A 54,034-nucleotide genomic window follows, 5' to 3' on the forward strand; every position below is an offset into this window, starting at 1 on the left:
TTCACGGTTGTGTTGAGGAAGAGCTACTTGAACTGGGCTCTCCCGCGGGCTATGGTCGAGCTTCTCTCCAATACTTGGAGTCCGCACTATAAAGTCAGGTCTTCGATATTAGATCCGTACAGTTTAACCAAATTGTCATCCTGCCTGCGGAGGTTATGTCTGAGCATTGAAGCCAAACTCTTTTCTTTGGTGGAGCATAGACGACATCCGGGATGACTATCCTCTTCATCTTATCGTGCAGTGTAGGGACTTCATTATAAGTACCGAGCTATATGATCTCACGTATGGGATCATGGCTCGAGTGGCACTCTCGAACGGCCGTGAAATAGCTCAACTCTTTTCTCCCGTAAAAGGAGACGAAAATACTTCATCTTTTTACTCTTCTCCTCAGTGCCACTATCAAGCCTTTGAGGAGCTCATTGGTTAAAATTGATGCCAGTCAGGTACAAGACATACGGAGATGTCCGAGCCAACCTCACCTCCCTTACCGTTTCATTTTTACCAATAACAACTTATATGCCACGTGTTCAATTTATAACTGCCTGCGTATCATCCATCGCACCGCCAGAGTATCGAGGTTTTTTCTCATCACCAGAGAGTGTGTATCCAGCTGCAAGCTCGGCGGCTCTTTCCCGGTCTTTCCGCAAAATTACCAAGCTACCCTTCCCGTCACCTCGTCTACCCGAACATTAGTATTCTCTCTTGCGGATCGGAAATTCGTTTTCTAGGATTCTCTTTTCATCTCCTCCACCGATCCCAACCAGGTAAGAAAAATCCAATCTCCTTCTCTTTCAGATCTCTCTTTTCCATCTTCAAATCTCAATCCCGGACGTTTCAAAATCTCGAGTTTCATTTCGCATTTCTTTCCTCCGCAGAGTAATTCCGTGCGTTTTCTTCTTTTCACGGAGAAATCGATCCAAATGGCTTCCGGAAGAGCTATTAGTCAGCGTCTGTGGAGAAGATTTCAGTCACGATCTACTACTGTAAGAATCTCTCTCCATTGTCCACGGCATCATTGTCGCCATCAGTTTTAGTTTCTACCGATTTCCTTATTATTCTCAGACCCTAAATCGGATTTCTATCACTTTTCAAAACCCTAAAGTTGCAATTTTCGATTATTAGTCGGAGAATAGTTGCGAGAGATCTTTAAAATCTTTGATTTTAACATCTTTATAGTAATTGTTATCAAACATTCTTTTTCAACGTACGGCATATCTCTCTTTCTTTTCTTTCTTTCGTTTTTTTTTTTGAAAGGTGATCTGTAATACTGGTTGAGCTGATCTTTGTACGAGCTTATTGTACTTTGGTTTTGAGCTGCGATTGACTGTACAAGTGAAAATAAACCGAAAATGATTTTATTTATTTATTTATTTATTTTTAATGATGTTTCCTGGTATAGCGAGTATTCATATAAGTAGCCCCCGAATCGGAGCTATGTTCTTCATGAGTTCAACATGTAAGTAACACATTTTCACCTTGGTACTCACCCTCTCAATATAAATGCAAAGTAAAAAAAATGCAGTTTTTTCTTTTTCTTTTTCTTTTTCTTTCTAGGCTCATAATTGCAATTCGATTCAACGGTGCACCCAAATGCACTCTTGATTTTCCTCCCTCTTTGAAGAGTAAAGATTTAATGGAAAAGAGAAGCAGACAATTATGAAATGGGAAGGAAGTTTCCTATGATAAGGATTTGAAGACTAACATGTTTTCCTGGCAAGATCAGCAGCTATGTCATTAATATCTCCAGGGACATGAGTGAAAGAGACTGAGATAGTTCCCTTCATTCGTGTAATTTCACCCATCTGCTGAGGCAGGCACCCAGGATAAGCATTGGAAGAGTTCACCCAGCTTATCAAATTGGCGGAGTCACCTCCAATGATTGTGTGCAGGCCATAGGATGATGATTGATTTATTTCATTCTCAGCCAGGAAACATGCACCTTAGCCTTGTTAGCATCCACAATTCCAAAAGGACCTGGAAAGCACAAAATGTTACCCTAATTGTCCCTAACATTACCTCCAATACCTGCTGGCTTGGGGTTGCCTCTTTATCTTCCATTAAAATTAAGCTTCTATATGCCACGTTGGGGGGACCTCAGGGAACCCCAATTGCCACAAGTTTTCCTCTTCTTGGTCTAAAAATAGGCTATCAATGGGCTGGGCTCAGGCCAGGCAAAAACAAAATTTTGAATAGGCCCAGCCCGAACGGCTCAAAATCCAGGCTGAAGCCAACTGCAGGTCCACCCTGTTGATAGCCTTATCTAAAACCAAAATTCCATGCTTCAGTCAATCTGTCCAAAGATGTTGGCATTGTCCATGCCACCCCAACTAGGTGAAGAATGAAATTCCAAACCTTCTACATATACATGAAATGAATCAGAAAGTGGTTCGCTGTTTCCTCTGCCCATACATACAAGTCGCATGCATTCACAATGATTCTCCTCGTATTTAAGATGGTCCTGAGTGAGGATTTTATCGAATCCTGCCACCCACCAGAGAACACCGACTCTAGGAGGGCAGCCAACCCTCCAAATGAGATGAATAGGTGTCAAGTGCTGCCAACCACGAACCCCCCCTACCGGATGTGCATATCCCTGCCCTTGAACAGGACGGGTGCTTCCTCCAACAAGGAGAGGAGGGCAGACAGAGTCGATTTCTTCGTCATGCAGATTTCTTCTGAAGTGGAGATTCTATATCAATTATCACATGACTCACACTTAGACGGAAGCAACAATCAGAAGCAGTGTTTACTGTATCGGTATCACGTTACATATCGCACCCTTAGGATACAGATATGTATCGTAATTTGCACAGGATATATCATTTGTATTGGGTAATGTATCACACTTTTGGGAAACATGGGGAAATATTGGTAAATGGTCGAATTTTTCAATGAAACTTCACGGCTTGTTAAAAAAGACATTAATACACACTTTTAAATCATAACATCACAAAAAAGTGCACATAATAGGTTTCCTTTGTATAGGGTTGTCAGTTTTACGTTGTCTAACCAAACTAATGCAACCATATTTATAAATTATATATATATATATATATATATATATATATATATATATATATATATATATATATATAGAGTCATGCTCCCCTGCACACCTACGCACGTGTGCACCTTTGCACACGTGCCATGGGTGTCAAATCTGAACGGTCCATGTGATGCGGAATCCCATAAAACCCTATATGACAAATTTTCACCCCGATCTAATATTCTGGTGGGCCATAGCAAAGAGAAATGCAAATCAAGGGAGGAAACTGTTTTCATTTTTCATGGCCCATCAAAGTTTTAGATCAAAGTAAAACTTGGACCTAGGAGGTTTCAGGAGGTGCTGCTTCACATGAACGGTTCAGATTTTTGATCCACATCACATATGATGGGTTCCCAAAAAAGTTCGTACGTAGTACGTACGAACTGGTTCGCAGGTGAGCGTTTCCCTATATATATATATATATATATATATTCTCCAATTTCTCTCAAATCGGACCACTTACCCTCAAAACTCGAAATTAAAGCTTATGTGATGATGATTTCACCAAAAAATCCTACATAATCTGAAATTGGGCCTAATTGAACGCTGATAGAAGTGGAATTTTGAGGGGGAAAAAAACTTTAATAATTTTTTTTTCAAAAATCAGCAAAATTCATGAATCAGTAAGTTAGGTCTCATACATGTTTGATTTCATGTTTGCACAGTAAAATTGCAGCGAATTTGGGAGAAATTACAAAATTTTCAAAATTTCTTCAATTTTCTCCAAATTGGACCACCTACCTTCAAATCTCGAAATCAAATGTTCAAATTCTTGATTTCCATGTAACACGTGAAGAATTAATGATTTCTAACATTTTGGCACTGATTTTTTATGATTTAAACCAAAAAAGGGATGAAAATGCAGAATCACTCACCGAATTAAAATTGGCCCCAAATCTGCAAAAATCTTGATTCCGGTTTGAAATCTATGTTTTTCTCCGAAAAGATTGCAATGGATGGACCGAAATCCACCTACAATGTATTTAGATTGGATAAGAAAGAAGGAAAATGACAGAAAAATGAAGTTTGGAGGGTTTTTTTGAAAGAGGGTTGCAGTTCCTGTAGGTGTTGACGATTTTTGTCAATATCGACAGATATTGTCGATGCCAAGTAAATTTATTAAAGAAAAAAGCATGATATCTTGCGATACAAATCATACAATCGATACATTGCAATATGTTACCCGATACCAAGGATTTTTTGTAATCCAGGTCAGTTTTGTATTGTTGACCTGCGATACTGCAGTCATTAATCAGAAGAGATTTCCTTGTCAACCACAGCATTTTAAAGATTCTAAATTGGCTGAGGAAGCAGGTAATCCAAATGCCAAGCATCCTCCCATAAGTGAATGTTAGCACCATTTTCAATTCCGTCTCTTGTGCCTTCAATGAATAAAGGGTACACCCTTTAAAGTGCTCCCCAAAATCCAGACACGCTATGGGAAGGCTTGATACAAATGTCTCAACCATTACCACCATTACCACGAGATCCACATTTATAGCTAACCACCTACCTCCACAAACTGCTTCCTTCTATCGACAATCTCCAAAAGTCATTTATCCATGATGGCCATGTTCTTGGTTTTTTTTTTTTTTTTTTATTCTCTAATTGGAAAATTATTATAAGAGGCATGATTTAAATATTGATAATATCTGCTGATTCCTTTATAATGTTCCCTGAGTGTGGAAAGTAGAAAAAAACCAGAAAAAACAAATAAACAAATCGATTTTTCAAAGGATCCTGTTGGAGGAAATCTCCTCGTGGCATGTAGTGGATACAGATGTATTTTTTGCTACATTTTTCTTTCTGGTTTTGGAGGTGTTATTTGTGTATTGGTACTTGTATTATATGATATATGAATTATATGAACTCTTTTTTGATACAATCACATCACATCTATCTGACAGCTCATAGATTAGGTCCCTATACAAAGGAAACTTATTATGCATACTTTTTTTTGTAATGTTTTAAGTTCTAAGTGCATAATCATGTCTCTTTTAATCTTTCAAACAAGTTTAAGATCTCCTAAAGTTTCATCGAGAAATTCCATCATTTTTCCAATGCCTCCCAAAGTTTCCTTTAGACAGATAAATTTCCTGATACAGGCGATATTTCATGTGTGATAGCGATATGTTTCCGTATCCCAAGGGTGTAATCCATGCATTGATAGCAATATTTAAATCATTGGGAAGAGTTATGGTGTAAGTACTAGATATGTCATTTGCATGAGTCGTTAGGCGATTGTTTCTCTATCAGGGGAATACGCTGTGGAAGATGCTTCCTTACACCATTATGTGTTGTGTGTGGAAAGAATAGAATTGAAGGATTTTGGACAATAATCCATCCTCTTGTGCAACCATTAAGAAAAGAATTGCATCCTCGGTGGATTGTGTTTCAGTGAAGATCCATGCTTCAAGTAAGTGGAGAAGTACGGTAGCTGATAGAGATTTGGTTGCCGAGCTTGTTTTCTTCCTCTCATTTTCCCCCCTACGTCTCTTTGTTAGTATTTTCCTCCTATATTTATTTTCCTTTTTTGCATTTCCAAGGTAGGTCCTCGAAGCGTCCTTTGGTAAATGGCAAAGTGTCACTCAATTGTTTGGCATCTTGGTGGATTCCCTGAGCTTCTGTTTGCTTTCATTTTAATAAATCTGAAGACAGTTCTCAAAAAAAGAAAAGAAAAGGTATTTCATTTGCATAACATGGAACGGGATTGTGTAATAAAATCATATATGGCTTGTGTTGCATGGATTCTTCTAAACAAGCGAATTACCTATCTGGACTTAGACGCTTCGAAGATTTGGGTGAATTTCCACCCTTTGTTTCTTAATTTCACTTTTCATAAATTTACATCTACCGCTAGGTTTTTATATTTTCCTTCTCAATAGAGCTTTATGGGGAAAACACATGTAAATATATCACTACCATATAATTCTAACCCATTAATCATGGAATTATATATTAAAATGTTAACTTACTAAACTTGTTCTCATGCCTACGCACCAGAATTGGATACGAGTGCAGGTATTGAAAACAGTATCGTAATAGAGACATCTAGAATTCTAGATGTAGTTCTTATGATCTGTACTTCTCATATATTCCAACCTTGTTGGTTAGATTTGGAAACCAATAAAGTAGACATCATTTTATTCAGTGGTATTGAGAAAGAAGAGATGAATCGGTATCAATGGACTCCACAATCCCAACAAATAATTCCACGAAACAAAAGGAGAGAACAATAATTTACAAGGACTTAATTTCACCTATGTAGCATAAAGCTAGGAGAAAGAACTAAAAGGAATTCAATATTCACCATCATCATTCTCATAGCCTAAACTATCTATTTGAGGTTGGTCAATTCTCAAGATTGCTTAAGAAAAGTTTGATGATTAGCTGCCCACTTGACATCAACCCTTCTCCTTTGCTTAGGCTTGGGATTGGCTGGCATGTAGCATAGCATCTAGGCAGAGTTTTCATTTCAAATTATAAGTATGCATCTTTAAGATTTCAGCATATATATATATATATATATATATATATATATATAGAGAGAGAGAGAGAGAGAGAGAGAGAGAGAGAGCTGGGCATTGGTCCTGATCGGATCGGATTAGGTTCAACTCGACCTGATCCGAAATTCTATAGGCTTGACCCGAATTCGATCCGATCCGTGCTCGGATCTGGGTCACATGATTCGGACAGATCCGATGCATGGTTTTCGTGACTCAAACAGTGTCCGACTCGGGTTGGAAAATCAAGTCGGATCGGGTTGGGTAGAATTCGGATATATAAATTTAATTAAATAGTTTCATGTGATGTGGTCTACTTTAACCTTTAATATACCTACTTTTTGTACTCAATGGCTAAAGTAATATGTAAAAATTGATGAACGGCTTAGATAAAACATACACATCAAGGTGGGCCCCACATGGTATGAAAGAACTTCCTATCTTACGTATACAGCGTTTTTAACTTTTTATTAAATCTTTGACGTGCAATGCACGAAAATCAAATTACTTGCCTTTCTCCAGAGCTGTACAAGTGATTTCTTAATCCAAGTGAGCAAGGTCTGTAGATCTAATCATAGGGTATATGTTATATCAAAACCGTTCATCCATTTTCCAAGCTTGTCTTAAGGCTTGAGACGAAAAATAAGACAGATTTAACTATCGAGTGGACCACACGAATGGTTTAACAGTAAAAATCATTCTCTACTGCTATTTGTGGTGTGGGCCACGTGATCTTTGGATATTATTTATTTTTGTGCATAATACTCTATAATTATCTCTAAAAGTATATGAACGGTGTAGATATGATAAATACATCACCGTGGGGCCCATAACTTTGATCTCCTTTGAACCGTCCGTACAACACGGAGCTCGAGGAGCGCCTGCAGCTCGAGGCGGCCAAACGTATTACAGCTGGAAACGAGCTGGCTAATCCCCTGGCCATCGGACGTCCGTGCTCTGTGGGCCCCATCATGATGTATGTGTTTCATCCATGCCCTCCATCTATTTTTATAGATCTTTTTAAGTCATTAGAAAAAAAAAAAAACTAAGTATATTGAAATCTCAAGTGGACCACATTATAGAAAATAGTGTTGAATGAATTTTGACCATTAAAAACGTTATGTAGGCCATAAAACTTTTCGATCAAGCTGATATTTATTTTTTCCCTTCATCTGGGTCCTCATGACTTGATCAACATATTTTATGCAATCTTTATGTTTTATCCACATCGTCCATCCATTTTTAGGAAAATTAGGGTAAAAAATAAAAGAAATATTTCATACTACCTGCTCGCCTATCGGTTCAGATCTGTTCGGTGCGGTTTGGGTCCCATCGGTTCGGGTATCCGAGTCGAGTCGGTCCGGACAGAGGTCTATCCGGACCTGACCCGAAAAAAAATCGGATCTGGAAACCACAAGCCGATCAAGCCCGATCTTGGCCGTCGGTTTTGTTCGGATCGGGTCGGATCGGGTCACAAATGCGCACCTCTATATATATATATATATATATATATATCTGTGCGTGTGTGTGTGTGTGTGTTGTCTTCAATTCATATTTACCCTTTAGCTCCTAGCATCTTGTAAAAGGTTGTTTCTTTCCTTGGCGGCTGCATCACCCTTATCAACTCCACTCTCACAGATGGAAAACCTCCCTAGTACTCTTTATCTCTCTTTGGAATCTCAGTTAAGTTGGCAAAGCGTCTCGAAAAGCTCCAAATGGATGTCATCTGGCAAGGAAGAGGAGCTCATAAATTTCATCTCATCAATTAGGAGGATATCCAAAAGCATAATGGGAAAGGGGAATCAGGATCAAGAAGGTAAGAGAATAGGGATTGACTCTCCAAAGCGTGGTGGAGCTTCGGGCAAGCACTAGAGGCTGAGAACGGTAATCACAAACAAATATGGGGACAAGGAAAGGGGTTGGGTGCTAGGTGAGGTGGTAAGGGGTAGGGTTTCTTATCTTTCAAAAAAAAGTGTTACGGTTTCTTTCATTTGGAAGGAGAATGTGAAGCTTCGCGACATCTCTAAATGGATGAGAAGACGATGATGAAGTTGATGGAAGTCAGGCATGGAGAAACCATCGGGTTTGGGAGGAGCTTTCATTGGAAAGGATACCCATGCTCGAAGGTTTCCTATATTTTACTGTGTTGTCTCTAGAAACATCCCCATAAAGGATGCCAGATAATAAATTTTAAAAGAATATCTCATAAAGGACTTTTTTTTAAAAGTCAACTGAAAAAAAAAAAAAATTAGTATAGGGCACCAAGCATGGTGTGCCGTAGAGGCCATTATACAGCCACAAATGCCGTTATGTAAAGGTAATAATGGCAACAACGACCCGTAAAGGCCATTACAGCCCCCGTAACGGCCTGTTACACTCCTTGTAAAGGCCGTAACGGCCCCGTAACAGTCCATTACAGGGTTGATATAGGTTTTTTTTTTTATTTTTTAAGAGAAAGAGACCGTAACAGCCGTTACACCTTGTATCGTAAAGGTAAAGGTGGCGGCCATTACAGGTAACGGCTACTGTTACCGTTACGGAATACCTTGGCGCCGAGATGGCGCAAAGATGACATCCCCCAAAGTTTACATCCTCAAAAGAAAAGAAAATTTACAATCCTGTAAATCCTCTACCAAGGAGACCCATTCAAAAACGAGGTGCTTAGCTTTAATAGCTGCGTCCCTTCTGAGGTTCGAACATTCTGAAAACACCTGTTGGGGTATGTGTCGCTATCGCAAAGAAGTAAAGCGTCATCCACAAATTGAAGATGGGAGATTTGTGTGGGGGGGCTGCGGCCACCCCCAAATAAGACCAACCCACAGCAGAGAATGGGCCCCCCTTGCCATATCCCTCTTGAGCTTTTTAAGTATCCTTTCAAAGATCCTTTGATTAGCTTCACAAATATTCATGCATCCATCCTCTCCACTTCGAGCCGTCAATGTGGAAATTTTGGCTGTTTTCATAACTAGGAGCTAGTGATCTTCTAGTTATTTGTCTTTTGTCTTCCCTTTTATCATTACCAACAATGAATAGACCAGCAGCGAAACCTATATTGCTTTAGCCCCTGCAAAAGAAGAGAATTATAATCACCCACGGTAATTATTCCTTCTCCAACCTATGTGATACCCTGTGAAAGATGTCATATTTGAAGAACTGTATCGACCTTTTCATTTCTTACTTGACGGACTCATGAAAGCATCCACCCTGAACGCATCTGCTGACATGAATTTTGCATTGCTTGGGGGCCTTATTTTGATGAACCTGCAGTCATATCATCCTTTTACTTTCATTACATTGTCTAGGTTCTGTATGATTTCAATAGCCCTTTGACAGACTCATAGCTGTTTCTTTGTTGTTGATTGGCATTACCACGTTTGGTGATGGTAGCTTAATGATTGAAAAGGTTCTGTAACTGGTAGATCGCCAGATTGCATGTTATGAGATGCATGGAAAATTTTCTGTATACTCTAATGCTGTTGAGATACAAGTTTCATGATTGTTTGCTTCACAGTGGCTGTGTTTTTACTCTGCAGGCAGCTCCTGTAGTGTCATCATTTCTGTCGAAGCAGGATCAAGATGGTTTTGGCTCTGCTGGCATGAAATCCCTAAGAGCGTTGGCACTCCTTGGAGCAGGTGTTTCTGGTCTTCTGAGTTTTGCCAGCATAGCATCTGCTGATGAAGCAGAGCATGGCTTAGCTTGTCCAAACTATCCTTGGCCCCACAGCGGCATTCTCAGTTCCTATGACCACGCATCGTGAGTGAAAGATTGTCTGTATCCATTGAACCTTGTACAAAGTTTGTTAAAAAGTGTCCCGATTTCCATTATTAGTATTTAATTATAACTTACTAACATGCCCTGAATTTCTTGCACAATAAGAAATGACACAGTATTATGGAATTTGCAAATGCTATAACACCACAGTATAAATTTATTTTTTATTTTTTTAAAATAATAATTACCGCAGCATATGAGTTTTGTTATTTCTGATTTCCAACTTCATATGAACAGGATTCGGCGCGGTCACCAAGTTTACCAACAAGTTTGTGCATCTTGTCACTCGATGTCTCTGATTTCATATCGAGATCTTGTTGGTGTGGCATATACGGAGGAGGAGACAAAGGCTATGGCAGCTGAGATTGAAGTGGTTGACGGGCCTAATGATGAAGGTGAGATGTTTACCCGTCCTGGTAAGTTAAGTGATCGTTTCCCTCAGCCCTATTCGAACGAACAGGCAGCAAGGTTTGCTAATGGAGGGGCATATCCTCCTGATCTAAGCCTCATTACAAAGGTACTCCTGATCTCTATCGATGTTGATTTGCTTCAATGATCACCCCATATGGTTCCGCATCCAATACCCCTCACATGCTTTCAGGCCCGACACAATGGTCAGAACTATGTGTTCGCTCTCCTCACTGGCTACCGTGATCCTCCTGCTGGTGTTTCGGTAATTTTCTGGCTTCTGATTTGATATATATTCGGGGAAATTTCTCCTGCTTGATGTGATACCTTGAAACTTCCTTAGTTTCTAGAAAATCTAGATGCCTCTCGCCATGCTGTTGGCCAAAAGGAACATGGTTGCAGCTTGTATTATGGAATGCAGATGCAAACTGCAGGTTGTCATGCTTTTGTAGAGCTTCTTAGGCATTTAGTTGAGATCATTGTGACCAAGATTTTTCTCACCCCATTAACTACAAACTGAATTAGTGAACATACTGTAGCTAGTTTACATCAATTTTCTATTAATTTCAAGGGGAATGTAGCAAACTGTGAACACTTTAGATCAAACTGACTCCAACCAATTAACCATGTCTGAGACTTTGGTCATGCATTGACTATGTTTCCCATGTCCCTAGGTGCCTCTTTTTGGAGGCCTATCTTTTATGTAACCCTCTTGAGTGTAGGCATGGTGTATGGTTGCTGCTCCCCTGTATAGGCTTCTGGCTACCCAACCCCTCTCACTCTTTATCTGATGGTATGCAATCACAGTTATTTTCCCTACTTGGTATTTCCATCTTATTATAAATTTTAACCTTGGTTTATTGATACCATTCATTTCTGTGACTTCATTCATTTTTGTATAAATGTACAAATTATTATGTTACTTGGCCACCATTTTGTTTTATATGAGTGGGTCTTTAGATCCTGTTTGCCTGACTGTAGGCAGGGCATTGCAGTCTTGGGTTTGAGACCAGTTTAACACACCCCCAAAAAAGAAAAGAAAAGAAAGGAAGGAAGGAAGAAAAGATAATAAATAAATAAATAAAAATCCTTTATTTTCAAGTTGGCTCTGTTTGTTCAGTCAGCATATATGTATTTCCCCCAGGCAATTTTGTGTTTGGATCTGTCCCTGGTGCTTCCTTGATGTGATTCGGCAATACCTTTGGAGAGTCCATAGCCTCAATCTGCTTCAAAACTCTCGTTAGATGATCTGGATGCGACTTCGCTTGCTCTATTCATCCAATAGAACCCATCATGGAACCATGATATAGGCCCTTGCTGATATGCTTTTCAAACATCACTCACATCATGCATGCTTGTTATCCTTGTCCAATTTCATTTTCTTCTTTTCTCCATTGATCCCTTAAACAATAATTTCTGCATTAGCCCCTTGTTTCTTTGGCATTTGGTCTCAAACTTAGCAAGGGTTTGCTTGACTGCCTCCTAGGATTTTCTGTAATTTAAGAGATGCTTAGGCTTCCATCTCCCCAGTTCTAAAAAATGGGTATTTGGGAAACCCAAGATGGCAGATGATAGTTGTGGTGGCATGGAAAGTTGCTTATGGAAAAAGGGTCCTAGCTTGTTTGGCTTGCTAAAGAGATTTCTGACTGCCCGTTTGCATTGCTGAAACCAAGAAGGATCCCTATTCTCAAACAGCTTCAGTCAGTGGAGCCCATGGTTCAACGTCAGCTGGCTTTTTGTTCATCTTTGTGGGAGGAACCCCAGTTTTGCAATAGTTTTCTTTCAAAAAATTGGGGTTCTTCCTCGTGAACTGATATAAACAGCTAACAGGGAGCGCAGCGCCCCGCTCTCAGTAACTGTCTAGAATTTTAATCCATGTAGGTCTCTCCAAATGGGTCCTAGAGCTTACCTTTTTTTCTGGAAGGGGCAGTTGTAATTTCAGTACCAATAGAATAAAACTGACATGGCTTTTCTATTGTAGCTGATTTGTTATGATCTAGAGTCTTGTGGGCCATGACCTTCATAACGTTATCTGCAATCAGCATCTCAGATGTTTGGTTGGTATTTTTCTGCACCTTGGCTTCAGCATCTTTATGTCAACCTCTTTAGCATCTTAAAACTAGGACCAGTATCTTGAGACTAGCATCTTACCACCTGAAAGTCTGAAACAACATCCTATGAAGGTTATTCTGGAATATTTGATGGTTATTCTGGAATGGGAGATTTTGACATCCTATGACGAGCTCTACAATCTGAATCCTGGCAAGGAATGGGAATGTCGATCTCTTCAAGGGGGAAGCCATATGAGGCGTGCACCCGACCCTGCCTTGTTCTTGCTGGAGCCAATCTTTACCCCAGCCAAATTAAAGCTGAGCTCATCAGAAGGCAAGTGGAAGTAAGTTAAGGGCCTGTTTGGGAGCGTGGATTTGGAACCCCCTGGATTCGGAACCCCCAGGATTTGAAATCCTCCTGTAGTGTTTGGCACCCTAGATTCAGGATCCCCTATGATCCAAAAGTAGTTATGCATGGTATATTTACAGGGGTTTGAATTTAATTACTAAATCAACATTAATATCTCTAATTAGTGTATGTATGTAATGTTTGACACAATGGTTGTAATAAGCCTGTTGAAATATATACTTTGCCCAAAAATGATGAAATTCCAAGTCTCAAATGGGCCACAAGCACAAGATCACATTTGAGTGACTAACCAACGATTTTTATCCATTGATTTACATGGACAATGTTTGGACGACGCAGATCATCATATTAAAGTAATCAAGTGATGCAATTGATAATCTAATTGTTTTGGGATGTCATCAGTGGGCCATGTGCTCAATAGATTAATAGTCTAGTGACACACATATTACACACGCAACTCTTGGAAGGATTTTAGACGTAATCCAAGCTTTCACCTTGGATTTCAAACCCCCTCTTTGAAGGGATCTGAAACCCCCTGGATTTGAAACCCCCAGTTACTTTATGGTGCCAAGCATACCAGGGGATTTGAAATCCCCTCAAACCCCCCCAAATCCATGGTGCCAAACGACTCTTAAAGCTTATCAGAATCACTCTTCCTGTTTAGAATTTTAGAAATTGTGTAGGGTAGATGAAGATTATTAGAGGTGAGTTTTCAACTCCATGCATATTCCCCCTTACTCTCTTCTTTCATGTCAGCTTTTCTGCCCCTCATTTTCCTCAACTCAAAGCTGTTGGATATTCAGTTTTAGGTGGTATTTGTGTCATATTGGAAATATAGAGGATAAAACAGCCATATAAAATTGGTAGGTACCTTCGCTCACTTTCTGACAAGCTTGGGCATTTTACTGGTCAATGTGATTGCTGTGACATCTGTTCAGTTCAAGTTATAGTAATCTCCTGTTCAGTTGGGTCCTTACTCTTACCCTGGTGGTAGACTCCCAGGAGTTTCAACACCGGGTCAAGGGTTCGAGTACCCACCAGTGGTGAAATCCTACAGCGTGCATGTGTGGGGTGTGTGTGCGTGTGTAAGTGTGTGTGTGTGTGTGTGCGCGCGCGTGTTAAAAAAAAAAAAAACTCCTGTTCAGTTCAAGTGATAGTAATCTCCATCTCTTTTAATGAACCCATTGAACGATTGTTGGACTTGGTTCTAGATTCGAGAAGGGTTGCATTACAACCCCTACTTTCCTGGCGGTGCAATAGCAATGCCCAAAATGCTTATTGATGGTGCTGTTGAGTATGAAGATGGTACTCCTGCAACTGAAGCCCAGGTATCCTTACCAAACTTGCAACGTTTTGTCAAAACCCACCCCATATTACATGCTTCTTTTTTTCCCCCCAAATTCCCCATAATTTTGTAAGCTCAGATAATACCTATTTGTAACTGTTAATGCAGATGGGCAAAGATGTGGTGGCATTTTTGTCATGGGCAGCAGAACCAGAGATGGAAGAGAGGAAACTGGTAAACCAATATTTGACCTCTTTTCTTTGTGCCTTTTGCATTTCAAATCTTCACAAATCAACTTTTTTTTTTTTCTTTTTTTTCTTTTTTTTTTTTGAAGTCTTAAATAAAAATATGTTCTCATATCATATGCAGATGGGTTTCAAATGGATATTTGTTCTGTCACTTGCTCTTCTCCAAGCTGCATATTACCGGCGCTTGAGGTGGTCTGTTCTCAAGTCACGGAAACTGGTTCTTGATGTTGTCAACTAGCCCCTGCTTTCTATTATAAAGTTTATGTGCACGCAAGGATTCAAACAGAAAAATAAGCGCATGATTTGGGAGTATATTGCTGTCATAAACGTGACATTGTTTAGGCAGGCAATGGCAGATGCAACGAGATGCTCCCATTTCAAGTTTTTCTTTTTTCTTTTCTTTTTTGAGAGAGCAAAATGCTACTCAGATTTTTGTTTCCTTATTTCTTGAATGCTCAATTTTTTAAAGTCATTGATGCATCGTCTTCTAATATTAAAGATGGATTCATTTTTATTGAACTTCATTGAGGATATTGTGTCTTGTTTTGGGAATCATTCCCATTTCAGTTAAAATTCCAAAAGCATTTCTGTTTGCAGCTATAAAACCATATTTTGTTTAAAAGCTTGCTGAGGAGAATGTCCCTGCAATTTGAGTGCCTACCTTTCATTGTGAATACTAGGAAGCATCATTATAGTTTCTGGTCTTCTCACACTTAAACCATATTTTGTTTGAATCATGAGTAACAAGGGCTCAGCCCACTCGGATTGACTTGTCTTGTCTCTGTCTTGTCTTGTCTTGTCTTGTCTTGTCTAGAGTCTGAGTTGTGCAGGACTTGTCCCAAGTCTCAAAACCGTGGTTTAAATGATTGCTGAAGAGAATGCAACGACCATTTGTGGATAGTCATCATCGTGAATGCTTAGGAATTGTCTTCATTTGTTGTCATTTGCGTTTTAATCATATAACTCATTTTATTTTCTCCGAATGCAGCCTTGGGATGTATTCTGATGCACTGTGCCAAATATGACCAAATTCTTGCAGTATTTCTGTGATATATATATATATATATAAAATCAAGTGATATTATGACGTTGTGTCATGAGATATATATATTAACACGAAAATCTAGTTAAATTTTTTAAATAAATATTAAATATGCATGTAATTTTTAAAATGCTTTATTAGTTATAATAAAGGGATTTCTTTGTATGCCCACCTGCCTTTTGGGCTATGGACTGAAAACCTCCTGCAATTCAACTATTTTTCAAAACTTGCCTATAGTTCTCACTGTCCACTGGATTTTTTGTATTTTGTTATTGACTATACTACCCTTATTTTACTGCACCACCCAACCCCCTACTGTACGTGACCCAACTTGTTGTTCGTGAGAAATCCACCCCATCTACCTGTTTTGCCAGCTCATTGTAGGGCATGGGCTGCCAAAAATGAGGCAGATCCAAAGCCCAAAGTGGATCCTGTGATGGCCCCCAAGATTTTTCAACAGTAGGCGTTCAATCACCGCTGTTTCCTGTCGTTTGGCCCACTGGAGCTGGTATTGGCCTCATTTTTGGGTCCATGCCATAAAATGAGCTGGAGAAACAGATGGACGGGGTGGATTTGCCATAAACATCCTGTGGCCCCCTAATGTTTCAACCGTGAGTGTTTAATTCCTACTGTTTCACGTTCATTTGGCCCCTTAAGCTCTGGATCAGCCTCATTTTTTGTCGCACGCCTTCAAATGTGGCAATCCAGATGGACGGAGTAGATTGGTCACAAATATCATGGTGGCCCCATCTGGGTTGAACAACCCTTGCAGTCTGGACTTAAAATGTCCACCAAACCTTTGGTTCTCACATTGATTGATGTTGATTGCGGTGCTAACTTAACCTTGGCCATACATAGGGCCCACTTTGATATTTGTAAGATATCTACTAGTTCACTGGGTTTTTTTAGATCATCTTAGGGCATGGGCTAAAAAATGAGACATCCAAAGCTCGTGGGATCCGAGATATAAAATTTCCGAATCTCCTCAGACATCTGAATCTCGTGAGAAATTCCTGAACCAGGAAATAACCTATAATGAGAATTGTCATCATTTAGAGTTGTACATCGAGTTGAGCTGTGCAAAGCTCAGCTCAACTTGACCCCACTCTAACCCCAACTTGAGCTCGGCTTGGCTCGGCCTTTGAGCTCAACACGCTAGCTCGCCTCGGTCCGATGGTCCGAGCCGAGTCGAGCTTGGATCGAGTCAAGGCGAACGAGCTGGTTGAATTGAGACGAGTCAAGACAAGCTATCTTTAGTAACAGCTAAAAGCCTAAAACCAAAATATAAACAATACATGTAGTATAAATAACAGTAAATTCAAAAGTGTAATCCATTATCCATAATCTAAACACACAAATCTAAATGCACAATTTGATTCCACAAATCTAATTATAGGAATTTGATAAAATCCCCTCACAAAATCAAATCCTGTGAAGAAGAAGAATCGGGAGAGAGAGAGAGAGAGAGAGAGAGAGAGAGAGAGAGGGGTTGAGGTGGCCTCTTGCGTGCGTAGGTCGAGATAGACGAGAGAAGAATGAGGTCACAAGAGAAAGGAAATGAAGGTGGCCGTTTGCAAGCGGGTGTTCGAACTTTCAAGAGAGTGAATGAAAGGCGAGCTGTACTCATGTCTTGAGCGGGAGCAGAAGGTGATCTAAGCCATCCTTAACCCTTTCAATCCAACTATTCTTGGCAAACGAGCGCAAATGGCGCACAAGACATGCACGGGCAAAATTTTCATATATTACATATACATTTATAGAGCGAGCTTTGAGTTGAGCTGAGCTACCTGCTACTTGGCCTCGATTTGTTTTTTAACAAGCTAAGTCAAACAAGCCTCATCCCATTCCGAATCCCCCTTTCGGGCCAAACTGATCTGGGCCCATTCCGAATCCCCCTTTCGGGCCAAACCGATCTGAGCTAAATCGAGTGAAGCTGAGCGAGCTTTTTGAGCTAGCTCGGCTCATGTACAGCTCTAAATTAACCATCTTCGGATCAACAGTGAAAAGAAAAATCAGGACGATGCGGGCATTGATGGACCCACCAGTATCCTAAGCCATAACCTGTCATCCGTTGATACTAACATGGTGCCCTGCTCTGTGGATCAGCCTGAATTTAATACCGGGTGATCATCATGGTGTGGCCTGCCTTTTGCAGATAGGTTCGGATATTCTATATTCCACAGGTAAAGTGGTGGGGAGAATTGGATTTATCATAACAGTTGCATCAGATCATTTCTCATATTAAAAAACAAAAAATCTTGTATTTTTAAATTTTACTTGATGGAAGTTTCTGCTCTGTGCGGGGATGAGACGTGCTCCACCAAAACACTTGTATTTTAGGATAGATCACCTGCCTATGTGGCTCCTATTTTCCCAAGTCACTCCAAATTCACATATGATTGGTTCCACTTAAAAACGATACCAATCCCAATCAGCAGGCACCCCAAACACGCCCTCTATCATTCCGTTAGTCTACTGATTTCAACAGACTATATACAAATTGCATACAGAGAACTAAAATCCAAAAGCTACAAGCTTGTAACTGTTAGGTAAATAACACAAACATGAGATGCAATGATGTGCCTTACTCCGCTGCAAGCAGTCCCAAAAATACTGATGACATATCTTGTTGTGTAGTTTTCCTGTACCATTCTTATTTGTAGTCGTCCCAAAATCCACAGCCAATAGGATACATGACAAGTGTTTTGTACAGAAATGCATGAACCAATGGCAGCAACGGGTTTCAACTAATTTTGGGGATATGAAAAGTTATCTTCTCAGCCTTCTGAGTGCAAAGTGATTCAGAGCTTTAATGGAATTTCCGTGCAAGAAAACACTTCAAATTTAAACATCATGAAAGAGCCTCCGTATCTGGTCAACAGTCGCAGGCATCAACGTAACAGGGCAGCGTTTATACTGCAGCAATGTGTGTGGAAAAGGCATGAATCAGACAACACCCATCAAATAGAACAAATACTAAGACCACTTGGTTTCAGCTTATAGAAGAATCAGGTATAAAGTTTGTTGGCCCCACCTGTGAAACATACTTGAAAATGCAGGTATAGCAGAAGACAAATCCCGAGACTGCAACCACAGATGGATTTGCACGCTTTTGTGAGCACAGAGGGCACACTGTTCTGTCAGGTGGTAGTGGAATCCCCTCTTTAGCAACCTGCACCAAACTACACATTAGATTTAACTGGCATCATTAAATTTGTGATAAGAAATAAAACAGCTCGATTCAAGCTCCCTTCCACTTCCTGAGTTTTTGGATTGCATAAATCCTGAGCAATATGTGATCTTGTTCAGAGAAAGAGAAACGATCCCATGTTGAAAAACTTTACTTTCTTCACCCAATCAGGGAATCTACCACTCTACATGTAGAATGCGTCCCTAAGATCCAGATATTCATCCATCAGGCCCCACTTTGCATCAATAAGAAATCTAATTAGTATAAGGATCCATGGAAGGCCTGCATGATGAACTCTGGCCTTATACACAGCATACCATGGGCAATGATAAATCAGAACAACGAAAAAGAGAAGGTTTAACACACAGACTCCTCAGAAGTACTCACAATTGTGATCTTTCCACAGTTTCTACCAGAAATTGTCAGCCAAGGATTAACTAAAATTTTGCTCACTTATCAACATTTCTGCCAATTAACTTCGAGATGGAGGTTGCATAAAAGAAAGAACAAATGGGTATGAAGGTGGAGGAGAGATCACCTTTGGAGGTGGAGGGGGAGGAGGCGGGGGATACACAGTTGGAGCTGACATTCTCTCTTCAGCAGACTGATACCACCACTCCATCATCTGCAGAAGACATCCCGTCCATGAAAATTATGTTTTAGACTGTGGGTTATGAACTTAATCTGAAGAACAAATAGCAAAAAGAGATCCACAGCTGTAAGTTGAAGATGGTTGTATGTCTTCTGAGCCCCCCCCCCCCCCAAAAAAAGTTCATTTCAAGACTCCCAAGATATGTCATCAGGCCAAATGGCATTTAGTGGTGTCTAAAACAAAATATTACAAACTTGCACTCCAGAGTCCAGATGAACAGAAAATGGGAAAGAGGAAACCAAACTTTATCTTCACTTATAACCATTATCTAGGATGTCAAATACGAGCTGTAATAGAAAAGTAGAAATTCAAGATGTATGCTGACACTTCAAAAATAAAGAAAGAAAGAAAAAGGCAATATGAATGCTACCATGTTACAGTGAGGAGCCAATGCTCTGGCCTCTCAATCTCAGGTAAACAGTTGTGAACTGCATGCTTATGTCTCTGGGTTGGGTTATTTAGATGATATTGTTCTTTGCAATATTCAAAATTTTGTTTTATCTAAACTCAATTAAGAGAATTACAGTAACATGTATAAAATTTGCTAAGTAAAAAGATATTTCTACAACTTGTACAAGGAAAAAGTTGGTCCTCTACCAGCTTTTGATTGTATCCTCGAACTTGCAGCATTTCAAGAAAGCGGCTCCTACTAGTATGCCTTTTTGTTAATTACTGTCTGGTTCAATGTTGCACAAAACATACATCATCCACCAATCAAATGTTTGCATGAACATACATACATAACCCGCACTTTTCACAATCATAATATCATGCAAACCTAGCACATTATCATTCTAACAAAAACAAATAATTGAAACCAAACCAAAGCTTATTGGGGTGTAATGTCTGATTCCATCAAACACATGAGAACAATAAATTTATGGTTATAGATAATATCTGAGCATAAACCTTTGCAGGCGCAAAAGTTCATTTGATTACCTATGGAAACAACAATTTATTTTCCCGGGAGGAATTAATTGATCCTACACCTAGGATTGCAGCACCCCAGTCCATCAAAGTGGAGTCTTGGTTCACCACTGCAGATCATTGATCTTCCATATTTGGCAGACTGTAACTCTTTGAAAAGTGATTTACAAATGGATGGCTAACTGGAAATAGGTGAAAGGCTGGATCTTGTTTGGATCTTCCAATCTGGGAGATTTATGGGCATCTCTCTCCATGTTGGACCCATCAGCTCAATAGTCTGTAACAAAGAACCATGGGACCCACTTCTATGAACTAGATGACGCAGGACAGTATTAACGTACGTCCAGCGGAAAGATCATATACTGCCTCTTCTAATAGTTGTACATTAGCATAATCTTTGTGGTAGCAATTGGAACAGGAAAGGTGCACTCACTTTGAAAAAGAAAACTGCAGCAATTAGTCCAGTCTGAGCATAATCCAAAGTGGTGTATACACAGCTGAGCAGCACTCTCTGCAATGCCTGCAAACCGGGGGGTGGGAGGGAATGGTGAAAAGTTGGAACCCATATGTAGATGACATGTCATCACTCAAACAGTGTAAAAACAGTAAAGGAACTCGGTTACTTAGTTCAAATGCATGCTTGGAGTAACGACTGGAAACTCAGATAAAATTCTATAAAACTACATAATTGTTAAGACCCCATTTTAACACCCTATTTTATCTAGAAAGATGTTGCACATACAATTTCAGATGCTTCCATTGCACTAAACCCATCAGAATAACAGGGTCATCGCAAAGTTCAATATCAATTACAAGAGATGGACTGATAATTTGAAGATATACCTTCAACCAAGGAGGACCACGAAGTCTCTCACGCTCACGGCTTCTAATCCTTGAAATTCTAGAAGAAGTATCCATCTTCCTTGACATCAAATTTCAACGAAGTAAAAGCTGGTGAGATAAAGAGAGAGGAAAAAGAACTCCTGGAAAAGTAAATAAATAATCTAATAATGATATTCAGCCACGATGAGGACATGATTAAACAAATCCGATGACCATAAGGTAGCATAACTTAGTAGCATTCGTTACCTTCAAGATAAGTGAGGAAGCGGCAAATGCAACAGGTAAACTGAGAAAGTAATCAATGGTGATGTTTGATGCATGTAAAGAAAGTGTGAAGTTGCACATCAACATGCAGTAGTTAACGTTATGAAAGTCATGATCGAGTTTTCAACCATTTTAAAACAAGTACACTATATACAAATAAAAAATAAAAAAATGTATGATATATATATATATATATTCAAAAGAATCAAAAGATAATTACATATGTAGCGTTCTACCTGTCTCAGGAAGAATATTAAAAAATATGTAACTTATTTAGACAAAATGGGATGCTATTTAATTACTTCAAACAAAGAAAAATGATAAATTTATTACCAGCTCCTGTCCTGTAGCACGACAGACATGAACCCCAAGCACATGTAGTCCTGGAGTATAGAACCCAGTGGCATCTAACAAATATAAGAGTTGATAAGCAAACGATAATCCTGCACAGAGTAACTCTAGTTAGAGTTTGAGAATGAGAACAGAAATCTTTACAACAGAGATGTCAAGAAGTGGCTACAACTCGAGCAGGTCAAAAGTTAGTGTCTTCAACAAAGTTCTTGTTAAACCACTATTAAATTTAAGTAGGCACTTTTCCTTATCAATTAATTACATGATGTCATAAAAAACTCTTTTTAAAAAAAATCATAAAAATGATGCAGAGCTAAGCGAACCCAAATATATTCGAGGATAATGTCCACCCTTTAGCCCTATGCAGATAAGAATAGAAGCTCAATTGCAAAAGAAACAAATCAGGATATAGAAGACTCTTGATCGGTGAAGTCAATGTACAATTTTCATTCTCCATTAAAAGAGCTATGATACAAAAAGTTCTTCCTAGTAAAAATTAGGCACGAAACATGTAATCTGATACAAAAAAGAAGCAGAGGAAATTACATTGCAGTTTTTAAGGTTTGAAGATTGTTTACATGCACCATTTCACAAACATTAAAAGTTGCCATTCAAAAAAGGTTATCTGAAAAGTAGGTTTTTATCAGACAGAAAATGCTAGCTTCCTGTAGCAGATGACACAAACAGGAAGTGCTCAAAATAAATGTCACCCTACAAGTTAAATACAGGCACATCTGCAACTCAACAGTGTACCTTCATTGGTTGCATGTATCCATGGGTAGCAAGCACCGATAATTGCCTCAATCCTCTTTCTGATACGTGTTGCACGTGATACTTCTGCACCCAAAGCTTCCATTGGAACAGGAGAAATTTCTTCCCCATTTACAAAGTAGTTATTGTCATCAAATGTTCTATCACCATGTCCCCATAAACTTGCTTGAAGCATCGCTTCCCTTTCTTTGTTATAGATGGAATGCAACTTTGACTTGAAATATGGCAGAACGACCTACAGATACATAACCTAGTTGCATGTCATTACCTCTTCAAGGGAAGAAATTTTTTTCCACCATAACACGGATGCAATAAGCAGATTCTATATTTGACTTATTGTTGATGACTTGAGATCCCTAAACATTAACTATGATAACTCACCAGTTCAATAGGCATATAAACAGTTTCACAAACTTTCACTACAGCAGGTAAGAAGTTGTGCCTACCTGTTGGTATTCTTAAGTGTAGTTGGGAGAGTAACTGGATAGATCATATGTGCCACAAACCAGATAAGAACTTGAAGTAGCAAGATGGGGGAAAAAAAAGGCAAGGAATGGGAAAATAACTAATGAACATAATAAATGACTTTCTTGGTATAGTTTTGAGAGTATTTCTACAAGCATATGCTGAAGCCTGATTTTCTCATAGACAGAAAAAAAAAAAATAATAATAATAATAAAAATAAATAAATAAATGATGTATAAAGACTCCGACTGTAGGAAAATATGACATTACAAATTGGGTTCAAATGCACCCATGGGATAAGTCAGAAATGCATAGCCTTTTGGTTTTCCTCAAATACAACCCCTAAAGAAGAGGATGTCCTGATTCTCATTCACCTTCAGCCCATTACATCCCAAGGTCATCCACCCATGCGCGCACACTGACAGAGGTCAAGGAACTTCTAAAAAGTGAGGCTTAGGAAAGGGAAAAATAAAAGTGGACATCTTTGGTCAACTTCTGGTACTGTGTTAAAGGTCTACCTTGGATAGAGGCTGCAGAAACAGTAGAAAGAGAAGGGAAAAGAATGTGCAATTCATTTGTGCATTCCTTGTTAGAAAAGAATGTGAAATTTGACTAGAGGACCAATCACCAATACAGTCAGTGGAGATCATGATATGATATTTTTCATTCCTCACCACACATATCCTGCCCAAGGTTAGTAGTTTCTGAATAAAAACATTCCAAAAAAAAAAAAAAAAAAACAATGTAAAATATAAGATTTGACACAAAAGCATACAAGAAATTTATAAATATTCAATCAAATAGCATGTCAAATAGTATGCACTGAAGGAAAATAAGGGCAATGTCATCATTTCTAAGAGAATAAACTCAGACTATCCTTAAACAGAGTTCCACACTTAAGTTGCTAAAAGCAAAAGAAGATTATACCAGAAATACAACTGAGAGAACTTTTTGACGCCTTCCTAATCCAGAATGACGAAGCCTATCACCTGAGTCGGCATTAGGAATATCTTTGCCAAGTGAAATCTTCACTGCCCTCCTTCGCAATCCATATAAAGACTCAGAAAAAGAAGCATCTGGAAATAAACGAAATGTGAAAAGAAATTATGCATGACGGTTTGAAACCTTTTTAAGTAACTAAGGGATCAGGAACTGAGTAATCTGCAAAATCAAATCTTAACATGAACCTGAAATTGAGAAAACCAGAACCATCTTCTTGAGGGAAATCAAATCAAACCCAATTTTTATTTTTATTTTAACCTCAACTTTAACAATAATAATAGTAGTAGTGGTCGTGGTAGTAGTAATAATCACAACAAATACTAACAGTAGCAGTAAAGGTAATAATAATAATAATAACAGAAATAGTATTAATAATATTAATAACAGTAATATAATAATAATAACAATATTAACAAAACAACAATAGAATAAACAGAAATAACAGGATCCTATATTCTGAACTCACCACCCAAATGTACAACTTGTCAAAATACTTAATGGATCATGAGAAAAAATGCTTCAAACAAATAGAAGTACAACAAAACTATGATTTATTTTTTTTTGAAAAAAATCACCTGTAGTTCGTAGGCTGTGAGTTTCAAGCACCATCATGAGAAGGGCAAAGAACTCATCATCATAATCCAACACCTTGTGCAGAAATGGTCTTCTTAAAGCAAGTACCTGCACACAAATCATCATCATCATCTCAGTCATTGTTGTCATCATATACTATTTGGGGTCGGCTTTACGGATCATGTTCCACCAAACATTCAAAACAGGAACTCTCATGCTTTGCTTGACAAAGTTTGGACAATTGGCTGCCCACCTACCTGGGCTTGACACCAGCTAGCACATTACTACCAGGCAGAGTTTCATGAAGTGTGAAAGACAAAAAGAAAACAGTATACACCAGAGAAACAGTCTTCATATTTACATAAAAAGATTCTGTAAGTTAAGCCTATCATTCTATCCCTCAGTCACTGACAAGCCAATTTCAGCACTGCAAAACCCATCCTGCCATGGGAATGAATCCTAACCACAGGCACAAGCACATGCACACACAGAGAAAAAAGTATAAAACCTTGTATTGACCAGATTGTATTAACCTTCACCCATGAGAACTGTCATAGCAAATTTTTCATTGGAAAAAAGAAATAAGCAGCCACTATTCACACTCACCCTGATCTATTTGTTATACAGCCAATTTCCTTTTATGGTACTGAATAGTTCATTTTGTACTATTTCAATACACGGAATGGAAAATGGGTGTGCGTGCAAGGCTGATGTGGACATCAGTCCCCAAAATGAATTCCACAGGAAGTATCAAAGTGAGATGTCACAGATGGTCATTGAGTTGTTACAATGCCATGGTGATATAGAACTTGCGAGTTATTTTCTTGCAGCTTTAATCTGTAATGACAACCAGGCACCTAAATGCTATTCCATGTGTTTGGATGAGTAAGTATAGTGATGCAATTAGAGGGTTGGCCCCATGTTATGAATAGATTGGGCGTTATTCATGCTTTGATCATAAACTCTTTAGTGAATTTAATGATTCCATTCAATCCTATAAAACATCCAAACACAGCCTAAAATTGATACAAATGCATAGCAAGCACACAAAAACAATGAAGTAAAAAAATGTTGATTGCAAAGAGAACCTTCATATCAAAATAAATAATTAAAGAGATTAAGTGAGAAACCCTGAAGGGTTGTTTGGTAGCTTGGATTTTGGGCCTTTGGATTAGGGAAAAAATCTTCTGTTTGGCCCCCAGGAATTTGGTGGAATCCTCAAAAAGGCCACTTTTCAATTCCTCTTTAAAAGCTGGGTCGCAAAATTCAAGGCTTTCCAATCCTCTCCAACAATCATATTTCAAATGGCTCTCTTATCCAGGTTGGCAATGCGAAACACAGTTTCTGGATTCCACAAATTGACAAATTCAGGTTGTCATACACAACTGATGGAATGAAAATCTCAGGGATTTTAAATTCCGGATTAAGATTCATAATTAAAAATCTAAATCCAAGCTGCCAAACACATATAATATCAAGTAGCGAAGCAGTAGTGTTTTACCAGAAGCAGGCGATGATATAACCGTGTATCCATCGAACATGTTGGTTCTTTTACTTAGGGTGTGTTTGGTTGCACCAAATATCATGAGATTTCCTGATTAATCAATGTCATTTGGTGCAAATTTTCATAATATTCGGTGCAACCAAACACACCCTTTAAAATAAAATAAAATAAATCCGCTTGAATGTTACCAATGCAATCCTACTTCCTTCAACGTAAGAATTTGAGCAATTCCAATGATGCCCTTGAGAGAATCAAAAGGTGAATGTTGGGAAGTAAAAGAGAAGAGGAAGCTATTTACACCGATGGAGTAGGTTAGCGCGGCCCGGAGGCTGGCGGGGAGCTGTTGCGCGGCCGCCATCTCGAAGAACGTCGGGCGCGTCCCTTGTCCTCCTACCTGAAACAACATCTTCTCCTTCTCTTTCTACTCCTTCTCCAATCGGAAATGTCAATCAACGGCTACAATTCGGTTTCCAAATTTCTTCAAGATTCTGCAGATTCTGCAAGAAAGAGCTTATAAGAAGAGATGGTTCTGTAGGTGTTTCGTCTGCGTCTAGGGTTTTTGAATTTCTTCTTCTTCTTCTTCTTCTTCTTCTCGTTTAGGGTTTTCAGTTTACGGGTTTTGCTCTCTTTTTCTGCAGAGGATGAGCAGCAGTTGCGATATGGCGGGGTACGAGACTACCAGCAGCTGCTGTTTATTTTGCAACTAACACCGTCGCCTGTGTAGGACATCTGAGCCCTGTGATAGGTTGGACGCACCGTGAATATCACCACCGCTGAAATTACGGATGCAAAATATATATCTTTTGGAGAGATCCCAGACGGCCATCAGATGGGCCTAATGCTGAATGTTAATTAGTGCTTGGTCAATTCATCAAGTGAGCCTAGTGCCTCTTTCGTTTCTTGTAATTACATGTAATTTCTTTCTAACCAACATTAAATGCACACATCAAATAACACCAGATTGGTTCAAAAAGCGAAGATGAGTTGTACATTTCACGATAATTGGAAGCCAAATTTTAGTGGCCCATGATACATGTGTTATATTCACTCTATCCATTTATTTGTACCTATCATTTTAGGGCATGGGCCTAAAAATGAGGCAATTATCAAGTAAACCACATTACATAAAAATACTGATAATTGAACACTATCTATTTAAATATTCTTCCCATGGGGTGGTCCACTAAAATTTTGAATGTCTCATTTTTTTTAGGTATACTTTAGAATGATCCAGGCAAATGTATAAAACATATACATAGGACCCACGTAGTCATCATGGTGAGACTCATAGAGTTTATCTCGTTTTTCATACCTAAAAGTTGTTGCTATCAATGTCACGCAGCGTCCTTCCATCACAAATTTCTTTAACATGTAATCAATGAAATACACGGCAATTCCTTTCATGACATTCAACCCAATATGGTCCCAACTTACAATAGAATTTATGGGTATGGGGAGGATAACGTATGAAATTAAAAAGAAGGAAAAAAAAAAAAACACCTGTGGCCCATATGATGATTGGACGGACCTGATGAACATGCAGGATCCTATATGTGAACCACTTCAGTACGTACGGTGTGCCAGCGTTCCGCACTTACACCTCCAAGGACATGCTGAATGTACTAAGAGCGGGTCAGCCGGTCCAGGGTTTAGGCATTCTTCATTCCACTTGGTAGCGTAGCATGCACGCACACAAGATCCAATCGCTCATCAAGCGGGCCCTACTGTGTGGATGCATTATCTTAGAAATCAGGCGAATAATGTCTTTAGGCGGGCTACATGTGTACGTTTAATCTAGATAACTGATAGGTCGCTCACATCTTTTGAGGGTTTTCAAGAGTCCAATGATCTGGTCCAGATCATTATTCTGTTGTGGCCCACCTATACCATGCGGCAAAGACCTTCCTTGATAAGACAATCTCAACCTTTCGAAGGACCTAGTAAAAGTAGTAATGGCCTCTTTTATGATTCCAATACGGGTAATTTCGTAGCATTTCCCATCCATGGTGGGAATGAACAGACCAACGGCCTGGATTACCAAAACATGGGCCCCACTTGTCAGAAACCCACGTATAGTGTTCAAAGATGCTGGCCACAAAGTAGATGGAAGATATCCATGATTTGAAGATCCTAACCCTTCAATCTGAAGCATACAAATCAAACAACGACAGAAATAGGAAATAGGGGTGCCCTGGATCTTCCAATCTTGAACAGTTTTAGGGTATAGTCCCACAATCAATGGAGTGCATAGATCAATGGTTAGGGACCATTAGCCCACCTGACATCTGGGATCCAATTAATAATCGAGTCCAATCATCCTGATTACAGAGTAACTAACCCAAGTTGCCTCCTATTGCACTATTCAAAGCCCAAACCAGTTGCTACAATTGTCCATTTGCATCATAAAAATTGAAAGGCTAGGATGGTATCATTGGAAAGATGGTGGGGGATGGGCTATTCCTTGATGGGTCCAACAGATAGAGGCTTAGATTCCAAAAAAAAGGTGAGGCCACTGCATAATGGTTAGGTCAAACATTATCCCTGTGTGGAGCATAAAATCTGTCTAGGAAAAGACGTAGTTGCAAGCGAATATTTGCAGGCAATTAGTTTGGGATTTGATGAAGCAATATTCCCCAGTATTACTTTTCCAGGAGAGAAATTGCATTACTGCCCCCTTCATTTTTTTTCCTGCAACTAAGTAGAGAATCCAGAATTGTGGGGCCCATAAGATATGTGGTTCACATCCAACCCGTAGAAGCAGTTCACCAGCCACTACATCTGTGGATCCCACCAATTCATTAAACCTGGCGGCTGCTCACTCTTTGATCAGTAATTCACCAACCACTAGATTGATGAATAATCTCTCAAAAATCTGCCGAATAGATGCACAAGTTATGATGAGATGAACAAAAACTATGGCAGATCCACTCATAAGGTGGGCCAATCCATAACAAATAATATACACCATTCAAAATATCCCAATTCAAGCATAGCCCATCTAATGATTTGATCTACTTGATGTTTTGTTCCTGTTATCAGTATCACCACGGTGAGATGCATACATTGGATGTTATACACACAGCTGCACAAGTCTGGACTTTCACTACTTTTCAAAGAAAAAAATGAGGGCATTTTTTATTAATTTCATCCCTCAAAAAGCACCTCCATTTTTAATAATTGCAGGCATGATATACAGATAATGTAATCAAAGGACAAGACAAGGATTTTAAGCACAAGCAAAGATCATTTAGAAAAATGAGGTGAAGATCAGACTTTAAGTTAAAAAGGAAGAGGGTTGCTGCAATAGGTCCCTACACATTATTATAGAACGAAGTTATGATGAGTCGAACAAAAACAATGGCAGATCCAATCATAAGGTGGGCCAATCTATAACAAATAATATATACCATTCAAAATATCCCAATTCAAGCATAACACATCTAATGATTTGATCTGCCTGATGTTTTGTTCCTGTTATCACCAGGGTGAGATGCATACATTTTATTTTATTTTTCTTTTCAACACATGCACACACACCACCACACACACTTACGCCTTAGTGGGATTTCACCACCTATGGGTGTTCAAACTCTTGACCAAGTGTTGAAACTCCTAAGGCGTGTTTGGAGGAAATCGGATTGCCTACTGAGTTACTCGGTACACTCTTATGTACTAAGTAAAGTCAGTTGGGCCCGCCTTGAATGTATGTTCTTTATCCACGCCATCCATCCATTTTTCCATCTAATTTAAGGGGTTGAACCCAAAATTGAAGCATATCCAAAGATCAAGTAGATCATACCATTGGAAACAGTGGGGATAATGATTTCCACCGTTGAAACCTTACTAGGCCCCACAGTGATGTTTATTTGTCGTCCAACCTATTCATAGCATCACTCAGACATGGTTGAAGGGAAAACACAAATATAAGCTTGATTCAAAACTTCTGTGGCCCCCTAGAATCAGTAGACATTCAATTCAATTGTTTCATGTGGTGTGATCCATTAGAATGGTGGATATGCCTCATTTTTTGGGATCAAGCCGTAAAATGGATGGATGGAGCCGATAAAATACATAAATCATGATGGACCTCACAAAGTTTCCTCAGTATGCTATGGGTAGTGAGTCACTACACAATCCACTTCCTGTTTGGAGCATGGGATTAGATGGGTTTAAGTGGGATGGAATTACCAAAATGTAATGATTACACTGTAGGGAATTGTCGTCTAATCTCATGGCCTGGAGGCCATCTCACTTCATGTTTGGGAACAAATTGGCTACTCATTTTGCCACTACCAGTCGGTGCTCTATGGGCCCCACCATGATGTATGTGTTTCATCCATGCCGTCCACACATTCTTCCATGCCATTTTATGGCATAAGCCCAAAAATGAGTTTGATCCAAATCTCAAGTGGACCGCACAATTGGACCTAGGAGGTTTTTAATGGTGTAATTCAATCACTAATGTTTTCCCATGGTGTGTTCCGCCTGAGATTTATATCTACCTCATTTTTGGGATCAAGCCCAAAAATTATATTTCAAAATGGATGGATGGTGTAGATAAAATACATACATCATGGTGTGCCCACATAGCACCAACCATTAACTACATGAAACCCAAAGTAGGATTAAAAAAACCCTTGCCTCGGCGCTGATTCCAAGAAGGGTCTTCACAACTCATACCTTACAGGAGTCCCAAGGAGACATTACAATGATCCCGGTCTTCACAACTCATACCTTACGGGAGTCCCAAAGAGACATTGCAATGATCCATGGGATCTTAAACAGAGACATTGCAATGATCCATGGGATCTTAAAACCCACTCCCACCAAATCCCATTTAAACCCATGCGCCAAACGCCCCTAAGAGTCTACAGCTGGAGCAGGAGCAAGGACCCACGGTGAGATGCAAACATTGGATGTTATACACATAGCTGCACGAGTCTGGACTTTCACTACTTTAAAAGAATAAAATAAGGGCATTTTTTAATAATTTCATCCCTCAAAAAGCACCTCCATTTTTAATAATTGCGGGCATGATATATAGATAATGTATTATCAAAAGACAAGACAAGGATTTTAAGCAAAAGCAAAGAACATTTAGAAAAATGAGGTGAAGATCAGACTTTAAGTTAAAAAGGAAGAGGGTTGCTGCAGAAGAATAAGTACCATACCTTTCAATCTGGGGTCATGCTCGGCAATCAACCATTTATCTGAGGAGATATGCAGCAGATAATGGCCGCCTTGAAAATCTTAGATATTTAAAGATTCTACACTACCTGGAAGTTGCTTGGAAAATATTCTGGTCGCTGCTAGGCTCGCTTTAGTTATGAAAACTTTTCCTCTTCTTATCAAAACAGGGGAATAAACATTTTTTTTTTTTTTTTTAAAGGTCTAAATCTCACTGGATTTACTCATTTGTCATTTCCAAGAAGAAATAAAAGACATGCTATTATTTCTCCAAGAGCAAACACCTCAATTCCAAAACTCCCACTTTCACAACAAAGTTCAACCTCATATCAAACTTCGTGATATTTTCAATTCCATAGAATTGAAAATTTCTAACAGTAGAGCCCATAAAATTCCTCACAACAAAGACTTCTCTTCAAGGATATGTGTTGTTAGCAGCGAGATGGTCAAATTCCACTTCTTCACCACTACAAAAATTTCTAACAGTAAAGCCCATAAATTCCTCGCAACAAAGACTTCTCTTCAAGGATGTGTTGTTCTAATCTTTCAGCAATATTTCCAAAAAAAAATAAAAATGGGACACCTCAACCTAAGGCAGAAATTACAAAGAGAATGGGCGTAATAGTCAGAATCTGGGACCGATTTTTTATTTACTAAACCATCAGGTAACATGTCATTTTACCCATGAATATTTAAGCAAATGGGAGGGGCCCACCTGGTCCAAGATCTTCTAAAGGTTCGTCAGCACCTTCTCTCTGCGTAAGCTTCTCATTACACTGATCAATGTCTTCTTGAGGGCACCACCACATCAGCAGTGAAGGACATCAGTTCGATGTTGACTTGGCAGACGATGCATCTGCATCATGAGTTCTGGCCCGCTTGGCAGATGGAGAAAGGGATCCGCCTTCAGTGGTTGGCTTGAGATTGTCAGAGGTCTCAGTCTCAGGCTTCTTCTGCTTGCATCCTAGTTGCTGGGAGCTCTCTTCTATTCTCTTGACATGGGTTGCATCATTTTCTGTTTCAGCTTTATCCTTTTCTGAGGCTTTGGCTTTGGAAGGAGATTGAATCAGTTCTGATGATTGAGCTGACGGGTCATCCGGAGTGGAGGGTGCTTTGGGCTTGTCCATACCACCCGACTTGCATTGCTGCTCGAACATCATCTGAAGATATCTCCCTTGTTCTTCTATTCTCAGCTGCAGATTTCTCTGAATCTGTATATGGAAGAAACGGGATCATGAACTGTAGTTCTAAAAATGGGCCGCCCCACATGAATTGAAGTTCAAAAAAACACAAAAGGGGGTTGCCCAACATAGTGTTGGCTGCCCAAAAGTTACGGGTTACGACATAACAAAACCATTAGAATGCAAACGGTGTATTTCGGACATGAAAGACGCCAAATAATTAAAAACAAGAACTGCAACAAATAGTTGAAATATCACCACCACCACTGCCACCATCAGAGCCTTGTCCCAGCTAGGGCTGTGAACAGTCAGATGTGAGTCGGATATTGCAATATCTATATCCGTTATCCAGCTTGGATCAGATACACATTTGGATATTATCCAAAGAGGTCAGATGTAAGTCAGATATGGATAATACCCAAAGAAGTTGGATAGTCAGGTAATCGGATATCCAAGTAGTATCTAATTAAAAAACTAACAATACATTCAATACCTAAATAAAAAAATAAATAAAAACCTAAAAATAGAAAAAGAAAACAATACTTCACCATCTTTGAATACCTAATAAACTAGGAAAAAGGGAGCAATTTCCGTAACATAATTACCCAATATCAAGCTACATATCCTACAGCATTTAATAAAAACTTGCCGACTTTGATAAAAGAAAAGCTCAATCATTAGCAGTCACCATATCAACCTCATCATACATGTCATTATTACTATACAAGTTAATATATCATATATTAGTATTTAATATTTTAGTTAAAATATTTTTAAATTGGTAAATTATGAAAATGGCCTCGGGCAATTGTGGATAATATCCACATCCAGCCCTCTCTTTGAAGTTGGCTAATCAGATAACCAGGCAATTGGATATATTTTTTTTTAATATGGTAAAAACAAACATCCATATCAGATTTTCTAAGTCGGATGTACCAGGTAATCAGGTAAGCAGATATCCATTGCCAAACCTAGTCCCAAGTCCCAGCTATTCGGGTAATGAATCCTATCTAAGGCCTATCCTTTGTGAATGGTGAGTGACCTTCATGTCTCTTCTCACCACGTCAATCCAAGTCATATCTAGGCCTTGTTCTCGTCTTCTTTGCAGTCCCTTCAAACCTAATCAATGTTTTATTCCTCACCAGAAGCATCTCTGGTCTTCATCATGCATGACAGACCCATCTCAATCATCTCCCCACCCAGGTTGCTTCTGACAATCCCATTATTAATGATATCCTTCCTAGTATTCCCACACATCTACCTCAACATCATAATATCCGTCTCCCTCAGTCTTTAGTCATGTTGCCTTCTAGTTCTACCTGCCTAACATTCTGCCTAAAAGGGCATAGCTGGTCAAATAGTTGTCTAATTAAAATTTTCTCCAAAGAATTGAAATATCACCATTGAATGAAAAAACCCATGTGCATTGTAATTGCTAAGAAAGTGTTCATACCTCGAGTTGTTCATGTAGCCGTTTTTGGACTTCCATTTGGAGTCGCAGTGCTTCAGTAATCTCAATACCCCTGCCGACCAAGATGTTCATCAACAGTTAGAAATCCAACCAAATTTGGCCCAACAATTTAAAGAAGAACTCAATTTGATTCTGAAAATATCATTTACAGCTCTAGTGCTAATATGTGTTGTCCACATCACCCAGGCGGCTCCACTAGTAACTGCTAAAGAAAACACAAATCTGCAGTGCCACATTCACATTAGAGTTATATTGAACATGTTTTTTTCTTTCCTTTTTCCTTTTTTTTTTTTTTAAAGAGTTACACTGAACATGTTTTTTCTTGCTTTTCTTTTCTTCTTTTTTATTGGAGTTACATCTAAGGTGTCCCGTATCGGTATCGGTTAGCGTAACGGTGACCTCCAAAACCGACACAGATACAGGGGCGTAACGGTGATACGGGGGCGTAACGGCCCATAACGGCGCAAAAAAATTTTTTTGCCAAAAAAATATGAATTAAATCCGGAATATTCTAAGCATTCCAAATATGCATTCATTTATAAATTGGAACATGTTTATGGTGGTGTAACGGTCCACTCTTTAGTGAAAAGTTGTATCGGACTGTCTGATGAATTTATGAACCAGATAACCTGAATTTGACTACAAAATTCATATATTTAATTTTCTAACTATCTACTATCAATGATAGATATATTAGAATGAATGTAATATGAAAATATCTTACATTTAGGTGTTTGCAATTATTTTTGAGGGCCAAAATTCATGCGTAAATAGAAAAAAAATATAAAATGGCACCCCAAATATGTAAAATGCACATTAACATGTTCTACTATAATTAACACATCATATGGCATCATTAAAACAGCAAAAGAATCATTAAAAAATGATTTTTCGAATTTTCAAAAAAAGGGCCGAAATAAATGCGTAAATAGAAAAAAATAAAAAATATATATATAAAATGGCACCCCAATAATGTAAAATGCACATTAACATGTTCTACTATGATTAACACATCATACGGCATCATTAAAACAGCAAAAGAATCATTAAAAAATGATTTTTCGAATTTTCAAAAAAAGGGCCGAAATAAATGCGTAAATAGAAAAAAATAAAAAAATATATATAAAATGGCACCCCAAATATGTAAAATGCACATTAACATGTTCTACTATGATTAACACATCATATGGCATCATTAAAACAGCAAAAGAATCATTAAAAAATGATTTTTCGAATTTTCAAAAAAAGGGCCGAAATAAATGCGTAAATAGAAAAAAATATAAAAAAAATATAAAATGGCACCCCAAATCTGTAAAATGCATATTAACATGTTTTACTATGATTAACACATCATATGGCATCATTAAAACAGCAAAAGAATCATTAAAACAGCAAAAGAATCATTAAAAAATGATTTTTCGAATTTTCAAAAAAAGGGCCAAAATAAATGCGTAAATAGAAAAAAAATATAAAAATATATATAAAATGGAACCCCAAATCTGTAAAATGCACATTAACATGTTCTACTATGATTAACACATCATATGACATCATTAAAACAGCAAAAGAATCATTTAAAAATGGTTTTTCGAATTTTCAAAAAAAGGGCCAAAATAAATGCGTAAATAGAAAAAAATATTAAAAAAATATAAAATGGCACCCCAAATCTGTAAAATGCACATTAACATGTTCTACTATGATTAATATATCAAATGGCATGATTAAAACAGCAAAACAACCATTAAAAACTGATTTTTCGAATTTTAAAAAAAGGGGCCAAAATTCATGCGTAAATAGAAAAAAATATTAAAAAATTATTAAATGGCACCCCAAATCTGTAAAATGCACATTAACATGTTCTACTATGATTAACACATCATATGACATGATTAAAACAGAAAAATATATTAAAAAAAGTATAAATACCTATTTTTGACGAATTTCTGAAAAATGGCCCACCGAGCTTTGATTCAAAAAAATCTATAATATAATGTGTTTTTCTATCAAATACCTAGCTATGGTTGGTCGAAATTAGTAGTAGAAGGAGTTAGAAACAGTTTGGAAGCAAGAGGTTTCAAAAAAAACAGCAAAAACAGAGCTAAAAAAAAAAGTTACCGTTTCGGGCCCGTTATGCCCGTATCGGTCCCGTATCGGCCGATACGGGTACAAAAAATCGAATCGGCCATTTCGGCCCCGAAACGGGTAACGGTTCGCACCGTTACGGCCGATACGTAACCGATTTGGCATACATCAAAAACACAGGCAAAGCAAAAGGGTGGGTAGAACCATCTCTAGATAGAGATTGGTTCCACCTTTTGGAAAGTAAAACTGTATGTAAAAGGGAACTTTAGAAACCAGCAGCTCTAGAAATGGCTTGATCTGCTGAGAGAGCATAAGCGGCTGCAATAGGGGGCTCCTATAATGAGGGGCAGTCAGCTGCATTTCATGCCTCACTGCACTTCTCTGCCAAACAGTATTTTCGATTTCGAACCGGGAACTGGTGTTCCAGGGCCAGGCCCTGAAGGGGAAAACTTTTGTTGACCATTTCTAAAAAGTCCACCTATTTGCTCGTTAACCGGGTTCAGCACGAAATCATGAATAAGCTCTACCAAGGATTGCCAAGCATTTGGTACTGAGCTTTCCCCCTCTGTTTTTAGTAACAAAATGAACAAGAAGTAGGACAAGAAGTAGGACCAAACTGAGAGTTAGCAGCATAGACAAAGATGGATTTCTAAATGAGAAATACATTTTTTCAATGTTCATAGGATTCAATGGGAGAATGGCAAATTACTCAAGTGGGCTGTTGGGCATAATTGTAAGAAACACATTGAATTTCATCCCTGTTGTTCCGCTTCTTACTCTCAAAATTCAGAAAGGCTTGTCGGAAATCGCTGGTTGGGTTGGTCCGACCAAGAGAGGCATAGGATGGGATTTCCAGGCATCAGGCCGAGTCAAGTAAAGACTGGCTTTTCCTTTTCTTCCTTTTCTTTTAAGTAAAATTCCAGTACAATCAAATTCAAAGTCTTCTAGTTGCCAGGTAGGAGACAAGTTGGAGAAAGTAGAGCTGATAACATGTGGTAGCCAAGCAACTCTTTTAGGTTTCAAACAAGCCAAGCCAATTTAAGCGAGTGCCAATGGTCTTGACCGACACTGTAACCTACAAAAATGGGTAACTATGGAAGCCTAGTGGCAGGCTAATTAATTTAATAGATGACTTTCAAAATAATAATAATTAGTTAAATAGTTTCGCTGATCATTTTATCATTACTTTTTTCCTTTTCTTTTTCTTTTTTCTTTTCTTTTTTTCTTTTTTTTTTTGAAGATTTTATCACCGAATGATTGAATTCCCAACTCCTATTCAAATTTTGGATTTTTCCATTTCCCACTGTGTTCTGGGTCTGGCATGCATGCAGCTTGCTAAAGAATTCAAGATCTGCCTGCCCATCTATGTATTAGCGTCAGTGGATTGTTGGGTCCCTGTAGAAGTTACAAGACAAATGCAAGTAAATTTCAGTGAAGAAAGACTAAAAATGGCCTGGCAAAGGTTCTTACACTCTCACCCAATGCATAGAAGCAACTGACCGAAAGGTCCCTCAAATGAAATTCTGGCTACCTATATTAAACTCGCACGTGTATGCACATACTGAGCAGCCAGTAATCAACACCTACCTAGTTTGAGATGAATTTATTGCAACTACACATAACTGCCAGATAACTATGATGCATTCTCATTCAGTCAATCCTACGAAGTTCATAAGGCAAGTTCCTCACTTCCTTTTAACAATTTGTTCTGAAGTTAGGTCCTCCCAATTTGAATAGCTTACAAAAAAGCTACAATTGAATGCACAATTGACACATAATGCAATCATTGCTCTAATAAATGGGGAATGACCAAATTCCAGTTAGCATCTCAAAAAAAAAAGTACTTAGCATTCATATTGAGGGTCTGGGCCCCAAAACACAAGTATGCTATAAGAAGTTAGCCTTGAAAGGAACAAAACAGCAATTTGAGGGCTATTCCATCAACACAAAACGTAATCAACATTCGTCTTTCCTCTTAGTTAAACTGAATATTAGAATTCAATTTCTTCATGCATCCAAACACAGCCTAAAGCATGTAACCGTAACTATGTACATTATCAAACCAAAACGCACTTTCAGCAGATGTATAGCCAATGTTTCATACACCAGAAAAGTCTATATATATATATATATATATGTTTCCTTAAATAGGTTGCAGACTCGTTTGCGGCCCAGTTAAACTTTGCCTTCCTCACTTCAGACAAGAATATAAAGCCATATCTGAATGAACACATTGACTTTGTTATGAAAAACAAATCTCACCTTGATACATGAAAGGGGTTGATTCATTGACATTTTCCAGAATAATTGAGAGAAATCAAGGTCAATCCACCTCCTATGAGATGGAGCTAAGATACATTTTATCATGCTACGCATGTATTTGCCCACTAGTAAATGTTTTGGGTTGCAACAAAAGGCATGTAAACAGCTATAAGACAAAATAACAGTCCTGAAAACTTCACTGAATAAGATAATCATGTTTATCAGTACAAAAGACATGACATCAACTTACGTTTTTAGGTCTAAAGATGACATGTCTTCAAGTGGAGTCGTCTTTCTCTCTGAAGTCCCTACAAAGGTAGAAAATAAAAAGAAATTCAGAAACAAGTGCCATATAACAGTCCCCCAAATAGGATTGCTTCTGACAAAAGATAAACGGATCAAAGCACATACTGCAAAATGGAGTGGTAGTTGTGTTTTTTTGGGGTGGCATGTGGAATATAGGCATCAATATGCATGTCATGGGAGAAATAGTGGGGGAAAAAGAAGCAATAACATGTTGAAAGAAAAGTTTTCAGAGGCCATAGCTGCATAAAAACAACTGACAAGCAAATGTCAACGGCCTCTATTGCTCACCTTCAGATGAGTCAGGTCGGTACCTGGCTGTTCTATATTTCTGCACCCAAGAAGCAAGATGTACAATCAGAATCAAGAATATAAAAGGTCGTTCGATGAAAATAACCTCCAAACGAAAGCCTACATACATACCTGCAGGTGGCTTTTTACATGGTAGATGGTCAAGCCCTCAACTTTCATGAGCTTCAGCACACCTTTGGGAGTAGCTCCTGTAGGTGAAAAATCGCATATCAGTGTCAGGATTCTGGCAGAAAGCCAATATCCAGAAGTAAGATTTGGTCCAGAGAGTTACCCACTTTCACTACCGCCAAGCTGGGTGACAGCTTCTACAAAGCACTCATGGAGTTCCGGTGTCCACCGCATGCGTGGCTTTGTCGGAGCACTGCTGCCAGAAGACAAGGGACTGGCAACAGGGCATACTTCTCCAGAGTGAGCAGGAATCTTCTGTTGTGACTGGTGCAATGAGAAATTCGACAATTGTTGGGATGCTTGGTATGTGTTCTACATAAACATAACAAGAATCAAGACGCATTTTTCAAGTAATTTGGTACAGAAGCAGGAGATACATCATTGAAAAATTATTGGGTCCAGAAGCGTCAAGACAAGTATCGGGTACTGATGTGTCTATTTCATACAAGAGGTGCCTTGATGGACCACAAAAAGAAGGCTACAGAGGTTCAAAAAAAGAAATCAACGAGCAGATGGCTAGGATATTCTAATTTGGAAGATTATGGCCTATGGACCATCCCCCGGTAAATGGTGGAGCCTATCAGATGAATGGTGTGAATTTGTGAACCATGGGCATCCATTATATGGACTAAGTACATTAGACACTATGCACATCCTGGTGCATCATGGCCCAATAATTCCCACTACAGGGCAAGCACAAGATGGATATGTCAGCTGAGCTCTAGATGCAACAAGCAAATTCCATTTCCATAGATAAAAGTAACAGAGATACCTTTGGTTCCAGATCGGCAACATTTGCATCAACAAGAAGGTCACTCCAATCAGTGGCCAAATTGTCATCATCATTGATTAGAGGATCCACCCATTCCTGCCAATCACTTTGCCTTGCACAGTCCTCAGAAGCTACACCACCACCACTTTGCATTTGACTGTTCTGGAGGGGGACATTATCGGGCAAATCAAGAATACCCTGCAGTGTGTCTGAACACCACTCACTGTTTTCTTTGGCAAAACTACTTGATGTCACAGATTGAAATAGTCCCGTATGAGAAGAATGTGTCAAAGGTAAAGATGCCCCGCTGTTTGATGATTGAGAAATGAACGGGGTGTGTTTGGCATGCCTCTCAAGGGTTGAAGCAGAGGAAAAATGAAGGTCTGAAGAGAATCCTGAAGCTGACGAGAATAAGTGTCCGACGACTGCACTGTTGGAGACTGATGGATTTACATGTTGGGCCATGGAAACTGTTCTTAGTTCTCTTTCAATTGAAACCTGTTGGGAATCTGGCATTTTTGGATACTTCTCTTGAAGGGATATCGGCAGAATCGGCATTGATGACGACATGGCTCCAGAAGCTCCCAGGTTACTCAGCTGTTTTGGGTCTGATCTCCGTATGGATAAAGCAGGGCGGGCCTCCATTCCTTTCCATATATAAAGAAACGCTCCCCTAGTGTCAGTTATACTAAACGCAAGGATGAGTATTTTTCCTCCAATACATTAAAAATATACCCTAACACAGCTAAGCTCCTATCTGTGAAACAAAAGCAGCAAAACTACATGTCGACAAATGGAAGAATCCCATGATAAAGTTGAAGCTCAACACAGATAATACTATGCTCTTTACATTGTTCAAGGTATTATAGACAATAGGAGCAGAGAATTATCCCCCAATGTTGGTGGTGCTACAGCATAGATATTGCTCAAGTCTCATTCCATGGCAGCAAGTCCAGCACTCAGTAAATAAAATAGCAAGCAACGAAGGATCTTGTCTGAACATCTGCCTGGCTGGATTGGAGTATGCAATACAGTGTTAAGTTTTGCAAGGCATGAGATGTAGAACAGTTATATTTATTATATAAAAAAATAGAACTTTGCTAAGTGCACACACGTGTGCAATTACGCACATGTACATGCCACACATGAGCCAGCATGGCACATACATGCGACATGCAAGATCTAATCCATCCATCAGGTTGGTCTGACCATTACAGGTTTTCCCAAAATTAAAATCTGGTCCAATTAGCATGTGGGGCCCAATATTGGAAACAGGTGGATGGATTAGAAAATTTTGTCCAAGTTCTTCAAAACCATACATTTGTTTTGCAAACTGTGGCCCACCTTACAAGTGGATCAACCTGATTCTTGGGATAAGGCATCAATATACAGTGTGGTGTGTGCAAAAGCTTTATTGCTCACATGTGTGCACTTAGCAAAGTTCAATGAAATAAATAAACTTGATAGACTACAAAAACTTGCTGCCACCTATCAATTGAAATGTTCCTCACAATTAACCAACCATTTGCAATATAACATCAAATCCACATACAATATTGCATGTTTATCAAATGAGAATCCCAACACTAACTTCACAAAGGTTTTGCTAGCCCCACACAAAGCAGAGGAGCCAAACTGGCAAGCATTCAGGACACCTTAGCAATGCATAGTTGGACCCAACCCTCAAGATGCCCGTACAAAAAATTAGGCTGGTCAAAACATCAAGTGGGCGATACCTATGCAAAAAAGAAAGGAAGTCTCCACATTCAGTGTAGGCATATGCCCACCTAAGTAACAGATTGGCATCATTTTTGCGTATGGTCATCTTCATAGAGGGGACTAGGGCTGGAAATGGATTGAGCTGAGGCACAGGCCAGCCATGAACCAACCCAACCTGCTTCGAAGATGGGCTTGGGTTTTGAGCTCAATCCCTCCCAAAACAAGTTCTTTACAAGTGGAACAGGTCAGATCGAGCTGAGCCTATGCTTAGGAATCTGCTTATGGGTCAGGCCAGGTCCTCTTATATTGGGTCACTGGTCAGGCCCGAGCCTAGAATCTAGGCCTATTTAGTAAACATTTTGTGCGGGGGATGACCCTGACTATACCCGAACCCAACCCATTGCCATCCCTAGTGGGGACTACCATATGCACAGCTCCAATGCACCAAACACTTGCCACGTTAGCATATCTGCTGTAACAGTGGCGTACAGAGTTATAATTTCTAACACATGAAGTGCAATATTAATTTAATAAATGTGCCTTGATATTAAACTTTCTACTGTATAGAAAAGCACGCAAGATGATATATTGTTGATTTGAATATATCAACGGGTCCAAACAATACAAGGTTAATGTCATAACACATAATCAACACCAATCAATCATCTTCTTTGTTAGACAAAGAAGGGATCGACTGCAATTTTCCCTTCACTGAACTATTTTTTGACAAGATGTATTTCAGTTCCATTTCCAGCATTCGTTTCTGTTTTTCTCAACAAATGCATGTCATGTTGTGCTGGTTAACCATCTTTTACTTCAAAGAGAGTGTCAAAAAGAAGATGTAAACCGCCTCCTAAAGAGTACGCAAAATGATTTTGCATGCACCTCCATTTGCAACCTCGGACCCTCCCATGGGTGGTCCAATTAGATATCAAAGGAAGGTCTAAAAACAAGAATTTTTGGACCCCCTATGGCGTTAAGATGCATGAACTATGTGGATCAATTATCATTTTCAAAAGGTGAATATATCAATGAAATTTGGGTTAATCCGCTTTTTCCACTGTATCAGCAACAGGTCTAACACCATATTCCTTTTGCATACCAACCAAATTCTTCTGACATACCAACATCGACTAGGAACCTATCAAAAACAACCAAGACCAAATCAATTTCTACAATTGATTAAACAAACATACTAACACAAGAGACTCTTGATCTTACATCAACAACAACCCAAGCGTCATAATCCAATCCATATCAAAAACCCAACTAGCAATTACCAATTTCAACTCTTCCAAACACATGCAGATTTTATTTTTTTTTTTAAGAACTTCCATTAAGGTGGGGGGGAGGGGGGGCGCAATCAACACATCATCCCTAAACAACCTAACCTTTAAATACATAAACAGAATAAATAAATAAATAAGCTACAACCAGAGAAAAGGGACACTCATCAATCAACCATTAAGAAGGAAAAAAAAAAAACCAACCAAAATTCAAACCGAAACAGATAGTAGGCAGTAAAATACACCACAAAAAAAAAAAGGAAAAAAACCACCAACCTCCAGATGGATTCTTCGGATTCTAGAAGAAAAACACCAAAATGGAAATGGGTTCTTCAGATTCTTACCTATTGAAGACTAGAAAGAGGAGAAATCAGGGAATTCAACCCTCGAAGGCAGGAAAACCGGTCGAAAAGGGGGCAGTTTTGGGGGCCTGCTCTACTTGAAAGGGATGAAGGCGAAAAGAGGAAATATTCGCACACGGCGTGGCTGTGTTCGGTAGTTCCATCTCTTCTCTCTTTTCTTTTTCTATCTTTCTATTTTTTATTTTTTGTATGGTGAGTTTCCAAACTCCATTCTCTCAGCGCCCAAACAAAGGCAGTGAACGATAAGAGAGTGCGCCTCCGTGGCTAACCATAGCTAGAACTCTTCCCTGGCTTGCGTACGTACATAGGATGCGTGCCCACCGTTTCCGTGGGTGAACAAGTTCATATGCATGACATCCACACTGCCCATCAGGTCAGGTACGCAATCTAGAATTTTTTTCTTGACCGAAAATTCCATACATTCAAAAATTAGGTGGGTCTCACCGTAGGAAATTGTGTAAAGTTATGCCTAAAACCTCTAAATTACATGGTGTGGCTGACAAGAGTCTCGGAGTTGAATGATTTTTTGAAATTCATTCATCCTGATGAGAAGTGTCATGTGAATGGATTGGATGGAAGATATAAAGCAATTTTGGGCCCAAACACAACTAGTGGTGGGCGTCCTCATCCCAACTCGTCTCTATGGTGCGATCTACCTGAGTGTTAGATAGGCCTGATTTTCTTTATCCAAATTGAAAATAAGGAAGCGGACCTGATGGACGGTGTGGATCTAATGAATATTTTCCCCTACTTCGTAATCGGCCAGCGATAAGCACATGCCTGTATACCGACGCGGGAAAGGCTCAGGCGGCTCCCATCATGATGGGTTCCTGACGGGGCCCACTGCTTCAATTTAGCGCGTGATTTTTACGAGAAATTGATGCGCCGTTTGTAACGGCGACAGAACGCAAGATCTTTTATTTTCTCGCGATATATTAATCACCATTGCTTTCTATCTAGTGGAGACTCCTCTACGTGCACATGGCACATTTTTACACCAATCTAAACCGTCCAAATTAGCTGAACCAACATTATAGGCTTAAAAGCTAAATTTCACTGGAAATAATATAGTGCATCGAATTTTCACAACTCGCTATTTAATTTGTCATCGTTTATTTTATAAGCCATCAATCGGATGGCTATGAATGCCTGATTAGTTGGATTATATGTATGATCCATCTGCAATGTGTCCGATAGTTTGGGTGGTCTGGATGGCTGTACATGAGTACCACATGTGAGAAGGATGAGTCACCACCATTTTTCAAAATGATCATAAACGATCACGAGTGTCGTTCTCTTTTAATGGAGAAAAACTCTGGTAGAGCACGGTGGATGATACGCAGGCACTCAAAAATTACTTATGATTGCGTCCGTGGCGTCAATTAAACTGTCCAAATTATGGTCCCATTTTAGATTTTTGGTAACTAAAAATGTAATATTATTTCTGATTTATCAGATTGTTAGGCATTTATTGAACGGTTAAGAATTAAAAATAAAAATAAAAATAAAAAATCCAATGATCCTATTTCCACGTACAAGTGTACATGAATCAGAGATTATTATCTTTCAATTAATCTGATTTTAAGAAAATAACTTAATAACAGTGATTTCCACGATCTAGTCGGTTCAATTTAGTTAATATTGCCAGGTTTTCAATTTCTGAGTACCCATGTATAAAGCCTCATTCACTGCCTGAGTATCATATATTCCTTTTTTTTCTTTTAATGCATTCGAGATATTCTATGCCCAACCTCTTCATCTAGTTGGACGCGGATTTCCTGCGAAAGCCTTTCGCAGGAAGTTCCTGCGCTGGGAACCCAGGTGGGGTCCACTGTGATGTTTTTCAGGAATCCGATCCCTCCATCCGTTTTGTGAGCTCATTTTATGACAGAATACCAAAATTGAGAAGGATCCAAGACTCAAGTGGGCCGTACTAAAGGAAAAGGTGTTTAGGGAAATTCCTACCGTTGAAACTTCCCTGGGTTCGACAGTGATGTTTACATGCCATCCATACCGTTAATAACGTCATTCCCACTGATATGAACTGAAAACACAAATATTAGTATGATTCAAAACTTCTATTGGCCCACGAATATTTCAACTGTGGACGTTCAATTATCCCGTTTTTGGCCCACTTGAGTCTTGGATCCTTCTCAATTTTGGTCTTCTGTCATAAAATGATCTCACAAAACGGATGGAGGGAGCGGATTCCTGAAAAACATCACAGTGGACCCCACCTGGGTTCCCAGCGCAGGAACTTCCTGCGAAAGGCTTTCGCAGGAAATCCGCGTCCCATCTAGTTGCTGATTGGTTACGCTTAGTGAGGGACCCACCAATAGAACGGATGCTTGGCGGTAGCTACGTGGGCCCCACCACAATGTCAATGAAAAATCAATTCAATCCATCAGTTTCAAAAACGAGCTTGCGAGAGTGAGATATTGGGAACCCCAACCGTTGAAACTTTTCGGGAGCCCATCATGATGATGTTTATATGTCATCCAAACCGTTCATGCGGTTGTCTTATTGCGGCAATTCGCAGCCAATGAGCAATAGCTGGGTCCATGCAAGTAAGGTACAACCCAAGCTCCACCCAATTATCACCCATTTCAAAAATGTCAGTCTTACGTACTAAATTCTGCAGGACCCACCACGAGTCATGTGTCTTATCTATCCCGTCCATCCGTTTTACCGGCTTGTTTTAGGAAGCGGATTGGCCGGTGTGCCACACATCAGCTATATAGCTGGTGTATTGAAGTCAGCCGGTTACGTGGGTCCCATCATGATGTATGTGTTATATCCACACCGTCGATTCATTTGGCGAGCTCGTCTTAAGGCTTGAGCTGAAAAATAAGATAGATCTAAAGATCAATTGAACCACACTACAAAAAACAGTGGGGTATTGAACGTCTACCATTGAAACCCTTTTGGGGCCACATAAGTTTAGGATCGATTTGAAATTTATGTTTCCTCTTTATCCATGTATTTGTGACCTTATTAGCAGATGGGATGGAAAATAGACATTATGGTGGGTCCTCCGAATTTTTTAACAGTGAAAATCATTATCCTCACTACTATTTTTGGTGTGGTCCATTTCAGCTTTTTTTCCTAATGCTCTAAAAGGATCTCAAAAAATGGATGAACATTATGGATATAATAAATACATCATTCTAGGGTTCATATAACTTTGATCTCCTTTGAACCGTTACTACTGTTGGAGACAAAAGATACAGAGTTCGGAGACTCGGACTTAATGCCTCGGGTCGCCAAAGGATGTGTCAGATCCGAGGCATGGTTCACTAAACCGAAACAGAAGTTAAGTCGGTTCGGACGACACATCAGCGATCCGGGCATGCATCGGGCCGATCTTCTTATCAAATCGGCCAGCGCAAGATAAAGCCTCATCCCGAATATCTTGGGATAAGATCCCCGACCCCGAAGCTCACGGGATCGGATGAAGACTGGAGATGGGCACGATCCTATCTCCGTGATACCAGGAGAGGATCCCGCACACGATATCAGGAGGAGAATCCCCGTACGATTAAATGCTCCAACAGCTATAAAAGAGGAACCTCCATCGTCTTGTGAGGTAAGCAAAAAAATTCTTTCTCAAAAACCCCTCAATACATTTAGACCTAGAATCCAGGCCTGACTTTGGCATCGGAGGGTCCCCTGCTCAAGTCAGGGTCTCCTTTGTCCTCTTTCCGTGCAGATATACGAAGGTCTAAGAGGACGAACCAGATTTTTGCATCAACAATTTGGCGCCGTCTGTGGGAACTGTACAAAAAAGTCGTCTCATATTTCTATATTGAATTCCATGGTGATGACTAGAAGGACGGTCCCAGAAAAAGGTTTGAATGAGATTGCGATTACAGGGCCAGCGGGACCAGTCGCGGTCCCCGCAGCCCAAAACCCACCTAACAACCGCCAACGAGGAGCGACCAGAACAAGCAACAATCAGCGGGGTCGCAACGATGGGCGGTTGGACCAGGAGGTTCAAGAAATCCGGTCTGATATGAATATGATGAAGCAGATGCTGGAACGAATGTATCAGCAGCAAATGCAGTCACTCCCGCATCCTCAAGGGGAGACAGCGCACGTACCGACTGTGGCGGTTAATCCTCAACCTTCCGCGCCGCAGTCTTTCCGGCCGAGCCAACCCCAAGGCGAATCAGAACCATCTCCAGCGCAGTCGGCCAACGCTTCCCTGCCCCCGACCGATCTTCGACACGAGATAGAGCGAAGAAGGCGCAACCGCCCTTCCATGGAAGGCAATGCAGAGAGCAGTGAACCTTGGAAAGCCGATATTCGAAATTTTAAAAGAGAAGTGCGGGAAGAAATGGCGAAAGAGATGACGGACATGAAGCATGGCCGGAATATGTATTCGACCAGATCCGAAGCAAAGGCGTCCCCCTTTGTGGACTCGGTAATGAAGGCTCGGTTGCCCGAGATGTTTCGATTACCTCAAATCACTCCTTTCACCGGCAAGACCGACCCGACGGAGCATATCGAATGCTTCAGAACCTATATGGAGCTCCACGATGCCTCGGATGCAGTAATGTGTCGGGTCTTTTCTCTTACATTGACCGATGTAGCTCGACTATGGTTAAAACAGTTGAAACCAAAGTCCATCAGCTCATTCGTTGAGCTGAGCGACGCCTTCCTCACCAACTTCATCGGTGGAAAAAAGAAATTGAAGCCCCCTACACATCTGAACAACATAGTTCAGAAGCAGGGAGAGCTATTGAAAGATTATATCAAGCGTTTCAATTTCGAATCCCTTCAGGTTCGAAAACATTCAGAAGAAACGGCCCTCAATGCGCTCATGCAAGGAGTTAGAGATAAGCCATTCCTGGCATCTCTAGACAAAACTCCGCCCGATACTCTGGCAAAATTTATGGCACGGTCGGATAAGTATGCAAACGCCGAAGAAACGCGAATTCTGCGTGAAACTAAAACTTTGGTCAAAGAGTCGGCCAAAAAGGAAGCCGACTCGGCTGGAGGAAGGAAACGTAAGGATGATCAAGCGCATGATGAGCGAAGGTCAGGCAAACGACTAGATCAAAGATTTTCCACATATACCCCCCTGAACAAGACTCAGGAACAGGTATTGATGGAAATCAAAAGCGAAGGCTTTGTCAACTGGCCCAGTAAGCTCAGGAGTAATCCTAATCGGCGGAACAAGGATAAATACTGTCATTATCACCGTGATTACGGGCATAATACAAGTGATTACCGTCACCTAAAGGAAGAGATCGAACGACTCATAAATGACGGCCGACTCAAAGAACATGTGGTTAAAGCTGGGGTAGCTGAGGGACGTCCGACCGAGAGTCAGCCTATGGAAGAAATCCGGACAATTATCGGCGGTCCGCGAGGTGGGGGTGACTCAAACAATGCTCGAAGGAATCATGCGAGAAAACTTAGTCAGCCTAAGTCCGAGCTTATGATTATAGATCGGCCACCAAAGGAGAAAAAAGGGAAAGATATTGCATTTCGTTCACAGAGGAAGATGGCCGAGGTATCTATCACCCCCACGATGACGCATTGATTGTCACCCTGACTATCGCTAACCGAAAAGTGTTCCGGATACTCGTCGATACGGGGTCATCTGCAGACGTGTTGTTTACTCAGGCGTTCGACAAAATGGGGATCGAACGATCCATGCTACGCCCAGTTCGGACCCCGTTAATCGGTTTTTCCGGAGGACAAGTCTTCCGAAGGGATTGTCTCGTTACCACTCACCGCTGGTAGTGCCATCAGACGACGATGATGGTTGAATTCTTGGTCGTCGATCAACCCTCGAACACAATACTCGGCCGACCTTCATTGAGTCTCCTCCCCGTGGTATCCACATACCATCTTTCATTGAAATTCGTGAGTAGGAATTGTCAAAGGAGACCCAAGATGCGAGGCGTTGTTACATGATAGGTGTAAAGGGAACCGAAAGTCCGATCAGCATATCAACGATCGAATCATTGGACCCTCGGGGAGAGCGAGGCAGCCGGTCGAAGATCTTATCTCAGTCCCCTTGGTCGAAACAGATGGATCCAAGACAGTACGAATTGGCTCGTCTTTACAGTCCCCCTTGAAAGAAAAGCTGATAACCCTGCTCCGTAGGTACGCCGACGTATTTGCCTGGTGTCATGAAGATATGCCCGAGATCGACCCCTCTGTGATGACTCACCGACTCAACAGATCCGTCATATCGACCGATCCGACAGGCTCGGCCCCGAACGATACGCCATCATTGAAGAAGAAGTCAACAAACTCCTCCGGCTAATTTCATAGAAGAAATACATTATCCGGAATGGGTCGCGAATGTCATGCTTGTAAAGAAATTCAACGGGAAGTGGCGAGTCTGTATTGCTATTGACTTAAATAAAGCCTGCCCAAAGGATAGCTTTCCGCTTCCGAGGATAGACTAGTACAGCCGGACATGAGCTCATTAGCTTCATGGATGCATATTCGGTATAATCAAATTGTAATGCATCAAACAGATAAATCAAAACCTACCTTTGTCACCCAAAGGCCTTTATTTTTACCGAGTGATGCCATTTGGTCAGAAGGCGCAACTTATCAAAGATTAGTTAACAAAATCTTTGCTCGGCTTATAGGCCGAACCATGGAAGTATACATTGACGACATGCTCGTCAAAAGTATAACGCGGCGGATCACGTGAATGATTTGGAAGAAATGTTTCTCATCCTACGGAAGTTTCGGATGAAGCTGAATCCGAGTAAATGTGCTTTTGGGGTGGGCTCTGAAAAGTTCCTCGGTTTCTTGGTTAGTCAGCGAGGAATAGAGGCAAACCCTGAGAAGATAAAGGTTTTGATTGATATGGAATCCCCTAAAACCATTAAGGACATCCAAAGGTTGACTGGACGAGTCGCAGCAGTTCCTGTCCAGAGCCACGGATAAATGTCTCCCTTTCTTCAAACAATTGAAAGGAAGACAAACAATGGGTTGGACGGAAGAATGTGAAGCGGCATTCCAACAATTAAAATCATATCTCGGTTCTCCACCTCTCTTATCAAAACCCGAATCAGGGGAGTCCCTACTCCTTTACCTAGCAGTATCCGAGGCAGCGGTTAGCTCGGCTTTGATACGAGAATCCGAAGGAAAGCAACTGCCGGTTTATTACGTCAGCAAAGCGTTATTGCCAGCAGAAACGAGATACCCAAGCTTGGAAAAAGTGGCCTTGGCTTTAATAACTTCCTCTCGCCGACTCAGGCCGTATTTCCATGCCCATACCATCATCGTGATGACCGATCTTCCGCTTCGCCAGGTATTGCAGAAACCAGAAGCTTCCGGCCGACTCACGAAGTGGGCTATCGAACTGAGTGAGTTTGACATTCAATACAGACCGAAGGTAGCAATCAAAGGGCAAGCCGTAGCTGATTTTATTGCCGAGGGAACACCACCAACCGAACTCCTGGTCAACGATATCCGCCAAAGGATGTTGCAATTCCAACAACAACCGCTCCCCCGAACCTACCCTACCTTATTCCCTGGAAACTGTTTGTCGACGGTTCTTCCAACTCGAAGGCAAGTGGGGCTGGGGTTGTGCTGGAAACCCCCGATCATACCTATATACAGTATGCCTTACGACTTGGATTCATATCTCGGTTCTCCACCTCTCTTATCAAAACCCGAATCAGGGGAGTCCCTGCTCCTTTACCTAGCAGTATCCGAGGCAGCGGTTAGCTCGGCTTTGATACGAGAATCCGAAGGAAAGCAACTGCCGGTTTATTACGTCAGCAAAGCGTTATTGCCAGCAGAAACGAGATACTCAAGCTTGGAAAAAGTGGCATTGGCTTTAATAACTTCCTCTCGCCGACTCAGGCCGTATTTCCATGCCCATACCATCATCGTGATGACCGATCTTCCGCTTCGCCAGGTATTGCAGAAACCAGAAGCTTCCGGCCGACTCACGAAGTGGGCTATCGAACTGAGTGAGTTTGACATTCAATACAGACCGAAGGTAGCAATCAAAGGGCAAGCCGTAGCTGATTTTATTGCCGAGGGAACACCACCAACCGAACTCCCGGTCAACGATATGCCAAAGGATGTTGCAATTCCAACAACAACCGCTCCCCCGAACCTACCCTACCCTATTTCCTGGAAACTGTTTGTCGACGGTTCTTCCAACTCGAAGGCAAGTGGGGCTGGGGTTGTGCTGGAAACCCCCGATCATACCTATATACAGTATGCCTTACGACTTGGATTCATATCTCGGTTCTCCACCTCTCTTATCAAAACCCGAATCAGGGGAGTCCCTGCTCCTTTACTAGCGATGTCCAGGCGGTTATGGCTTGATACGAGAATCAAGAAAGCAACTCACGGTTTATTACGGTAAATTATTGCCAGAACGAGATACCAAGCTTGGAAAAAGTGGCATTGGCTTTAATAACTTCCTCTCGCCGACTCGGTATTTCCATGCCCATACCATCATCGTGATGACCGATCTTCCGCTTCGCAAGAAGCTTCCGGCCGACTCACGAAGTGGGCTATCGATCCTGAGTGAGTTTGACATTCAATCCAGACGAAGGTAGCAATCAAAGGGCAAGCGGTGGCTTACCGAGGGAACACCACCAACCGAACTCCCGGCCAACGATATGCCAAAGGATGTTGCAATTCCAACAACAACCGCTCCCCCGAACCTACCATGCCCTATTCCCTGGAAACTTTTGTCGGCGGTTCTTCCAACTCGAAGGCAAGTGGGTGTGTGCTTGAAACCCCCGATCATACCTATATACGTATGCCTTACGACTTGGATTCATATCTCGGTTTCTACCTCTCTTATCAAAACCCGAATCGGGGGAGTCCCTGCTCCTTTACAGCCGTGTCCGAGGCAGCTGTTAGCTCGGCTTTGATACGAGAATCAGAAGGAAAGCAACTGCCGGTTTACGTCAGCAAAGCGTTATTGCCAGAAGAAACGAGATACCCAAGCTTGGAAAAAGTGGCCTTGGCTTTAATAACTTCCTCTCGCCGACTCGTGTATTTCCATGCCCATACCATCATCGTGATGACCGATCTTCCGCGTCGCCAGAGCGTCCGGCCGACTCACGAAGTGGGCTATCGAATTGAGTGAGTTTGACATTACAGACCGAAGGTAGCAATCAAAGGGCAAGCGGTACTGATTTTATTGCGAGGGAACACCACCAACCGAACTCCCGGCCAACGATATGCCAAAGGATGTTGCGGTTCCAACAATAACCGCTCCCGAACCTACCCGCCCTATTCCGTGAAACTGTTTGTCGAGTTCTTCCAACTCAAGGCAAGTGGGGTCGTTGTCGAAACCCCCGATCATACCTATATACAGTATGCCTTACGACTTGGATTCCAAGCGTCGAACAATACAGCAGAATATGAAGCATTGTTACTCGGCCTCCGACTCGCCGCTAGCATGAGAGTCACGCACCTAAGTGTTTTCAACGATTCTCAGTTGGTTGTTAATCAAGTTACCGGTGTATACCAGACACGGAAAGACCAATTAAGAGCATACATGGAGAAAGCGAAAGAACTTATCAATGGATTTCAACTCTGTCGTGTCACTCGGATCCCTCGTACAGAAAACGGCAAAGCCGACTTATTGGCAAAGCTCGCCTCCGCCGATGAAGATGATATACCCAGGTCCGTCCCTATCGAATACGTCGATAAGCCGAGTATAAATGAACCAATTAGCGAGGCCGTCAATACAATCGACTCGGAACCATCCTGGATCGATCCAATCCGTCAATACCTTGACAAGGGAAAGCTGCCTGAAGATCGTGCCGAGGCTCGACGAGTTAAGATCCGAGTCTCCCGTTACACCATACTCAACGGAACCCTCTATAAGAAAGGTTATTACGCTCCATTGCTGCGGTGCCTCAAACCCAGTGAGGCGAACTATGTATTACGTGAAATCCATGAAGGAATCTGCGGAAACCACTCTGGAGGGCGATCCCTCGCCCACAAGGTCCTACGACAGGGATATTACTGACCCACTATCCAACACGACGCTCGCGAAAATTCTTTGGGCTTACCGAACTACAGCTCGAACCGCTACAGGAGAAACTCCCTTTTCACTCGCGTATGCTCGGAAGCCGTCACTCCCGTTGAAATCGGATTACCTTCGGCTCGAATCACTTCGTTCAATGCGGAAGAAAATGAAGAACTCCTTACACTCGGGCTCGACCTTCTGGACGAACAAAGGGAAGTGGCGCGGTCGCGCACGGAGGCACGGCAACGACAAGTGGCTCGGTTCTACAATACCCTAGTTAAGATCAGGAGGTTTCGAATGGGAGATATGGTTCTCCGAAAAGTATTTTCCAATACCAAGGAATTTGGATCGGGTACGTTGGGACCCAATTGGGAAAGACCCTATATCGTCTCGGGCACCATCCGACCAGGAATGTATCAGCTAGAAGATCTAAACGGACAATCATTGCCTCATCCTTGGAACGCTGAGCACCTCAAGATTTACTATCCTTAGCTCGGTACTCAATGTTTAAAGACTCTGAACTAAGAAAGATTAAAGCCAAGTCAAATGAATAAAACTAAGCGTTTTCTTTCATTCATCAACCACATGCGAGTATAACATGTGAATACATCAATTTGAAAAAAAAAAAACACAAGGGACCCCGGTTACTGTCCTCCGGTAGGAACGGTACCCGAAGCATT

At 40.3% G+C, this 54,034-nt stretch overlaps 3 protein-coding genes across 8 annotated transcripts; 1 reads left to right on the top strand and 2 right to left on the bottom strand.

Annotated features, from left to right (window-relative positions):
* Positions 1 to 546: 546 nt before the first annotated feature.
* On the top strand, positions 547 to 15,207 carry LOC131240534 (cytochrome c1-2, heme protein, mitochondrial). The gene is made up of 8 exons (XM_058238815.1): positions 547 to 764; positions 876 to 983; positions 10,083 to 10,303; positions 10,559 to 10,838; positions 10,923 to 10,994; positions 14,362 to 14,478; positions 14,604 to 14,669; positions 14,805 to 15,207. Exons 2-8 carry the CDS (start codon positions 921 to 923, stop codon positions 14,919 to 14,921), a joined length of 936 nt encoding a protein of 311 aa, XP_058094798.1. The 5' UTR covers positions 547 to 764; positions 876 to 920; the 3' UTR covers positions 14,922 to 15,207.
* Positions 15,208 to 18,290: 3,083 nt separating this feature from the next.
* LOC131240535 (peroxisome biogenesis protein 12) lies at positions 18,291 to 27,025 on the bottom strand. Of its 2 annotated transcripts, XM_058238816.1 has the most exons (10): positions 26,566 to 27,020; positions 24,766 to 24,871; positions 24,116 to 24,264; positions 22,706 to 22,958; positions 21,935 to 22,044; positions 21,338 to 21,412; positions 20,928 to 21,014; positions 19,454 to 19,540; positions 18,760 to 18,897; positions 18,291 to 18,641 (listed from the first exon to the last, which is right to left on the bottom strand). In XM_058238816.1, the coding sequence occupies exons 1-10, from the start codon at positions 26,671 to 26,673 to the stop codon at positions 18,570 to 18,572; spliced, it is 1,185 nt and encodes a 394-aa protein (XP_058094799.1). In that variant the 5' UTR covers positions 26,674 to 27,020; the 3' UTR covers positions 18,291 to 18,569. The 2 variants fall into 2 exon arrangements, with proteins under 2 accessions (XP_058094799.1, XP_058094800.1); XM_058238817.1 differs by lacking the exon at positions 19,454 to 19,540 and having other exon boundaries at positions 26,566 to 27,025.
* Positions 27,026 to 31,953: 4,928 nt separating this feature from the next.
* Positions 31,954 to 43,611, bottom strand: LOC131240536 (protein PHOSPHATE STARVATION RESPONSE 1-like). 5 transcript variants are annotated; one of them, XM_058238821.1, is made up of 9 exons: positions 43,355 to 43,611; positions 40,856 to 41,016; positions 40,006 to 40,652; positions 39,341 to 39,545; positions 39,177 to 39,253; positions 39,045 to 39,084; positions 38,701 to 38,758; positions 34,089 to 34,158; positions 31,954 to 32,665 (listed from the first exon to the last, which is right to left on the bottom strand). In XM_058238821.1, the coding sequence occupies exons 3-9, from the start codon at positions 40,648 to 40,650 to the stop codon at positions 32,279 to 32,281; spliced, it is 1,482 nt and encodes a 493-aa protein (XP_058094804.1). In that variant the 5' UTR covers positions 40,651 to 40,652; positions 40,856 to 41,016; positions 43,355 to 43,611; the 3' UTR covers positions 31,954 to 32,278. The 5 variants fall into 5 exon arrangements, with proteins under 5 accessions (XP_058094804.1, XP_058094801.1, XP_058094802.1 ...); XM_058238818.1 differs by having other exon boundaries at positions 40,006 to 40,762; XM_058238819.1 differs by lacking the exon at positions 40,856 to 41,016.
* Positions 43,612 to 54,034: the final 10,423 nt, after the last annotated feature.

Source organism: Magnolia sinica, chromosome 3 (genome assembly GCF_029962835.1).
Source record: "Magnolia sinica isolate HGM2019 chromosome 3, MsV1, whole genome shotgun sequence".
NCBI classification, from domain to species: Eukaryota; Viridiplantae; Streptophyta; class Magnoliopsida; order Magnoliales; family Magnoliaceae; genus Magnolia; species Magnolia sinica.

Excerpts from the sequence above, each read along its gene's own strand:
- LOC131240535 (XM_058238816.1), bottom strand. The coding sequence starts at position 26,673 with ATGTTGTTTCAGGTAGGAGGACAAGGGACGCGCCCGACGTTCTTCGAG. Across the intron at positions 18,898-19,453 it reads CTCCCCCTCCACCTCCAAAG|GTTGCTAAAGAGGGGATTCC; the intron begins GTGATCTCTCCT and ends AGTTTGGTGCAG. Across the intron at positions 18,642-18,759 it reads TTTTCAAGTATGTTTCACAG|TATAAACGCTGCCCTGTTAC; the intron begins GTGGGGCCAACA and ends ACATTGCTGCAG.
- LOC131240534 (XM_058238815.1), top strand. The coding sequence starts at position 921 with ATGGCTTCCGGAAGAGCTATTAGTCAGCGTCTGTGGAGAAGATTTCAG. Across the intron at positions 10,304-10,558 it reads AGTTCCTATGACCACGCATC|GATTCGGCGCGGTCACCAAG; the intron begins GTGAGTGAAAGA and ends TCATATGAACAG. Across the intron at positions 10,839-10,922 it reads ATCTAAGCCTCATTACAAAG|GCCCGACACAATGGTCAGAA; the intron begins GTACTCCTGATC and ends ACATGCTTTCAG.
- LOC131240536 (XM_058238819.1), bottom strand. The coding sequence starts at position 40,650 with ATGGAGGCCCGCCCTGCTTTATCCATACGGAGATCAGACCCAAAACAG. Across the intron at positions 39,254-39,340 it reads CCAGCTTGGCGGTAGTGAAA|GAGCTACTCCCAAAGGTGTG; the intron begins GTGGGTAACTCT and ends TTTCACCTACAG. Across the intron at positions 32,666-34,088 it reads GGCTACATGAACAACTCGAG|ATTCAGAGAAATCTGCAGCT; the intron begins GTATGAACACTT and ends TTCCATATACAG.